Source organism: Loxodonta africana, chromosome 19, assembly GCF_030014295.1.
Source record: "Loxodonta africana isolate mLoxAfr1 chromosome 19, mLoxAfr1.hap2, whole genome shotgun sequence".
NCBI lineage: Eukaryota > Metazoa > Chordata > Mammalia > Proboscidea > Elephantidae > Loxodonta > Loxodonta africana.
In genome coordinates this window covers 55,475,166-55,547,254 of record NC_087360.1, presented here as the reverse complement: position 1 = coordinate 55,547,254, position 72,089 = coordinate 55,475,166, and the positions used below count along the sequence as shown (strand labels likewise).

At 40.3% G+C, this 72,089-nt stretch overlaps 1 protein-coding gene across 1 annotated transcript; it reads left to right on the top strand.

Moving 5' to 3' along the window:
- Positions 1-36,291: 36,291 nt before the first annotated feature.
- LPL (lipoprotein lipase) lies at positions 36,292-62,084 on the top strand. The gene is made up of 10 exons (XM_010592407.3): positions 36,292-36,558; positions 43,087-43,256; positions 46,365-46,544; positions 47,948-48,059; positions 49,001-49,234; positions 50,942-51,184; positions 53,124-53,244; positions 55,529-55,711; positions 57,464-57,567; positions 59,951-62,084. Exons 1-10 carry the CDS (start codon positions 36,471-36,473, stop codon positions 59,986-59,988), a joined length of 1,473 nt encoding a protein of 490 aa, XP_010590709.1. The 5' UTR covers positions 36,292-36,470; the 3' UTR covers positions 59,989-62,084.
- Positions 62,085-72,089: the final 10,005 nt, after the last annotated feature.

The following is a 72,089-nucleotide window of genomic DNA, read 5'->3' as shown; positions in this document are numbered from 1 at the left end:
TGCTTTGCCTCTAGTACCATTCAGCTTCCCCCTTTGTGGACATGGGGGTTCCTACTGAGGGTAAGTTAGTGGCAAGATTTTGAGATGATTGGTGGATGAAGTCAATATGAGTAATTAATTTTACATAGGAAGAACTTTTTGATAATTAACATGTGTATATTTTCCAAATCATTTCATTATAACTGATAGTTATTACAAGTCAATGTAATCTAAGTAATTAAAAGGGCCCTTTTCATTAGTAAGAATAAAATAAAGGGACAGGAGGAAAGACCATCTATGCTGTAAAATGTTGTGAAAAGCCAACTGTGTAATTCCTATTTTCTTTGCATATGTTTTAGATGCCCAGGTCAGATGTGGGCACAGCACACTAGTCTCGGAACCCCTCCAGAGCCAGCGAGGCAGTGGACTGAACACACGCCACTGCAAGCTGTGAAACCCCTTTTGCAGCAAACAGTTTGACATTTGGTCCTGGTTCCTGAGAGCAGGATCATACCTGAGGCAAATAAGTGGAGGCCAACCAGATTAAGTGCCCAATGCTGACTAAGCCTCAGGAGGCCACATGAGGCCAATGAAGGCTGAGGAAGACAGGAAGTAGGAGGCTCACTGGAGCTTATGAGTTGGAGAAGTTGGAATATTCAGCTCTCAGGAGGGTAAAGTGCATCCCCTGGAGACAAGGAAGGTCTGTACTGAAGACCTACTCAGACCTCGTCATTCCTGCTTATGTCCTTTTTCCTTCTGTATTAAAGATAGCCCTTTTCCTGCAGTTTGTGAGTCAATCCATTGCATTATTGAACCGAAGAAATAAAGAAATTGATACAGTGGCTGCAACAATGAACTCAAGCATAACAACAATTGTGATGATGGCGCAGCACCGGGCAGTTTTTCCTTCTGTTGTAGGTAGGGTCGTTACGGGTAGGTAGCGACTCAGTGGCACCTAACAAGAAGAAGAAGAAGAAATAGAGAAGGGACCGGTACCCCTTCACCTGGCACCAGGTGAATGGGGATGAGAGAGAAAGGGTTGCGTGGAGCAGCGGGGGTCTGGATGACCAGAAAAGGAGGCTGAGGTTTCCCTGGACAGGTTTGATACTGCAGCATGAATGTGTTGAAATCCCCACAGCACCAAGTGCCTAAGAGAGAGCATGAGTAGGTGCTCTAGGTGTACAACAATCAGGGTCAGCAGCTCTTTGCTGCAAAACGTATCCAGATGGCTGCAAGATGGCATGATGTCAGGAAAGTTAGGCCAAGGCTATGAGGCTCTCCTTCCACTGAGCCATGACCTTAGACCAGGCTATCTTCCATTGCTCACCTGCAACCTGAAAGGCTATATGATTGCTTGAGTTGCATTGAGGACAAGCCTATCATCTCAATAGCTAATGTATTAAACTTTTTTGTTTTTTAATTTGATCTGACATCAACAGTGTCTGGAAAATTCTTAGTGTTTAATATTTTGTGTGGAGTTTGAAACGTCAAGCTTTTTTGAAAATGTCTTTTACAGTTTTCCGGTGTCTAGCCAATCAGGCCAACAGCAACTTATGTGGATTGAGTAAGATAAAGACTTTAAATTGAAAAAATCTTGCAACATAGAACTTGTGTCACCGTGAAGACTGAGAAATATCAGAGAACAATTTCTTATAGTTGCTTAATAGTGGTAGAAAAGGTTAAATAAAAGGGAAAAATTGCCTAATATGCACTCCCCCCTCCAAAACACAAAATGAAATTAGCAGTCACATGAGGCAATTCTATAAAGCCAGGGAGCCCCTAAACAAAAAAGTAAGGAAGCAAATGTCTACTGCAGTGAAAGGCTATAAACATGTAAATATACAAACTCAATTCTGTAGAAAGCGAAGGAATCAGAACAGTGCCTAGCTAAGTGTGCACCAAGATTTGATGGCACACACTTATCCACACCGTGAGTAGTGACAGCACAGGATCATAAAGGTAAATTAACCTCAAATGTATTTATCATTAATAAAAATATGTTCTTTTTGTAGAGTGTTCTACAATATAATTACAAAGAGCTTTCACAAACGTTGTCATATTTGAGACTCCCCCAAACTATGTGAAGTAGCTACAGTAAAAAAAAAAAAAAAAAAAAAACAGTAGCCTTACCCTATTTAGACATTTGTCCCTACCTCCCACCCCAGGCACCAATGGGAATACCCATACAAATCAACAAGCAAATTCTAGAGGTCACGTGACCCTTGTGCGCATTGTGATGCCAGGTGATGGCCACCTTTTCCACTTCCATTCCTGGACCTGAAAAGCCACAACATATAAGCTCCAGATTCAAAGCTGTTTGAGTTGAAGGCAGTAGAAGGTAAATGGAAAGAGCATGGCTCTATCATCAGAAGCCCTGTGCTGCTAAGCTGGTGCCATGTACTCCAGCGTAAAATATTGGCAATGGAGTGCTACCACCAGAGTCCCTGTGTGGCTCAAATAGTTAAGCACTGACTACTAGCAGAAATATTGGCTGTTCAAACCCACCCAGAGGTTCCTCAGGAGACAAGCCTGGCAATCTCCTTCTGAAAGATCACAGCCTAGAAAACTCTACGGAGTGCAGTTCTACTCTGCACACATGGGGTCACCATGAGTCAGAATAGACTCAGCGGCAACTAACAACATCAACACTGCTATCACCCAGGTTTATAGTCGGAACCTCATTCATTCATTCAACATTTACTGAACTCCTACTCTGGGAAGGCCTGGGGCAGGCACCAGAGATGTGAAGGTAAAGCCGGGAATTTGGTCCTCTACAATGGACTTCATAGCCTAGAAGAGGGGAGTGAAAATGGGAAGGTGCTTTTTGAACTATGAAGTTCTACAAGGGCAACTGTGCCGATTTAAAGGAGATGGGAAAGGAGAAGGTGGGCCTCCTTCAAATGCCAAAGGTGAGGAAAAAGGAAATTCATTCCCAAAGACTCCTGTCCTGGGGCTCTAGCTAAGCTTCCTGCTTGTAGCGACCACTTGAGTCCTAAATGGGACTGTTGTGTGTAGAATGACTGCAAAATTGGATTTATGACTATAAACATGTTATGTAAGGGAGACTATTGTGTAAGTGCAGACAGGACTTTCTTACATTTCAGTTATGCGAACTCCGAGGCAATGTCCTCTGTGGTCCAAGGAATGAAGCAAGCCCAGCTACTCTCCACACCTAACTCCATTCCCTCAGCTTTTCACACAGGGTTCAGTTGGTATGAAATTATGGGAATCAAAACACTTGCTGACATGAAGGTGTTGTTGTTGTTAGGTTCTGTTGAGTCAATTTTGACTCAAGGTGACCCCATATGACAGAGTAAACCTGCCCAATAGGGTTTTCTAGGCTGTAATCTTTATAAAAGCAGATCACTAGGCCTTTCTCCCATAGAACAGCTGGGTGGGTTAGAACTGCCAACCTTTTGGTTAGCAGCCAAATTTAATCATTGCAACACCTGGGCTCCTTGACAAGAAAATACTAGTTAGTATGTATTTTCCTCCAGCATGTCAAGGTCTCAAACATTTGCTGTACATGACCAGGTCTGTTCAGTCAATGGAGTAGAAAATGTAAGGGGAAGGGAGAGAAGAAGAGGAAGATGTTGGTGGCGGGGTATGTGGAGTTAGCAAGCAAGGTGAGAGCAGTAAAGCGAAAGCTAAGCCAGTTCAAAAGCTGAAGGGCCTGCTTCCTTCCATCCCAGGAATAACCTGGCTTCCAGACTAGACCTCAGAACATGCAGCAGTTGTTCTACTTGGTCACATCATCAGGTACCTTTCCAGCTCCGTGGTAGCCTGCTGAAAAGAGTAAGGGATGGGAATCCATCCAGGGACTGGAGTTTATGCAAAACTCAGCCACCGCCTAAGCAAGAATGTATCGTACTCTACAGCCTCTGTTTCCAGATCTATAAAGTGAGGCAGTTGGAAGAAACAATATTCAAGCTCCCCTCGGGCCTTAGCAGGTTCTGATTGCATTAGGATGGCATAATTCAATCGTAGACTTATGTAAGGAATAAATTTGGCCACTGACTAGTTGTGTGAATTTGGACAAGCTGCTAAATCTTTCTGAGCCCCAGTGTCCTCAGAGGTTGAGTGCAGATTATGGTACCTCTCAGGATGACGGAGGGATAAAATAAGGTAACACACGTAAAGCTCCCAACCTACCACTTGGTAGCACAGTGGGGGCTCAGCTCACGTTAGTTATCACCCCCTCTAGGATCCCCCTTCTGTGAGAGTCCACATCTAAGTCCTGACCCAGGGTTCTAGTGCAGCCATGCAGCACGACTTTAACAAGTCCCTGATCATCAGTGGGCTCCACTTTCCTCGTTTGTAAAATAAAAGCACTACACTTCTGCTATCTACCTCTTGAGGCTATTGAGAGAACAGAGATGATGTGTGTGGGATGTTTTATGAACTCTAACATGCTATCCAAATGCCAGGAAGAGAGGAGGGCAGGAGATGAGAATCTGTACCACCAAGTGGCCTCCTCTCACTCCTGGACAGTAGCTAGGCAGCTAACCTTAAAAAAAAAGAAGTTGCTGCAAAGTTGATTCGGACTCACGGCAGCCCCATGTATGCAGACTAAAGCTGTGTTCCATAGGGTTTCAAGGCTGTGACCTTTCAGAGGTAGATCACTAGGTCTTTCTTCCGAGGTGCCTCTGGGTGAACTCCAACCAACAGCTTTTCTGTTAGCAGCCACCCAGGGACTACCCTAGACTATCATTCATTCCCGTGTGGTGTCAGAGCAAACTCAGTTTCTTCTCAGATTTCTTCTCAATTCCCTTCAGAATTTGGGTACAGAGCTTTGTTCTTTTATGCTCAGTACATGAGGTTTCTGAGAGGGTGAGCTCTCCTACAGTGTCTGCTGTGGGGAGCATGCGACAGCAGGTCGGGGTGGTGTTTACATCTAAGCTGTCTTTCTTCTGCCCAGGCAAGCGGGATAGCTAAGAATGGGTGTATTTCCTTTATACCATGCCTTTAACAGGCCATGAACCTATATACGGATATATAAGATAGTGATTATATTGTAGAAAGTAGAGGCATGTATTTATAATTGTAGAGTCAAAGGCTAAAGAGCTTCTTTGACACTCTTTTATCCTTGCTTCCTCACTTTTCTGAGAGAGAAATTGACTATGCTTTTTTTTTTTTTTTTCTAACATGAGCAGTGTGTTCTAAGAAAACGCGTGTTAAGAATGCCAGGTTGGTGCCTTCCCGATCTCCATATCCTATTTTCACCTGTCATTAATTTTCCTTACAATTGTCAGCTCCATAGCTTCTCAGCAATGTGCTAATATATTCTCAAGGCATGACGCTCAGGGAAAAGTTACTCACTGCTTGTAAATGCCAAGCCACAGACCAATAAATAAATAGGAACCCGAATGAAAAACAACTTGTGGAAAAGTACAAAGGAAGCTATCACAGGTATTTCCTATCATTAGTGTGAACTTTTCATTTCTTGTAGGTACCAAAAAGGAGGTTTGCAGTAAGGTCACGGGGATGTAGACAGATGGTCAAAACATTTCTGAGACCTTTTAAAAAACAATAGCTGTCTCCTTCACATGTTTTCTTAGTCATCATGGATAGGAAAATAGGTGCTCGGTGAGGTAATCGGATCTCTGGGATGACATAAAGACAGCTAGTGAGAAAAATGAATGAAGAACTCAGTCAGAATTGATTCACTCACTTGTTGGCTTGCCGGTGATTTTGGAACTTCATATACAACATAATCTGCTGCAAAAGACCTCTTTAAAGTGTTAAAAAGCAAAGATGTCACTTTGAGGACTAAGGTGCACCTGACCCAAGCCATGGTATTTTCAATCGCATCATATGCATGTGAAAGCTGGACAATGAATAAGGAAGACCAAAGAAGAATTGATGCCTTTGAATTATGGTGTTGGTGAAGAATATTAAATACACCGTGGACTGCCAGAAGAACAAACAAGTCTGTCTTGGAAGATGTACAGCCAGAGTGCTCCTTGGAAGTGAGGATGGCGAGACTTTGTCTCACATACTTTGGACGTGTTATCAGGAGAGACCAGTCCCTGGAGAAGGACATCATGCTTGGTAATATAGAGGGTCAGTGAAAAAGAGGAAGACCCTCAATGAGCTGAATTGACACAGTGGCTACAACAATGGATTCAAACACAATGATTGTGAGGGTGGCACAGGACTGGACATTGTTTCTTTCGGTTGAACAGAGTTGCTATGAGTCTGAACTGACTCAATAGCACCTAACAACAACAACAATAGCATATAGATAGATGATAGATAGATAGCTAGACAGCTAGGCAGGTAGGTAGGTAGGTTAGGTAGGTAGGTAGGTTAGGTAGGTAGGTAGGTAGGAAGGTAGGTAGGTAGGTAGGTAGCTGATAGGTAGTAGATAGGTAGGCAGGCAGGAAGACGGGCAGGTAGATAGGTAGATGGGCAGGTAGATAGGTAGATGGGCAGGTAGATAGGTAGACGGGCAGGTAGATAGAGGGGCAGGTAGATAGATAGATAGGCAGGTAGATAGATAGACAGGTAGACAGATAGATAGGCAGGTAGGTAGATAGGCAGGTAGATAGGCAGGCAGATAGACAGAGAGGCAGGTAGATAGATAGGCAGGTAGATAGATATAAATATAGAAAACCTCTATATTATTATTACAGTTGTTACATAGTTGCCACTAAGAGGTTATGTGCAGGGGGGGTATTCTCAGTGGTAATTATGTAATGATAATGTAAATATTGGTGAAGTGTGTAGGAAAACTTGATGTCTGGGACTGCAGTCGTGCAGCATTAAAGATGTGTGATGACATGTCTGTGTCATGCTATGAATCAGCATCCTGCAGCAGAACTCTTACCTCGGGTTCAAACACCACACCAAATGTCTAGACTCAAAACGAGGGGGAAAAGCTATGGGTAGGTTTACAGATATCCAGATAGTTGGTGTCTTGTAGACAACTCACATGAAAAACTACACTGTTCGTGTAATGAGGTGTGGACTAGAAATCATGAGGCATCAGGATACTGCATAATTCTTTTAACTCCCAATCTTAAAACCAAACCAATACCATAAACATTAATATCTCTGCTTACTGACACTGGGGCAGCCAAATATATTGCATAAGATAAGTACTTTTTCACCTCTCTACAGCATGTTTTCTCAAAACATAGGCAATTCCCACTGAGATACCGAACTGTAGAGACCTCACATGATCATTGGTCCAATTTCCTATGTTAAGTCACAACCTGATAGGCTTTTGGCAAATTTGGGGAAGAAAAAATTTAAGCACTAAACAAAATCAACCCAAACTTGTAGCATTTGAAAAAAGCGAACCACATCTGATTAAATATCCAAGGGCACGCATTTTTACAGTGAAATATTTAAAAGCACAGACTGATTCTATAGTCATGGCAAAAAATAGCAACCCAATATAATAAGGTTCTCTTTGAAGAAGTCTAAAAACGAAAAATCAAAACCAAAAACAATCTTACTACCACTCTAAACAAATTTTCATTCAATGCCAACTCTGCCTCATAAAAACAAAACCAAAAACTGAGAGTAACATTGTTTTCATCTATTAATGATTCTCGTTGACTTCTTAAGAATGATCCCATATTTATAATGGAGAAAAACATGAAACCAGAAAAAATAAAAATCCATTGCTTCTTTTCCAACCACTTACACGTAAAGATATCAAGTTCTGTCTTCTGTTTAAGATGATTAAGATGATAAGTTTTAGAAGATAGACAAGCACCCAACAAGAATCTGTGAGATTGAGAAATAAAGTTTAGGTTTGGGAACAGAGTGAAGTTCTACTCTCGAGGAAAAACCTCCCAGCTGTGTTCTCCTGGTTGAGTTCGTTCTAGGAATTGACTTAGTTTGCAAGGAGAAGCAAAATTGGGAGGAGGAACAATCCTGGGACCTTTCCAGCCCCAGCCTTCTTGCCTATGATGTCCTGGTCTAGGGCTCAGTCCAGGGAACGCCACCTCTCACCTCAATCCAGACTACTGAGCATTACAAGTTGAGCTGCCAACAAAATAAAGGGACAAAAGTAAGTGCCCAGTCCTTCCGAAGTCTCCACATTCTCAAACACCATCCAAGCAGATACCTTCAGAGCATCTTAAAGAAAATCTAAATAGGAAGCGAAGGGGACAAAGAGGCTTGTCTCCTGAGTGACTCCACTAAGATAACATGAGAGTACCAGCATATATGAGAGGGCTCTTCTCTAAAACTTCAGGCTCCAGGAAACTCACAGTACAGAGATCACTTCATTTAAGGATCTGCTCCCTGGGGTGGTTGCCATGGAAGACACATAATGTATTGTCTCCCACGTTTTGTCTGGTAAATAAATCCCCATACAGAGAAGTGGCCCCCTGGGCTCTGGGTTCCAAAGCCATTTCCTGATGCGTTTCTTAGAACTGTGTCTTCTCAAGGGTAAATTTCTGAACATTGGGAAAAGCTCTTCACTGTTTCCATCATACCAGTTGAGCCAGAGCAATTCTGGGTGGAATCCATTTTCCAATCATACCTCAGCACGGTTTCAGAAACGCCATCAATTGGAATAAACACAATGTGCACTTTATGTGTTTGTTATTATTTTTAAACATAAGCTTTGAAAGTTTTCCTTGTGGGGGGCAAGATAACATTTCTCAATACTACTGTATCATACATAAAAAAAAAAGAAAAAGTTTTTTTCTTTTTTTTTATGTATGATACATATCTTAGAAGAAAGCAACACTGTTAAGAGGTTACAAATAATCTCTAAACCCCAACGTTTGTATAAACCCGTTGCTGTTGAGCCGATTCCGACTCATAGCCACCCTACAGGACAGAGTAGAAACTGCCCCATAAGGTTTCCAAGGAGCACCTGGTGGATTCAAACTGCTGACTTTTTGGTTAGCAGCCGTAGCTCTGAACTACTACGCCACCAGGGTTTCCATGTAACGTTTGTATAGCACTCTTCACTTCACAAAGTCCTTTTAAAAATGACCTCATTTGATTTTAAAAACACCCCTGGGAGGTAGGCAGGGCCAGTATTACGATCTCAATTTTATATGAAGAAACTGAGAGGCTCAGATAGGTTAAGAAATGACCAACCCCGAACAGAGATTACAAGTGGAAAAGCAAGGACTTGAATGTTACCCTCTCAGCTTCATTAGATATTAATTGTCCCCTGTATCTCATTTTCCTTAATAAAATAAAAAAACAAAACAATCTTGATCCTCAACCTCTGGTGATTTTCCTTTCAGTTCACACAAACCATAACTAATTTCAGACTATATCTACAAAAGAGCGAAATAATTTTTTTTTCTTCAGTTCTCATTCATACATTGTCCAGAAAAAAAAAACTTGTCAACCAATATTTATTGAAGGCCTGTGATGTGGTCAGTAACGGGGATATGAAGATTAAATAAGCTAAAAATTTATATTTTACTTATACAGCATTGAATGTTCATATACATCAAACTGCATAGAATGTTTGATACATTAACTGTCCCATAGGGTTTCCAAAGAGTGGCTAGTGAATTTGAACTGCCAACCTTTTGGTTAGCAGCCTGAACTCTCAACCGCTGCACCACCAGGGTTCCATCAAAATACATAGGTGAAATAAATCTGTGTCTGCATTTTTCACTTTTCATCTAAATATTTTGGCATCTTATCATAGGTACAGTTTTAAGTTAAAAACAAAACAAAACAAAAAACCTTTGAGCTTCCAGAAGGGAGATGCAGGTGAGTCTTGGATTCGCTCTAGTAGTCTCCAGGAGATCCATATAGTTTCTCACCCTCTGAAGTAGGTAAATATAAATATAGACCCTTACCCAGAAGGCAGTCAGGCTTAACAATCTTAAAAGAAGAAAATAAAATGAGAAATGGTGTTAATGGTGAGAAATCAACTGGGAGACAGAGGGAGGGACTTCAAATATAAAAAAATAAATTTAAAAAGTAATAATGACTGCACTGGGTTTAATATATTTACATCTATTCATATATTTATGAGTGGGAATCGACTCGACAGCAAAGGGTTTGGTTAGGTTTTGGTTTATTGATATATTTAGCAGTTCCTGGGTGGTGCAAACGGCTAAGCACTCAGCTACTAGTTGAAAGGTTGGCAGTTCGAACCAAGAGGTGCCTCGGAAGACAGACCTGAAGATCTCCGGAAAGGTCACATCCTTGAAAACCCTGTGGAGCAGTTCTACATGTGAGGTCACCATACGTTGGAATAGGCTGGACAGCAACTAACAGCAATAACATGAAAAATATTTATTTAAACATCATTATATATCATACAATATTATTGAATGTCCTGTGGACTGCAAGAGGAACGAACAAGTCAGTCTTAGAAAAAACACCACCAGAACGCTCCTTAGAAGCAAGGATGTTGAGACTTCGGCTGGCTTACTTTGGACACGCGTCACCAGGAAAGACCTGTCACTAGAAAATAACATCGTGTTTGGTAAAGCAGAGAGTCAGTGAAAATGAGGGGAACCCTCAATAAGATAGATTGACAGAAGGGCCACAACAATGAACTCAAATACACAAATGATCATAAAGATGGCACGGGACCAGGCAAAGTTTCATTCTGTTATACAAAGGTTCGCCTTGAGTTGGAGCCAACTGAATAGCAACTAATAACAACAACAACAAAATAATATATGGTGATCATATATATTTATTTCTTTAAATATATTAAATAAAATATAAAAACCAGTCGCCATCGAGTTGACGCCAACTCATGGTGACCCTACATGTGTCAGAGTAGAACTGTGCTCCATAGGGTTTTCAATGCTGATTTTTGCACATAAATAGACAGGCCTTTCTTCCAAGGCACCTCTGGGTGGACTTGAACTGCCAACCTTATAGTTAGCAGATGAGCATGCTAACCGTTTTCATCACCTGGGGACTATGATATGATATGTTATGATATGATATGTCATTATATATGTTATAATTAAAATAATAATGTTATTATTATATTTATTTTCAAGCGGATCTTGAAAATGTCCCCACCTCAAACAATGTAACAGAAAATGTATTCACTTCTCCAAGGGAGAGCCCAGGGCCTTGCCTAGTTACTGTGTGCAGCCCCAAGCCTGGCTTCTTTGGGTCATTTTGTACATGTCCTGTGATCAAAGGATGTGTTTAATCCTAACTCACACACCGCCAGCACACATACACATTCACTGCCATATACCTCATCTGTGTAAGTGAAAACAAAACAGGAACTCAGCGTTAAAACATTTAGGAGAAACAGCAGATAATGGGAAATGTGGCAGTGTGCCCCCAGCAGGGTGAACGTTGTATCCTACTGGACAGGAACAGCAAGGGCGTCCTGCCTTGGCAATAGAGGGAGTTTCTTGATAAGCCAGTCTGCAAATCTACGGAGTCTCTTTTTTCTCTTTTAACCAAGCTTTCAAACATAAACTTAATAATTAGATGTTCACAATGACGTATTTATCTAAAGGGATGTTTTTTCCCATGTTAGTGAACCAGGTGAGATAAGAACTGAGAATATCTTAAACCTGGTAATAGTGCTAAGTAGCACCCACCTCTAAGAGGAGTGGAAGTAGTTCCGTCTCTGTTTCCCTATGTATATACATCAGACCTGAATTATTATTTATTATTATTATTTTGAATGATGGTGTTGGTGAAGAATACTGAATATACCATGGACTGCCAGGAGAATTAACAAATCTATCTTAGAATAAGTACAGCCGAAATGTTCCTTGGAACCAAGGATGGCAAAACTTTGTCTCACATACTTTGGACATGTTATCAGGAGGGACCAGTCCCTGGAGAAGGACATCATGCTTGGTAAAGTAGAAGGTCGGCAAAAAAAAAGGAAAACCCTCAACAAGCTGTATTGACGCAGTGGCTGCAACAGGCTCAAGCATTAACAACGATTGTGAGCATGGCGCAGGATGAGGCAGTGTTTCGTTCTGTTGTGCACAGGGTCGCTATGAGTGGGAGCTGACATGATGGCACCTAACAACATCAGCAACATTATTATTATTTTCCTTGTTTAACAAATAAACTACCATATTATATATCTTCTTACTGCTTATTTATTTGCTTAATTTTTTAGTTTTTTTTTTTTTCCTGCCCAACCAGTCCCTCCATGTCTGGTGAAAGCACCCAAAATTTTCACCATCACCACAATGTTAGTTCGTGTGTTAGGAGTAGGATTAACTCCCATTTCTGGATCTAGAAGATGTCTTGGGAACTATGTCTAGCCAATTAATGTAACCCATCCTCTTGGCCAGGCTGTTATTTTCAAGGCTGGGCACATTACCCAAATCAAGTCAATGATTATTGGGTTTGAATGGATGAGCACAAAAAGAGAAGAAAGCAAAACCAACAGGTGACCGGAGCCCAAGTCCTGGTCTCACTCTTGAGCTCCTGGATCTGACCTTGGACATTTTGATTTGGTGAATCAATGAACTCCATTTTTGTTGTTGTTGTTGAGGAGACTTTGAGCCGGGTTTCTGTCACTTGCCATTCCAAAGAGTCCTGACTGATTCATACATATACTGGTCTCAGAAGTGGGAAATTGCAAATTAGAGATTCTAATCAGGCTGAGTTGATGTAAGATGGAGGCACGTGTCTATCCCTGTATCCTAGGATGGAAAATCCAAAGACTCCAAAAAAGAATTCCCATTGAGTCGATTCTGAGTCATGGAGACTCTGTGTGTTAGAGAGAACTTCTCCATGGGGTTTTCTTGGCTAAAAATGCAGAGAACTTACCTCATGAGGAAATAGATTTAATAATTTTTCACAAACAATGCCTTTCATAATTCTCCATATTATTAAAAGAAATAAGCTAGAAAGGTGATTCAAATCTCAATTTGTTTTCACTATTCCTGGTAAAAGCTGATACTTGAGAAGTGGCAAACCAAGAAAATGAAATTTTCTTGCTTCGTCTTTTACTGAATTAATATAAAATTCCTAACTTCTGTAGGCATTGAGGACAGATTTATAAATTAATTCCCTTATGACTTAGCCTTAGTTCCCTAGAAAACAATGCTTAAGACAAAAACTACCGTGTTATTACTGTATGGGGGTGAGGGTGCAAGCCCAGGGAAAAAAGAGTGAAGGGGAAAAGGAGAAGTGAGGCAGGGAAGGAGTAAAAACAAGTACAAGAGAGTGAATTATAAAACTGGCCAAGCTGGTTGCTTGGTCTGTCAGGATATTTCCTGAGACTTATGTTAAAATTACTGCATCCAAGAATAATCAGTCCTTGGCAGGAAGAAAAGTGAACAATTACCTGCTGGTTCCTTCCCTTGTCCAATCATCTCTCATTGGTTAAAGTCTTCCCAACAGCACATTAGCTCCTCCACACTTCTGGGTTTTGTTACCTGGTCTCTCCAGGCATCTATCTGCTGGCATAAGCAGAGCACAGGTGTGGTGTTCTCTCATTGCCAGCAGCTTTATGATTATAGCAATAGTATAAGCCATCTTTCTGACTTCTCTGACCAGGAGAAAAGGCAGGAAGAAGAGCTGGGGAAGGTAGGTGAAGATAAATGGATCTGGAGTGGCACATAAGCTGGGTCCAATACACTTTACCAATGTTTCCACTTTAAATGTCAATTATTATCAAACTCCTCTGTTTGAAGGGCCAGACACTGCTTAAATATACTTATTTATATTATTTAATTAGGAGTCCTTGGGTGGCGCGAATGGTTAAGCACTCTGCTACTAGTGAAAGGTTGGCTGTTTGAACCCACCCAGAGGCACCTCAGAAGACAGGCCTGGTGATCTGCTTCCAAAAGGTCACAGCCTGGAAAACCCTATGGAGCAGTTCAACTCTGCACACGGGGGGTCACCAGGAGTTGGAATCAACTCGACAGCAACTAACAATAATAAAAACAACAAATACATTTAACATACTATTATATCATCACAAATGACTTAATCAAAAAATGGGCAAAATATTTGACAATAACTGTACCAAACTAGATATACAGATCGTAATTGATCACATATGAAAATCTGCTCAATATCAGTAATCGCTGGGGAAATTCAGATTAACACCACAATGATATATCATTATATACCCATTAGAATGCAAAGTACAGGGTCAGTAGAAAAGAGAAGAGACCCTCAACGAGGTGGATTGACACAGTGGCTGCAACAATGGACTCAAGCATAACAACGGTTGTAAGGATGGCGCAGGACCGGGCAGTGTTTCGTTCTGTCGTGCATAGGGTCGCTATGAGTCGGAACTGATTCGACGGCACCTAACAACAACAACAACCTATTAAAATGGCTTTAAAAATTGACCATATCAAGTGCTTGCAAGGATGCAGGGCAACTGGAGCTCTTATACTTGACTGGATGGAATTAAAAACGATACAGCCACTTGGAAGAAAGTTTGGCAGCTTCTTATAACATTAAACATATGCTTGTCATACAACCCAGAAATCCCGTCCCTATTTGTGTGCCCAAGTGAAATCAACACATGTGTTCACTCAAAAATCTGTATGCAAATGCTAGTAGTGGCTTTATTGATAATGACTAAAAACTGGAAACAACCAAATTGTCCTTCAAGTGTTTAATGAGTAATACACTGTGATACATCATTCTATGTAAAGAAATATCACTTAGCAAAAAAGGAATAATCTAGTGATACCCACAACAACATGGATAAATCTCAAACACCAGATTGAAGTCAACTTCAAAAGACTATATACTATATGATTCCACTTATACGATATTCTGGAAATGGAAAAACTGTTGTTGTTAGGTGCCCTCAAGTCAGTTCTGACTTATAGTGACCCTATGTACAACAGAACAAAATGCTGCCCAATTCTGCACTACCCTCACAATTGTTGCTATGTTTGAGCCCATTGTCGTAGCCACTGTGTCAATCCATCTTGTTGAGGGTCTTCCACTTTTTCGCCAGTCCTCTACCAAGCACAGTGCCCTTCTCCAGGGACTGGGCCCTCCTGATAACAAGTCCAAAATATGTGAGATGAAGTTTGTCTATGCTTGCCTTGAAGGAGCATTCTGGCTGTACTTCTTCCAAGACAGATATGTTCATTCTTCTGGCAGTCCATGGTATATTCAATATTCTTCGCCAACACCATAATTCAAAGGCGTCAATTCTTCTTTGGTTTTTCTGATTCATTGTCCAGCTTTTGCATGTATATGAGGCAATTGAAAATACTGTGGAGCGCTGGTGGCCCAGTGCTTAAGAGCTTGGCTGCTGACCAAAAGGTTGGCAGCTCAAATTCACCAGCAACTTCTTGGAAACCCTTGGGGCAGTTCTGCTCTGTCCTGTAGGGTCACTGAGTCAGAAGCAACTCAAAAGCAACGCATTCCGATTTTTTTTTGTGGGGGGGGAGTAGGTGCACCTTATTCTTCAAAATGACATCTTTGCTTTTCAACACTTTAAAGAAGTTTTTGCCATAGATTTTCCCAATGCAATACATCATTTGATTTCTTGACTGCTGCTTCCGTGGGTATTGATTGTGGATCCAAGTAAAATGAAATCTTTGACAACTTCAATACTTTACCCATTTATCATGATGTTGCTTTTTGGCCCAGCTGTGAGGATTTTTGTTTTCTTTATGTTGAGGTGTAATTCATACTGAAGGCTGTGGTCTTTGATCTTCATCGATAAGTGCTTCAAGTCTTCTTCACTTTCAGCAAGCCAAGGCTGTGTCATCGGCATATCACAAGTTGTTAAGAGTCTTCCTCCAAGCCTGACACCAGATTCTTCTTCATATAACCCAGGTTTATGGATTATTTGCTCAGCATACAGACTGAATAAGTATGGTGAAAGGATACAACCCTGACACACTACTTTTCTGATTTTAAATCATGTAGTATCTGCTTGTTCTGTTAAAACAACTGCCTCTTGGTCTAGGTACAGGTTCCTCATGAGCACAATTAAGTGTTCTGAAACTCACATTCTTCATAATGTTATCCATAATTTGTTTTGATCTACATGGTCGAATGCTTTTGCATAGTCAATAAAACCCAAGTAAACATCTTTCTGGTATTCTCTGCTTTCTGCCAAGATCCATCTGGCATCAGCAGTGATATCCCTCATTCCATGTCCTCTTCTGAATCTGGCTTGAATTTCTGGCAGTTCCCTATCTATGTACTGCCGAAGGTTTCTTAAAATTATCTTCAGCAAAATTTTACTTGCAGCTTGTCATGGATTGAATTGTGCACCCCAAAAAATATATATCAACTTGGTTATGCCACGATTCCTAGTATTCTGTGGTTGTCCTCCATTTTGTGATTGTAGTTTTATGTTAAAGAGGATTAGGGTTGGATTATAATACTGCCCTTACCCAGGCTACTTCCCTGATTCAATGTAAAAGGAGTTTCCCTGGTGTGTGGCCTGCACCACTTTTTACCTCTCAAGAGATAAAAGGTAAGGGAAGCAAGCAGAGAATGGGGATCTCATACCACAAAGAAAGAAGCACCAGGAGCAGAGCTCGTCCTTTGGACCCAGGGTTCCTGCGCAGAGATGCTCCTTGTCCAGGGGAAGATTGACAAGAAGGACCTTCCTCCAGAGCCAACACAGAAAGAAAGCCTTCCCTTGGAGCTGACGCTCTGAATTTGGACTTTTAGCTTACTTTACCGAGAAGAAATAAATTTCTCTTTGTTAAAGCCATCCACTTGTGGCATTTCTGCTATAGCAGCACTAGATGACTAAGACACAACTCTTCCGCAGTCATACTTTGAGCGCCTTCCAACCTGAGGGGCTCATCTTCCAGCACTATATCAGACAATGTTCTGCTACTTTTTTGCACGCCAATTTCTTTTAGAAGTAGATTTCCGGGCCTTCTTCCTATTCTGTCTTAGTCTTGAAGCTCCACTGAAACCAGTCCGTCCTGAGTGAGCCTGCTGGTATTTGAAATACCAGTGTTATAGCTTCCAGTGTCACACCCACCACAGTAGGACAAACTGACAGACAAGTGGTGGATGGGAAAACTACAGGGACAGAAAACAGGTTACTGATTGCCTTGAGCTGGGGATGGAAGGATGAATTGACTGTGAAAGGGAAAAAGGAAGTTTTTAAGTAACAAAAATGTATTATATCTTGATTGGAATGGTGATTTTATGATTGTAGGTAATGAAGGACTTAAACTTATAAAATTGTATACCAAAAAAGTGAATTTTACTGTATATACACAATATCTCAAAAAATCTGACTTTAAAAGAAGATGTATTATGCAAACACTAATTATTAGAAAGGTGAAATGGTTATACAAAATGGAATTCGATGAGAAGATCAATTCTTAAAGATAAAAAGGTTAGCTTACGCATAAGTACAAGAATCCTAAATATATATGCACTCATGAGAATTTCACTAGTTTTTTTTTTTTTTTTGAGTGGCACAAGCGGTTAAGTCCTCGACTACTAGCTGAAAGTTTGGCAGTTCAAACCTACCCAGAGATGCCTCAGAAGACAGGCCTGGTGATCTACTTCTGAAAGGTCACAGCCTTGAAAGCCCTAAGGAGCACAGTTCTACTCTGCACACATGGGGTTGCCAAGAATTGGAATCAACTCACAGAAGCAACAACAATGAGAGCTCAGAAATACATAAAGTAAAAACTGACAGAGCTAAAGTGAGAAATAGACAAATCCACAATCGTGTTTGGATATTTTAACATCCTTCTCTTGGTAACTGATAAAACAAGTAGACAAAAGAAAAAATCAGTAAGGATATAATCTAAACAACATTTTCAATAACACACAACGACTACAGAAAATACTTTTTTTTTCAAATGTACTTGGAACATGCACTAACAGAATATTTGCTGTACCATAAGACAATTTTCGATAAATTTCGAAGGACTGAAATTATACAGAGTAAAATCCTCTGACCACAATAGAACTAAATTTATATGTATATATATAATTCACAAATATTTGGAAATTAGATAACAGTATTCTAAAAAAAAATCCATGTGGCAGAGAAAAGTAAAAATAAAATTAGAAAATATTTTGGATTGAATGATAATGAAACACAATATATCAAATTTTGTGGGATGCAGCTAAAATGATGCTTCAAGGGAAATATATAGTACTAATTATATTAATTTATTATACATAAATATACAAAAATTTTATTATACTGTTATTTATATTATATATAGATTTATCATTTTAATGCTTATTATATTAAAAAGAAAAGTTCAATATCAGTGACCTAAGTTTCCACATTAAAATGTTAGTAAAAGGGGAGTAAAATAAACCCAAAATAAATAAAAGAATATAAATATAAGAACAGAAATTAATAAAATAGAAAACCATCAAACAATAGAGAATATCAATGTATGGATTTAATTTTGTCCCCCCAAAATATGTGTTGTAATTCCTAATATCTTTGTCTGTGGTTCACTGAGTCAGAATCCGACTCCAGGGCAACAGGTTTGCTTATTTGTTTGTTTTAAATGGGCTAGGCCTGCGATTATAATCCCATTTGGGAATGGGTTGTCTTTGTTCTGTTAATGAGACAGGATTAGTGTAGGGTGTGTTTTGAGTCAATCTCTTTTGAAAAATAACAGATTAAAACAAGCAAGCCAGCAAGCAAAGATGGGGTAAGATAGATGCCCAGACATGTGGAGCTCTCCAAGGAACCAGGAAGCAGAAGCTGAAGAGACAAGGACCTTCCCCCAGAGCCAACAGAGAGAGAACGCCTTCCCCTGGAGTTGGAAACCCTGGTGGCATAGTGGTTAAGAGCTATGCCTGCTAACCAAAAGGTCAGCAGTTTGAATCCACCAGTCACTCCTTGGAAACCCTAGGGGGCAGTTCTACTGTGTTCTGTGGGGTCACTATGAGTCAGAATCTACTCGATGGTGAAGTGTTTAGAGCCAGTGCTCTGAGCTTGGACTTCTAGCCTCCTAAACTGTGAGAAAATAAATACGTTTGTTAACATCATCCACTTGTGGCATTTCTGTTATAGCAGCTCTAAATAACTATGGTAATCAACAACAATGATTCTTTTAAAAGATTGATAAAATTGATAAACCTTAGCAAGGCTAACTGATCAAAAAGAACACACATAAATTTGTTCACAGAAATGATAGAGGAAACATCACCACAGATCCTTCAGACGCTAAAAGGATAAGTGATTATCATGCATAATTTTATACCTGTAATCCTAATAACTTAAATGAAATGAATACATTACTCAAAATATACTCATTAAAAAAAGAACATAAGATAAAATAATAAATCTTAAAATCTTTATATCTACTAGAGATATTTAAATCCTAATTAAAAATTTCCCCCAAAAAAGGTCCAAATTTAGATGACGTCATTGTGAATTCTATGAAACCTTTATGAAAGAAATAACACCATCTTACACAAACTCTTTCAGAATATAGAGAAGGAGCAAACACTTCCCAACTCATTCTATAAGTATAACCCTGACAGCAAAATCTGTAAAGAATATTACAAGGAAATAAAATTATAGACCAATATTACTCATAAACATATACAAAATTTCTTAACAAAATATTATCAAATCAAATACTGCAACATCTAAAATGGATACAATATCATATCTAAGTAAGATTTATCCCACAGGTGCAAGATTGATTCAACATTTTAGAATCAATTAATGTAATTCATTACATTAAAAGAGCAAAGGGGAACAGTTATTTGATCATCTCAGCAGATTAAAAAAAAGCATTTGATAAAATTTAACATCCATTCATGATAAAATATCAACATACTAGGAATTGGAAGAAAATTTATCAATTTGATAAAATATATCTATAAAAAACCTACAGATAAATCATACTTAAAGATGAAATATTGAATACTTCTAAGATTAGAAACAACATAAAAATGTGAATTTTCACTTCTTCAATCAACATTTTACTGAAAGTCCTAGCCAAACAGCTAAGGTAAGAAAAAGAAATAGGGGGCATAAAGATTTTAAAGAAAAAAATACAACTGCTTTTAATTACAGATAACATGTTTATTTATACAGAAAATCTTAAAGAATTCCCAAGAGATTTAACAAAATCACCAGATACAAGATCTATATACAAAAAAAAAAAAAATCAACTTAATTTCTATGTACCAGTGACAAACAATTGGAAAACTTAAATAGCATTTTTAATGGCATCAAAAAATAAAATGCCTAGAAGTATTTTTAAATGTTTAAAATCTGTACACTGAAAATTATAATATACACAGACAGAAGGTTACAAAAGCCTAAATAAATGCAAAGACAAATGAAGTTCATGGATTAGAAGACTCAGTACTGTTTAGATGTCAGTTCTTCCCCCAAATTGATGTACAGATTTAATTCTTTCCAAATAAAAATCCCAATAGGCCTTTTTTTTTTTTTCAGAAATTGATGAGGTAATTATAGAATTTATAAGAAAATGCAAAGAATCTCAACTAGCCAAAGCAATTTCACAAAGTAAAATAAAGTTGGAGGACTTAAACGACCTGATTTTAAGGCTTACTGTAAAGTTATAACAAAAACCACATAGTAGTGACTTAAGGGGTCCCTGAGTGGTGCAAATGGTTATGTGCTCAACTACTAGCCAAAAGGTTGGCATTTCCAACCCACTCAAAGGCACCTCGGAAGACAGGCCTGGCAATTCACTTCCGAAATATTACAGCCTTGAAAACCCTGTGAAGCACAGTTCTGGTCAGCATACATGGGATCGCCATGAGTAGGAATCAATTATATACAACAAACAACAACAGCAGTAGTGGCTTAATGGCTTAAGGAGAGATAAATAGATTTATGAAACAGAATAAAGGGTCCAGACATATCTGGTCAATTGTTTTTGAACACTGATGACGAGGTATTTCAATGATGAAAGGGTGGTCTTTTTAACAAATGATGCTGAAACAACTTAAAATCCATATGGAAAATAATAAAGTTTGACCCTCACCCTGTAAGAATTAAGGGTCATAGGCTTCAACGAAAAAGCTAGAAATATAAAACCTCTAGAAGAATGTATAGTAGAATATCTTCATAATGTGGAAGTTGACAAAGAGTTCTTCAAAAAACGAGCAACCATAAAAGGAAAATAAATTGGATGTCATAAAAATTAAAACTTTCTTCTCTTCATAAAAGACTATTATGAAAATAAGGGGACCAACCACAGACTGGGAGAAAATACGCACAGTACATACATCTGACAAAAGATATATTCAGAATACGCAAACTCATTCAACTTGATAATAAAAAGATAGCACAATTTAACAATAGGCCAAGTACATGAACAGAGACTTCACAAAAGAAGATACAGCAGTGGCCAATAAGCACATGCAAAAATGTTCAACGTCATAAGTTATCAAAGAATACAAATAAAATCATGAGATATCCCTATGTACCATTTAAAAAAAAAAAATTGCCATGGAGTTGATTCCAACTCATAACAACCCTATCCAACAGAATAGAATTAACCCTCAGTGTTTCCAAGGCTATAAATCTTTATGGAATCAGACTGCTACATCTTTCTCTTGTGGAGCAGTGGTGGGTTTGAACTGACAACCCCTTTTGTTTAGCAGCCAAGCGCTTAAACACTGAGCCATCAGGGTTCCCTATGTACCATAGAATAGCTGAAATTGAAAATACTGGCAATAGTAAGCGTGGACAAGGATGTAGTGCAACCGGAATTGTCATACCATGCCATTGAGAGTACAAAATGGTATAACCACTTTGGAAAATGGTTTGGCAGTTTCTTATAAAGTTAAACATATAGCTTTCCTATGACCTAGTATTCTACTCCTATGTATTTACCCAGGAGAAATTAAAATATATGTACACAAAAAGACTTACAGAATGTTCATCAAAGATTTATGCATGATAGCCCCAAATGGAAACAACCCAAATGCTTATCAACAGGTGAGCAGATAAACAACTTGTGTTTGTACAATGAAACATTACTCAGCAATAAAAAAGAGCCACTGATACACAAAAGAACATGTGTGAATCTCAAAAAATTTAAGTTGATTGAAGGAAGGCAGACATAAAGGAGCACATGCTGTTTGATTACTTCATATAAATTCAAGAACAGGAAAAATTAAGCCATGCTGATAGAAATTTGAACGGTTGTTCCTAGAGTTGGAGAAGAGGCATAAGGAAACGTTCTGGTATAATGAAAATATTCTGTATCTTGATTATGGTGGTTACAGCTCGTCAGCCTGTACACCTAAAGATGTATATTTTGTTTTATGTAAATCATACCTCGATTTTAAAATCTTAGTATAAAATTAACAAAGAAACACTTTAATCACTAAAATTGCAAATAAAATATTCATTCAAGAAAACAAGAAATAAATTTAAAAATAATGAAGTAATCAAAGCAGTGTCTAAACCAAAAATCTCATTTGAAGCAGAGATTTTTGTTGTTTGTTTGTTTTGTGTCCTTTTTTGTTGCAAAATTCACTCATTCCAGGATAAAAGTCTTCTAGTTATATGTGCATAGGCAGCAATTTGCAGGCACTTGGACTGGGTTTCTGCCTTTGTTTGCTTCCCTGCCTCTCAGCCAGTTGGCCTCTGGATGCCCTCTCGTCTACTGCCATCTGGGACCGAGCCTGCCTCCATATCTCCTCTGCTAAGGACAAATGCCAACTCCTTTCCTAGTTGAAATCTCCTAGATCCCTAAAGAAATGCTGCTTATTTCTGGCCTGGGATACCAAGGAGGCTCATGGTCCATTTTCAGAGTACTAGTGACTGAGACATTTAGCACACAGACCTAGACAAGGCCATCTGAATGGGCCTCTCACTTCTTCAGATTCTTGAAGCTTCACTCCCTACTATTTCAAAGGAGAAATCTAGAACCAATACTTTTGGATTTACCTCCAAAAATGTAGGTAACCAATATTGTGATGAGAAAATAAAATAATATCAATTACCACTGCCACTATTTCATTAAAGCTAAGTTATACACACACACACGCACACACACACACATAATATCACTATAAAGAATAATTCTTTAAATTGAGTAAATCCAGGTTTCTGAAAAATTTACTTTATTATTTTCATTTTTTAAGTTCTTTTTGGGGCAGTAAAAAGTCTTTGATAGACAAGCACTGCTTCACAGTCCTTCATCTGAGAACCACTGAACAAACCAATATGCTTTTGAAATTCCACACACTATAAATACCCAGTACAAATAATATATGCTGTAGGAGGAAGATTTTTTTTTTTTTTTGTAGGAGGAAGATTAGTTTCTCTCAATCAAAAACCAAACCAAACTTGTCACCATTGAGTCAATCTTGAGTTATAGTGACCCTATAGAACAGAGTAGAACTGCCCCATAGGGTTTCCAAGGCTGTAAATCTTTACAGAAGCAGACAGCCACATCTTTCTCCTGCAGAGTGGCTGGTGGGTTCAAACCACTGACCTTTCACTTCGCAGCCACGGGCTAATCCATTGTGACACTAGGGGTCCTTTAGTCTCTCCTGGGAAACTGAACTCCAAGCACAGAAAACAGAAGATCAACCTAAACACTCCTTGAATTGAACTATTACATACCTTGAATAACTCCTATTAGTGTGTGTGTGGTGTTTGCGCTGTTCTTGCGTCCTTCAATTTGTAAGCGAAGTTCTTGAGTGAAGCCAGACATTTTTTTCTTAATCTTTGTATGTCAATAGCATCTAGTACAGCGCCTTGCACATGATGGAAACTAAATATTAACTGTTGATGATAAAAGTTTTATCGAGGGTGCTGGTGAGGGGTGAGCTTCTTGGATCAGGTGGGCACTTGAGACTATGTTGGCATCTCCTGCCTGGAGGGGAGATGAGAGGATGGAGGGGGTTAGAAGCTGGTGAAATGGACACGAAAAGAGAGAGTGGAGGGAGAGAGTGGGCTGTGTCATTAGGGGGAGAGTAATTGGGAGTGTGTAGCAAGGCGTATATGGGTTTTTGGGTGAGAGACTGACTTGATTTGTAAACTTTCACTTAAAGCACAATAAAAATTATTTTTTTAAAAAAGAGTTTTATCAAGAGAAGAGAATGGGCAAAATCGGATCCAAATTATAATTTAAGGTTTGCTTTTGGTTCCTAGCTCTATGGAGTTGCCGGTCTGAGATCAGAATAAGATATTCTTTAACTCTAGCCTCAGAACAGTATGGCTGGTGAACTCAGTCAAGAGGGAACCCTGCCCTGTGCACACTGTTTTACAAGGTTCTGCATGTCACAAACACAAACAAAATAATAAATATATTAAAGGGCCCTTGAGCATCGCTGACACTCAGGATCTAGCATTCTGTCCTGACACAGGACAACATACAACCCTTAACATTCAGCTTGGGAACTAACAGTCTTCAGGTCTCAGGGAATGACTTTTCCACTTCTCTTGGCCTTGAAATAAAAGCTAACTATATCAGAATGCTTAGAAGGTTGGTGGAACGCGCTGGTGCTGATATCGGAGGCAGCCACTGTGCTGGCGTGAAGGAGGAGCTGAGTTGGAGAAGACTTAAATAGGTGAAAATATCAATGAACATGCTCAAACCCTCCCTCTCAAAAGCATAAAGGCAATAGATTCTTTCATACGGAAATACTGTTTCCCAGTAATTCTGAGTGTCCGTTGTCTTGCTTCTGTTTGTGTTAACTGTTCCAAAGTTCCAGAACTACTCACAATTTAGCATAGAACATATTAGTTTTACTCACGGAGGCTGCGGAACATTTTGTGTTATTTAACTTTTTTGACATATTCCATGGCTCCTTCAGTAATAAAAAAAAATGTTGCTCATAAATTTGTATATACGTGGGCCCAGATCCCCTGGGTGATGGAAACTGTTAAAGTGCTCAGCTATCAACCTAAAGGTGGAGCCTCAAGTCCACCTAGAGGCACCTTTGGAAGAGAGGCCTGGCAATCTACATCAGAAAAATCAGCCATTGAAAATCTATGGAGCACAGTTCTACTCTGACACACATGGGGTCACCATGAGTCAAAATCAACTTGATAGCAACAGGGTTTTTGGTAGATGTAATATACATACATGAAGCATGTTATGATTCTACCATACTAAAAAAATAGATCTCCCATAAGTCTGTCAGTTTGTTGTACTGTGGGGGCTTGTGTGTTGCTGTGATGCTGGAAGCTATGCCACCAGTATTCACATACCAACAGAGTCACCCATTGCGGAGAGGTTTTGCTGAGCTTCCAGACTAACACAGACTAGGAAGAAGGACCTGGCAGTCTACTTCTGAAAGAAATTTGCCAGTGGAAACCTTATGAATAGCAGTGGAACATTGTCTGATATAGTGCCAAAAGATGAGCCCCTCAGGTTAGAAGTCATTCAAAAGACAACTGGGGAAGAGTTGCCACCTCAAAGTGAGTTGACCTTAATGAGGTGGATGGATTCAAGCTTTTGGGACCTTCATTTGCTGATGTGGCACAACTCAAAATGAGAAGAAACAGCTGCAAACATCAATTAACAATAGGAACATGAAACGTACAATGTATGAATCTAGCAAAACTGGAAGTCATCAAAATGAAATAGAATGAATAAACATCGATATCCTAGGCATTAGTGCGCTGAAATGGACTGGTATTGCCCATTTTGAACTGGACGATCATACGGTCTACTATCCTGGGAATGACAACTTGAAGAGGAATGGCATTGCATTCATTGTCAAAAAGAACATCTCAAGATCTATCCTGAAGTACAATGCTATCAGTGATAGGATAATATCCACATGCCTACAAGTAAGACCAGCTGATACAACTATTATTCAAATTTACACACCAACTACTAAGGCCAAAGGTGAAGAAATTGAAGATTTTTACCAACTTCTGCAGTCTGAAATTGATTGAACATGCAATCAGGATGCATCGATAATTACTGGAGATTGGAATGCAAAAGTTAGGAACAAAGAAGAAGGATCAGTAGTTGGAAAATATGGCCTTGATGATAGAAACGATGCTGGAGATCATGTGATAGAATTTCTCAAGACCAATGACTTCTTCATTGCAAATACCTTTTTTCAAAAACTTAAACGGTGACGATACATGTGAACCTCCCCAGATGGAACACACAGGAATCAAATGAACTACATCCATGGAAAGAGACAGTGGAGAACCTCAATATCATCAGTCAGAACAAGGTCAGGGGCCAAATGCAGAACAGACTACAATTGCTCATATGCAAGTTCAAACTGAAGCTGAAGAAAATTAGAACAAGTCCACAAGAGCCGAAGTATGATCTTTAGTATATCCCACCTGAATGTAGAGACCATCTGAAGAATAGATTTGAGGCATTAAACACTAATGAATGAAGACCAGACAAGTTGTGGAATGACATCAAGGACATGATACATGAAGAAAGCAAGAGGTCAAGACAGAAAAGAAAGAAAAGACCAAAATGGATGTCAGAGAAGGCTCTGGAATTTGCCCTTGAGTGTCAAGTGCTAAAGCAAAAGGAAGAAATGATGAAGTCAAGGAGCTGAAGAGATTTCAAAGGGCTGCTTGAGAAGACAAAGTGTTATAAAGAAATGTGCAAAGACCAGGCGTTAGAAAACCGAAAGGGAAGAACATCCTCAACATTCATCAAGCTGAAAAAATGTGAAGAAAAAATTCAAGCCTTGAGTTGCAATATTGAAGGATTCTACGGGGAAAATATTAAATGACACAGGAAGCATCAAAAGAAAATGGAGGAAATACACGGAGTCATCATAAAAAAAAAGAATTGGTCAACATTCAAACATTTTAAGAGGTAGCATATGATCAGGAACTGACAGTTCTTAAGGAAGAGGTCCAAGCTGCACTGAAGATATTGGTGTAAAAAGTTTTCAGGAATTGAAGGAATACCAATTGAGATGTTTTAACAAACAGATGCAGCACTGGAAGTACTCACTCATTTATGCCAAGAATGGAAGACAGCTACCTGGCCAGCAAGTGGAAGAGATCCACATTTATGCCTATTCCAAAGAAAGGTGATCCACCAGAGTGCGAAAATTAGTATCACACGCAAGTAAAATTTTGTTGAAGATCATTCCAAAGCAGCTGTAGCAGTACATCGACAGGGAACTGCCAGAAATTCAAGCTGGATTCAGAAGTGGACTTGTAACCAGGGATGTCATTGCTAATGTCAGATGGATCCTGGCTGAAAGCAGTGAATACCAGAAAGATGTTTGCCTGTGTTTTATTGACTATGCAAAGGCACTCAACTATATGAATCACAACAAATTATGGATAATATTGCCAGGAACAGGAATTCCAGAACACTTAATTTTTCTCTTGAGGAACCTGTACATAGATCAAAAGGGAGTCGTTCAAACAGAATGAGGGGGTGGATAATTCATAGATTAAAGTCAAGAAAGGTATGCTTCAAGGTTGTATCCTTTCGCCATACTTATGCAATCTGTGTGCTGAGAAGCTGGACTATATGAAGAAGAATGGGGCATCAGGATTGGAGGAAGACTCATTAACAACCTACGTTATGCAGACAACACGACCTTGCTTGCTGAAAGTGAAGAGGGCTTGATGCACTTACTGATGAAGATCGAAGACCACACAGCCTTCAGTATGGATTACACCTCAACATAAAGGCAACAAAAATCCTTACAACTGGACCAATAAGCAACATCATGATAAATGAAGAAAAGATGGAAGTTGTCAAGGATTTCCTTTTACTTGAAACCACCATCAACATCCACAGAAGCAGAAGTCAAGAAGTCAAATGGCGCATTGCATTGGGTAACTCTGCTGCAAAAGATCTCTTTAAAGTGTTGAAAAGCAAAGATGTCACCTTGAAGACTAAGGTGCCCCTGACTCAAGCCATGGTGTTTTCAATCACCTCATATGCACATGAAAGCTGAATAATGAATAAGGAAGACCGAAGAAGAGTTGACATCTTTGAATTATGGTGTTGGTGAAGAATATTGGATATACCATGGACTGCCAGAAGAATGAACAACTCTGTCTTGGAAGAAGTACAGCCAGAATGCTCCTTAGAAGCAAGGATGGCAAGGCTTTGTCTCGTGTACTTTAGACATGTTATTAGGAGGAATCAGTCTCTGAAGAAGGCCATCATGCTTGGTAAAGTAGAGGACCAGAAAAAGAGGAAGATGGGATGATACAGTGTCTGCAACAATGGGCTTAAGCATAACAATGATTGTGAGGGTAGGGCAAGACCAGACAGTGTTTTGTTCTGTTGTACATAAAGTTGTTGTAAGTCAGAACTGACTTGATGGCACCTAACAACAACAGCATTACAACATGGATGAACCTTGAAAATTTTATGCTAAATGAAAGAAGCCATCCACAGAGAAGCATATACGTATGATTTCATTCAATGAAATGTCCAGAATAGAGAAATAAATATATTATTGGTTGCCTAGGACTGGAGGCTTGGGAAAAAATGGGAAGTGACTGGTCTTTTTGATGTGATGAAAATGTTATAAAATTGACTGTGGTGATAGTTGGACCACTCTGAATATGTTAAAATCCATTTGATTGTACACTTGAAATGCGTGAAAGTATGGCATGAAAATTATATTGCAATAAATTTGTTTTAAAAATATTCTTGGATAGGTGAGTAGGGGCTGACTTGGGGTAGCGTAATATCACTGGAGCAGGTAGGAAGAAGGGTCCCTGAGATACAATACATTGAAGGATGGCAGGACTAAAAATCTGAGTAGAAATGAATGGTGCAGAGAAGCAGCAACCATTTAAGTCTGAAGCAATGGCAAGGCTTCTGATGGTAAGAGCTTTTGCAATGGTCTAAAGTGGTCAAATGAGCCTTTTAATAGGGAAGTAAAGGATAATTATATCAGGACGGATTGGTCCCTGGAGAAAGACATCACAAGCTTGGTAAAGTAGAGGGTCAGTGAAAAAAGAGGAAGACCTTCAATGAGATGGATTGGCACAGTGGCTGCAACAATGGGTTCAAGCATAACAATGATTGTGAGAATGGCAGTGGATTGGGCAGTGTTTCATTTTGTTGTACATAAGGTCGCTATGAGTTGGAACAAACTCGATGGCACCTAACAACAACAACAGAGTGTAGAGAGATAGCCTAAGCAGTTCCACCTCTGAGGAATATATTTTAGTCTTAATGAGTATGACCTATCAGAAAGCTCTACTGCCTCAAGATTCACACCAGGGTCTCTCAGCCTTAGTACTACTGACATTAGGGGCCAGGTAATAATTTATGGGAGGCTTGTCCTGTGTATTGTAGGATGTTTAGCACCATCCCTGGCTTATATCCACTGGATGTCGCCAGTAGGTAAATGCCAGTAGGATGCCCTTTCCCCCTCCCAATTTGATAGTCAAAAAATGTCTCCAAACATTGCTTACAGTCAGTCCCTGGGTGCCAAAATCACTCCTAGTTGAAGACCATTGGTTTATATGTAGAGTTTTATAGGATAGGAAGTAGTGGTGTGTTGTGTTGTGAAATGTTGAATTAACTACTATCTTTTGGGGGGAAAATCTCTAGTTTGTAATGTTTGCCAATTTCTATTGTGTACACGCTCTCTCAATGACTTATTTCAAGGTACAAATGCTATCAGTCTGCTTATAAAATTCCTGAAGATTTAACAGTCATCTCTCAACAGCCTATATGAGCCAGCTCTAGCATACCACAGGTAGGGATTTTCAGTGTTTGAGTGAACAGGACGTCTCTTCTCAGGTACCTGAGACTGCTGATGGCAAAGCGATCCCTACAAGTAGGGCCCTAACAGTCAGGAATAAGCCCAGACCTCCAACATTTATGGTCTCCCACTCTTATTTTGTGAACCTTGTCCCCTGTACTCAATCTTCTTCTCCATCAAGTTCTTCTAATGTGATTTGCTTTCCTTGGAACTTTTCGATGAAGCTGCCATAGCTGAAGTCTGAGAAGAAAAAGCCTCCCTCATCCAGTCAGGACTGAACTAATGAGACGCCTATTTACTCCTGGCCAGACATGGAGACAAATTGGGTTCAAGGCCTTTAGAGAGAGCCCTTAATAATTTAGGCTCAAGGTCCTGGCACACTTCTGCCCCTCTTATAACACAATTAGGTAATAAGTCAACTGGGTTGACCTTCTGCAGTGCAAAGTGATCCAAAGAGTGCATCCAGGGTGGAGAATGTACTGTAGACTTGAGATGGCTGTGCAGAATGGGGACAAGTGTCAGTCAAGTCCTTTGCACTGAAAGGAAATACGAGGATTAAAGTGAGGAATCAGAGATAAGTTTTTGACATACCTCTGCAGATCAACTTCTGTGCTGACTTTGCCAGGTGGTTCTTTAAGAATCAAGGCCAGACCCAGGCAAATTCTTAATTTAGACTCTGATGTCTTTGCCTTTAAAACCATGCAGCCTCTTAGTAGGTGACCCACTGCATTGTTATTAGACCGTCTAAATATCATGAAGGAAAGTTATTGAAATTGGTACTGGACAACATCTCAAATAACTGTTTGATAAAATGGTACTCTACCTTTACTAGTGGTGACAAAAATTCATATATCATTTATAAAAATGCAATTATTTTTGCCATAGAATATCAACTAAAATAGGAGGAAAAAATCCCCTATGAAATTCTATCAGTTGCTATAACACACTTAAGTCACATAATACAAGCAAGAAGCACTACCATAATAAGCTCAAATATTTATGACAATGCAAGCTCAGATTTGTAGCCTCTTGATTAGGTTCTGACTTCTGGCATTCACCATTAAACTAAATATAAATATCTTACCATTATATACTGAGTTTCGCCTTTCAAACCCTTTGCTTCCTTCCTCGCTTCCTTCCTTCCTTCCTTGCTCCTTGCTTCCCTGCTCCTTCCTTCCTTCCTTCCTTCCTTCCTTCCTTCCTTCCTTCCTTCCTTCCTTCCTTCCTTCCTTCCTTCCTTCCTTCCTTCCTTCCTTCCTTCCTTCCTTCCTTCCTTCCTTCCTTCCTTCTCTCTTTTATTCAGTCATTTATTCACATAAATCTTTGAGTAGCTACACTGGCCCTCAACTCTGAATTTGGTGCTAAGAATACAGAAACTGTGAATGAGATTTCAGCCCCAACTCTGGGGAGGTCACAGTCTCATGCAATAGACAGTAAGTAATAAAATATTATAAGTGCCATCATCAAAGAATGAGCACTTCTTTGCCACACCAGGAGATGGTGACAAATTCTGCTAACTTCTAGGTTACTGGTCGATTGAAACCATTTGTACCACCCAGGGCATAAAAGTGGTCCTTGCTACATGAGCTTATCTCTAAGAAACATTGCTAGGTGAAAAAAAAGTGAAGTGCTCAACAATTACTTTCTGCTGACATTACTGTAAAAACTAAGTTGTATATATGTGGGTGGCTATACATACATAGATACCCACACATTTGTAGACACAAATTTCCGCTAGTATATGCACAGACTTTTTTGGAAGGATACACAAGAAAGGGAATAGTACTTAACCTGGAGAAGGAACAGGAGATTAGAAGTCTGAGGGTAGAGGAAGCACTTTTGCACTATCTTTTTTTTTTTTTTTTTTTGTCAAGAGAATGTTACTTTTTAACCAAAGAGTTAAATAGTAATTAGGAGAGAACAGCATCAGGCCAGCAAAAACGTTCCAATCAAATGAATCAAATTTATATTGAATAGACTAGATTATGGCAGGAAGGATGTGTGTTTGTGTGCGCGAGCGCGTGCGTGCACACGCGCATTTTGTGGGTCTATGGTTCACATTTCATAATTAATAAATCCAGTGAAAAATTAAAATAAAACTTCACAGAATCCAGCTTTCTCCCCATTTTGCCCTGGGTCGTATTTCACTCAGTGCTATTAATTCATCTATTGCCTAAATACCGCCTAACTCCCCAGCATGGTTAGATGCTGTGGGGAGCCGCATAGGGGTAAAAAAAAAAAATACCTTTTTTTCAAGTTGCTTATAATCTAACAAGGGAAATAAGTAAAGATCAAATAACAACACAAGACTTTAATAACAAATCCAGTCAATTGTTTCAAGCCACTTAAAATGGCTTTTTTGAGATGTTACGATGTGACCAGAAAGTCAGCAGGGGGCACCTCAGCCACGTCCTCTGGGAAGTAAGGCTAAGGCCTCCCTGTTGGGTTCTCTGGTTCTTTGGAAATAGGAGGTCATCAGCAAAAAACATTCATGTCTTTCCCTATTTAGTTCATTAACTAGGTCTCATTTATTTCCTATGTGGACTTAAGCTTTTTATTGGATTTTGGTTTTTTTTAGAAAAAGAGGGAAATTTTCTTGTAATGAGCATGGGTTATATTGATCATGGGTTATTAGTGGGACATTCTTTTTTGTTTTTATGAGCTGTCCTCTAATAAAGGACTGCATCCTTCTACCTTGGCCTTATTGTAACTCCTTTGTGACAACGACTGTCTCTGATATGTTCTGTCCTTCCGCCTTCACTATATAGAGTGAAACCTGTGAGAGCCAGAAATCTACAGACCTGCCTTGCTTTTCTATAGGGTCGCTATGAGTCTGAATCGACTCGACGGCACTGGGTACTGGGCCTTGCTTTTCTAGGTCTCAAAAGTTTTCCGCCTTTAACAGAGTGCTGTCTTCCAACTTTTCTATCACTAGTTTTACTGGAAAAATATTTGTGCTTTCCTTCTCTGACGCGTTTCCACCTTACTCAGGTTCCAGCCGTCGCGGGTTTGCTGTGGCTTGCTCCAGGATTCGCCGTTGCACGGCATTGACTTTTTCCTTTCTTTCTCTCTTTTTTAAAACTCTCTTTTATTTCTATTCTTAACTTTAATTAAACAAATCTTTCAATGCTTATATAAAAATGTGATTTCTTTCTTTGTTGTTTGTTTTGTTTTCAGAAGAGGGTCAGAGAAGGGGATGGATATCCCAACTCTATGAAATCTCAAATCCTTAATACATGTCTGGATTATTTGACAGCATACCTTTTTTATTTGAAGCAGTTCTCGCCCCTCATCCGCCCACCCCTCCAAATCCAAACAAACCTAGTATCCTTGATCATTTACTTACTAATTGCTAATGGGGGGGCGAGATAGGAAATTGGCTAAATACAATATTTATTTGTTTTTTAACTTCTCCAGAACACAACACCCAACTTTGCCAAAGGAGAGCTATATTCTGTGCGAGTATAATCTTCCCGGAACTAATCTACTTAAAATTCTTCCCATATAGCTTTGTCGAAATAAAAGTGGTCTGCAGGACCAGCATCGCCATTCGTCAGCCAGCCAGTCTTAGGCACCAGCGCATTCTGCAGGCAACCCAGAGCTGCCACCATCATACCCCATCTCGTTTAGATCCAGCTTGTGCTCCTTCTTGCAGACAACTTAATGTCAGTATGTGTTGGTAGTGCTAGAAAAACCCTTTATGATCATTTTTAGTTAAAGGTCTAGGTTTTGTTTTTGCATATTAAAAAAAATAAGTAATTTTCAATACTTTGAAATCTCTGATGTCATATTCGTAAATTTTTTTTTGTATGAGCCTTGCCATTTTCCTAGATTAAATATAATTTTGCCGATGGAGGCTAGGTCCATTTCAGCGCTGACATTCTTTGGGCATCACTTAGACATTTCATCATATTTTGTATAAGTAAACTTCAGCAAAGAAGACGCAAGGATAAAATGTGTAGGTACAAAAAACATCTGCCTCCCAGTCACTTCAAGTTTGCAATTACAGCAATGTTACAATATATAGCACATCAGTTACCTTTGCCTTCTCCCCTGGGATCACCAAAGAAAAAACACTTCATGATCTGCGGTTACTGTGACTTAACCTTCCCTGGGTTTCATCTTCCCTCATCTGTACAGTGGGGGTACTATTTATTTCAGGGTATTTTTGTAATAATTAAATGCAGATAGGGATGGAAAGTGTGGTTAAACACCAGGCCCTCAATTTATGTTATGATAGATGATAGGGAGGGAGGGAGGGAGGGAGGGAGGGAGGGAGGGAGGGAGGGAGAGAAAAGGAGAGTAACAGAGAAGAAATAAAGAGCGAAAGGAAGAAAAAGACAGAATAAGGTAAACCTTCCCTACATCCGTAGATTCCAGTTCTTTCATTAGGTATGCACATTTAAATTTTTCCTCACTGATTTTAAATTTACACCAGGAGGAAGCGTCCTGCCTTAAGGGTACAATTTTGTTAAACGTTTATAAAAAGCTCAGCTTCTTTTAATCTGAAGTTTTTTTCCGGCTGTCACAAAGGAAATGTCAGTTACAGAAGTCAAGCCCTCAAGCTATCCGTGACCAAATATCCTTACTGAAGTCGGAAGGGATGCTTCCCTAAGGCACACGCAGTCCTGACTGGGAAAGCGCGTAAGCCTGTATTTGAGAACGCAAGCACCACGACCGCCACTGAGACAGCCAATCAGGAGAAGGCGTTGCCACCACACCCACCTGTCCACCCCTTTCACCTGGAGAGAAGCCAGCCCGGCTGCTTTTCTACTGGGCTGAGATGCTGCGAGTTAAATTCTTCCTGGAAATCTCTGCAACTCTAATGGACAAGCAGAGCGACAGCACAGGCCATTCCAAAACCAGTTGCACATTAAAAAAAAAAAAAAAAATTACTCCAACGCTGATGTGGTTTGATTCTATGTTAACCTGGAAAATCATTTCTTAAAATGAGTTATAAGCATCAGACTTTCCTTTAGCAATGACCATAAACTCTTGCAGTTCTCTGAAAGGCAGAGAAATGTAGATTGGTATGGTTGTCTTAGCAAATGACAGCTATGTATAAAAACAGTTTGCTTGAGTATATTCCATAGAAGACGATAGGTATTTCCACGCTTCAGTTATTATGTCATTTTTAAAGTTAGAATTTACTACATGAAGTTTTTGGTGAACTGTTACTTCATAGCTCTTCATCCTCTGCATGGTCTCTGGTCCCATTTCTAAAGTTCTTCTGACGGGCTTGATTCTTAGCAGGTTTCAAGATTTCTCTACATCCCTTATATGGTTGAATGGTGTGTACGGTGTATTGTTTAATAATTACAGTCCGAGGCAATATATTGGGCTGTGAAATTGAATATATCAACTTAAAAATAGAACTCTATTCTACAAAAGAGCAAACCTTGAATTATTTGGGTATTAGCAGATTTTATTTTATTTCTTGAGAAAAACTTAAAATGTGAGCCTAATTAAAGCTGTAGGGCCTTTGACCCTTCTAAGCTACAAATGCCTATTTTGTGTGTGTGCCTATGTGTGTGTGTGCTTATGCGAGGTGGGCGAATATTAAAGATATTTAGAGAAATAATCCAGTGTAAACAGTGTATGGGGGGGGTTCTGACTTTATCACCCAGTTTCTCAGCTGTAAAGTAGGACATATAGAGGTAACTGCCTTTCCTGGCTAATGCAAACCCCTTACATATAGAAAGATATCTCAAAGTAGTCTGAGCAATTAGGCAGAAAAGCACAATATCCAATGTGGTTTTATTTTTATTATTATTTTACTTCCACACCTCCATATATTTTTTTTAACAGCTTTACTGGGATATAATTTACATACCATAAAATTCACCTTTTAAAATGTACAATCCAATGGTTTTTAGTATATTTACAGAGCTGTGCAACCATCTGCCATAATCTAATTTTAGAACATTTTTTCATTATTCCTCCCCCCCCCAAAAAAAACGTGTAGTCAATAGCAGTCTCTCCACATTCTCCTTCCACCCCTCTTTCCCAGCCCCAGGCAACCACTAACCTATTTTCTCTCTGGATAGATTTGCCTGTTCTGGACATTTCATATAAATGAGATCGTACAATATGTGTCTTTTGTGATAGGTGTCTTTCACTTAGCATTAACTCAATAAACTTTTGACCTCGACCTTCTGCCTCTGAAGATAAGACAGTATCCTCGCATTTTTCATTAGTTTGAGGATTGGGTATAACTGGTATGAGACGAAATTAATAAGCTAGTTAGTCAGAGCCAGTAGACTTTTCTCCATCACATAAACTAATCCATCTTGCCAATGTTAAAAAATACCAGAGTGTGCAAATATAAACTGCAAAGCAATGTGTGTCCATGGGTACCTAAATGACACTATGTGCCCCAGAATTCAGAAAGGAAGGAAGGAAAGAAAAAAATGAACACATTGACCAATGTCAATACTTAACTTCCCTCTTTGGAAAACTGGTGGTCACAGAGTATGTAATAAAAAAATTTTTTTTAATTAATTTATTATTTTTTTAATAAATCGATAGAAATCTGTGTTGGGTGCCGGGACAGGACCCTGGAGAGCCACTCCTGAAGGAAAGCAAATAGGAACCTCACAGAAAAATCAAATTTTCCGTTCTGCCCTTTCCCCCTCTTCTTGCTGGCAGGCTTGATCTTCATTAGTTTGCTTAAATATTTGGAAGTGAGTTTAGGGCCCTCCCCCCAACTTATGATTTTATAGCCAATAGGTGATGAGGTTTATTTGCATATTTCCAGTCACATAAGCAGCCCTGGAGTGGAGACAGTGTCAGACTCAATTCCTCCTCCTCCTCCGAGGAAATCTGCCACTTCTAGCTGTCCAGCCCATCTCTTTAAAGGGCGACTTGCCCCACGCCGGACCGCGGCTCCAGCCCTCTCTGGCCTCGGATTCAACCAGTACATTGGTCCGCCCGCGCGCCCCCCCGTGCCGTGAAGCTACTACAGAGGCACGCGTCCCGAGATGAAGAGCAAAGCAGTGCTCCTGGTGGCCCTGGGCGTGTGGCTCCAGAGTCTGCCCGCCTCTCACAGAGGGGTGACCGCCGCCCAAGGTAAGTTTTGCGCGCAGCCTCCTCCTCCACCTGCAGATGCTGCTCCTTGGCCACTAGCACACGCTCTAAGGATGGGAAAGAGGAAGTTGGAAGGGGCTGAGAAGGAACACCGGCGACTCCCCCGTCCGAGCTCTGGTACCCGGGTAGGACCACCTGGGTGGGGCCCAGGAGGGGTAGAGGGGAAATCTTCCCTCCGATTTCGCTGGGGGGCTCTCAGCTCCCGCTTTCCTTCTCTCCTGGTTTCCCGCGCTGTTCCCTGCACTTGGGCGGCTGCAGCGGCGGTATTCCGGGGCGCGCGCGCAGAGCCGGGGAGGGTGTGGGGAATGTGAGGGCGGGACCAGGAAGGGAAGGGCCCGGATGGGGTGACTGGCAGTAACTTCCTCGCTCTGGGGGCCCTGGAATGAGAGGCACGCGGGCCAAGGTCACCCCGGCTTGGCCGCGGCAGAGGTTCAGCCCGCTCCTGTGGGAGAGCGGGCAGAAAGTGGCCCCTTATTTTGGAGAAGCCGGCCCCGGGAGGGGGTAAAGGCATAGTCTGCATCTTAAAAGCGCAAGGCACCCTTGTGCTCTGGAATGAGTGAGGGGAACACGTGGCGCGGTGTCCTGGGGACGCTGCGTCCCGCACGCGTTAGGACGCCCGGGAAGCTCTCCAGCTTCCATGCACCCACGCTTTGCTTAGCGCCGAGAAAATCTAGCCAAGGGCTGACCCTCCTGAAAACGTAGCGTAGCGACAAGCAGCCTCTGGCTAAATCTGCACGCAGTTTCCTTCCCCTCGTGTGCGAGTTGGGGCTAGCTCTGGGCGCCGAGCCTGGCGGTGCGGCCGCGAACTCATGGAGCTCCTGGCCACGGCGGGGAGGCAGCGGGCTGAACCCCCGTTACCGCCGCGGGCTCGCAAGCCTTTTAAGACATTTGGAGCGAGATGCGAATTTCTTTATCGCAAGGAACAGGAGTGTCCAGCCCAAGCCTCGCCCACGGTAAAGGCAGTCTGAGTAACTTGAACCTTGGTTCAGCTGAAGTACAATAGCAACTCTGAAGGCAACTGAAAAAAAAAAAAATTTTTTTTTTTTTTTTAGCAAGGAATAAGAGTCAGCATTTTCTTTTCTCTTCCGTCGTGGAATTCCAGTTGGGTCAGTGTCTGTTGGATGTACTCTCAAATGGCACGTCGTCCGCAGATGTTCAAGTCATAGTCGAGTTTACCCACGACTTTGCAGCTGAAAGGTGGTTTTATATCGGCACCGACTTGTGAAATAAAATTATTGTTAGATTTTTTTTTAAAGGAGATTTCATGAAAGCTACATTTGATGGAAAAATTTACCATTATCTTTCTGTCAGATGGGTTTGAAAACACTTCAGGTTCAGTTAGGAAGTCTTAAACATCATATGTAGTGGTCTGTTCCTCTCAGTAGCGTTCCCAGGGTCCGCGAAGATGGAAGGAATGAACTCCAAGCTCTCATTTCAGAACGTATATACGTAGTACAAGGTTACGCTTGCCGGAAAACACACGCAAACCTATGCCATCCACATTTTAAGTTTTTGCTATCCTGCATTAGAGGTTCACGAGCCTAAATTTTGGGGCAGGTCACTGCAGCCTCTCTGGATTTAGCTGCTTCAACCCTAAAATGAGGAGTATGGACCAGAATGGAAGTTCTTTGAGGCCTCTCTAATTCTCAATCTTTGATTCAAGTGGACACTTAAGTAATTAAATTGGATTTTAACCAACACATGCTTTTCCTGGCTGAAAATGTATTACTAAAGGAGGCATCGCTTGTTAAGTCAGCCCTTTGCTTTTGAATCTGTCACTAGAGGACAGAGTGGAACTGCCCCATAGAGTTTCCAAGGAGCGCCTGGTGGATAACCATCCTTTTGATTAGCAGCTGGACTCTTAACCACTGCGCCACCAGGGTTTCCTGATGTGTAAAAGTAGATGTTAAATTACTCCCACCCTTCACTCTCCCTGTACATCCCCCTCTCCCATCATAGCTGCTTCACTCTGCTTTTCTCCTCCAAATGAATTCACCTAGGAATGTAAGAATTTCGGAGTGAGAAAGGCACATGTGTGGGCAATGGTAGGCAGCACTTTCTCTGGGCTCTGACTGTATTTATTCATTTTCTATTTCTTTCCAAGAAGAATATGAGGATATGAGGCCCTGCCCTCAGGCTCTTTGCTCTGGGAGCCACCACAATCTCTGCAGGGACCCAGTTAGGAAACTTGAAGAACTGGGAGAGGGAGCAGAAGGGTCAGTGCTCAATAGCTGCAGTTCACTTTGACTGGCCACAGTGAATTTCCAGGGTGACGTCTGAGTTAAGCATGATGGGTAATGAGAACAAAATAGCAGATGTCACCTTCTATTAGAGCTCAGCTAGGGAGTGATTGACTAATAGCTGAATAGAAAGGTGGCAGGCACGGGGAAGAGTTATAGTGAAAAATGTTCACTGTCTATCAAACAGCATATTTTTAGCTCAGCCTTCCATTCTTTATTCCTAAGGAGAATAGGGCTATCCAGTTTACTGACTTACTTATGTCAGACTGTTCAAGTAAGGGTCTTGAAACATACAATGTTTTGCTGTTAGTTTCTTCTCTGATCACCACCTGGTCCCACATTATTACCACAAAAGCTGCATTCCATTCCATTGAAAATAAGGACGTTCTTGCAATCAAGATGGTAGCTGATGAGGACTTCGGATCACACACTGTAAGAAAACTGTTCAAGACACGAGTATCATTTTCCAGGTCTGAATAGAGATACCGTTAGGGAGTTTACTCATAATGCATTTTTCAACTTTCAAGACAGCAAATATTCCAAGTGTAAAACTTTTTGAGAACTTGTTGGTGTAGAGTTTCCAGATAGTTCTAGTCACTAATTATAGTTTGTTACCTGAGTGAACAAGGAGTCCTGGTGGCACAATGATTAAATGTTCAGCTGCTAACCAAAAGGTTGATGGTTCAGACCCACCTAGCTGCTCCATGGGTCTTGCACCCATAAAAATTACAGCCTAGTTCTACTCTGTCACGTGGGATCACTAGGAAACGTGATCGACTAGACTGCACCTAACAACGACCTGAGTGAACTAGTTACTTTTATCAACAGAGGCTTTTTAACCTGGGAGGGAATCTTTGTCACTAGTAGTTTTTGTCACATTTTCCCACTGAAAAGTTGGAGGCTCTATTCGTTTCTGAAGGAGGAATATGATTGATTCCAGCTTACATAGAGACTAAGGGTTTGAGATTTATTTTGAGCAGCCATTGTTCCCTTGACTCTCTAGCTGTATATTGATTTCTTGTGGTCATCTTAAGAATGTGTGTAAGGATGCCATCTATGCACTCAACAAGCATTAGTTGGTACTAGTAAGGGAAATAAAATACTAGGAAAGAAGAAATGGATCACCTTGGGTGTATATATATATATATATATATATATATATATATATATATATATATATATGGAAACCCTGGTGGCATAGGGGTTAAGAGCTACGGCTGCTAACCAAAAGGTTGGCAGTTCAAATCCACCAGGCGCTCCTTGAAAACTCTGTGGGGCAGTTCTACTCTGTCCTGTAGGGTTGCTATGAGTTGGAATGGACTTGACAGCAGTGGTTGGTTGGTGTATATATGTGTGTGTGTGTATATATATATATACACACACACACACACACACTCACGTGTGTGTGTGTGCTTCTACTGGAAATGAATACTTAAACTTGTGCTACTTATTCTTTTTGCTTTTCTCTGTCTGTTCTCTTAGAATGATCAAACTGAACCCCAGGTAGTTTGGTGATTTTGACTTTTTTACTGAATAAAAGAACAAGGTTCTACTAATTGTCAGTGGAGTGGAACAGAGAAACAAAGAAGATAAAATGGGTTGGTGTGGCCACACTTGATCTAATTCAGCCACCATGTTCATGGCACACACACATAGGCTCATCTATGTGTTTTTCTTGGATCATTAAGTCTGTTTCTAGGCAGACAAGTAGGGACAACGCTACTCTGGCTGAGATTAATGTGAGTTCATATAAAAGTTTACAGAAGCTTTGAAAATAGTATGGAAAAATCATACTTTTTGGAGGGACTGGCAAATATAGGTAAATGAGTTTGAATCTAGAGCTTCTCAATAGCCTTTCATTGGAGATATTTCCAGTGCTGTCAAGATATACCAAACCAAAAACCAAACTCACTGCCGTTGAGTCGATTCCGATTCATAGGAACCCTGTAGGACAGAGTAGAACTGACCCATAGAGTTTCCAAGGTGTACCTGGTGGATTTGAACTGCCAACCTTTTGATTAAAAAAAAATGGTTTTCAGAGTTAGCTATGGTAAAAAAAATAGCCTGAGAGTTAGCACCACCATTTTAAGTAACAGACAAACTAGAGTCCCCATCTTTATCTAGCCTTCACACAAATAAAGCACTTGTTAGCAAGATAATCGTTGACTTTTGTGGTGTTAGTTTGAGACTTGATGGTCTAGTTCAACTGGGCACTTTTAACACACATCTCCCAACCTTTTACTTAATCCATCTTTTCAAACCCACTAAAAAAACCCACTGCCATCGAGTCTATTCAAGAGGGTGGAAATTTAACCTTAATAATAGACAGAGTTAACCGTAAAGATGAAGCACTTCATGTTTAGGATGCTGCGGCATCCTAGAGGTGTTGCAACGTTGGTAGTGTGAAAAGTCCTGTCAGAACACCAAAGAGAAGGGAAAGATTGACTAAGTGCAAATTTATGATTTCATATATAGAACCAGTATTGAATTAAAACCTTCACATAGCTTTACATAGCACATGGTACTGCTGTTGGATACCATTGAGTCAATTCCAACTCTTAGTGACCCCGTGTGACAGAGTAGAACTGCCCAATAGGGTTTTCTTGGCTATAGTCTTTACATGAGCAGATCACCAGGTCTTTCTCCCACAGAGCCTCTAGGTGGGTTGGAACCTCCAGCCTCTCAGTCAGCAGAGTGCTTATCTGTCATGCCACCAGCACATAGAACCAAAGAAACCAAACCCATTGCTGTCAAGTCGATTCCCACTCATAGCAACCCTATAGCACAGAGTAGAACTGCCCCATAGAGTTTCCAAGGAGTGCCTGGTGGATTCGAACTGCCAACCTTTTGGTTAGCAGCCATAACAATTAACCACTTGAACCACTACGCCACCAGAGTGGCACTATATTCCTGTCAAAAGGCTGCATTATGCTTCCTGTAGCTTAAAATGAGAAAATTATTTCCATTATAAAGTGACATTTTAAAAAAAAAAAAAAGGAAATCTGCAAGTACAAACTTATATGAGAATGTAAGAATTTCCTATTATTTTTCTTTACAAACTATGGACCCAGCATACTGTTGGTTGTGGAAAATTGGAGCTCTTAGTGAGCCATACCTATAATTGGATAGGGGATCTATAAGTTGAATAAACTCCTCCCTCCTCACCTCGTGGAACCATACAAAGCCAGCCTTAGTAATTTCAAAGAATATTCTTAGCCACTTCAAAATCACATTGCATAATTCTAGGGAAAAATAGAGTAAACATGAACAGTACCCTCTGGAGTTGTACGATGCAGTTTTCCTAAATACCAACTAGGCAGATAGGTGGTGGGCGAAATCTGTTTGCTGGGTTGTCCAGATTATTACTGCTTTAAAAAGACTGGTAATTGAACATGTTAAAATAAGGTTGTTAGGAAGAGGTGTGAGTTACTTGAGGTGGGGAAGAGTGGGAGAAGGTGAAACTCATTTCGTTTTAAACTTTCTAAAGCACTTTCTAATAATAAAAATAAAAACTTCTTGGTCACTGGAAACAGAATCAGGTTAGAATTCTGCAATATTTATTTGTATTATCAGATAAATAGTAAGACCACCAGAGTACTTTCTGGTTAGGAGGGCAAAGGGAGGCAGACCTGCGCCTTTAAATAAGATCAGTAGCAGACCATATTCTGGTGGATAGACTGAGTGCAGCTTTACTATATGGAGATCTCTGGGTGGCACAAACTGTTTGTTGTGGACTCCTAACTGAAAGGTTGGCAGTTTGAACCCACTCAGTCAACTGTGGTCACTCCTGGAGGATCAGTTGTTCTTTTTCAATCCACATGCACTTTTTTAAAACACCTAAGAAACAAAAATACCATTGGCGATCTCCTGAAGTCTTCTTAAAACCAAACAATACTTTAAGCAGTACAGAATGTCTGCCTTGAGCATTGTGTTCTCTTAAGATCTATCTATATGGGATCAAACTGACAACAGCAACTCAAAAGATTAGATAGGAACCTTAGGGAGCAGTGAGTTTATGTTAATGACGGAGGAACAACTCAGAAAAGGAGGGTTTGCACAAGTCAAAGAACGCAATCAATGTCACTAAATTGTACATGTAGAAACTGTTGAATTGGTGTGTTTTTCTGTGTATATTCTCAACAGCAACAACGACAAAATAAAAAAAAATATATCATTGGTGATGGTTGCTTGTGAACCTAAAACACAACATTCAAGAAAATAAAAGCAAACAACCCTCTAATTAACCTCCTATTCAATTTTTCCTTTTCAGAAATTACAGGAGGAAAAGATTTTAGAAACATCGAAAGTAAATTTGCCCTTAGGACCCCTGAAGATACAGTTGAGGACACTTGCCACCTTATTCCTGGAGTGACAGAATCTGCGGCTAACTGCCACTTCAACTATAGCAGCAAAACTTTCATGGTGATCCACGGCTGGACGGTAAGAGAGGTGTTTTAGGAACGAGAGGGTTGGGGTAGACCAGGCATCCAGAGGGGCTGACTCTGGCTTTTGGGAGCTCATTGATGGGTTTCTATGTCTTGTACCTCTGCTTATTCTCCAATGGCTTTGCTTTCAACTTCAATAAAGGCAATTCTGGCCCAGGGTGGGGGATCCTGGAATCTGAAGTCACAGGTTCCTGAGTACTTCCCCTTGACACCACCAACCCACATTATGAAAAGGTGCCATTGACTGCCTAGGCTCAGAGGCTAGGCCGCAGGCTGTGGGACTGAGTTTTCATTGCACAGAGCTGGTTAGTCAATGTAATAACTAACCCAGCCCTGCGGGTCTCAGCACATGATGCAGGTGGCAGGGTGGGGCTTCAGTTCAACTGCGTGTTTGAGAATCAACATTTTTTTAAAAAAAAAAATAGCCCTGTTTGAGGGAAGCACAGAAGAAACACTTAGGAGAAATAAGAACTTTTCATAGTTAAGGAAGGTGGTACTTGGATTCTCCACTCCTTTATTTGAGGTTACTTACACAAGTATTTTATGTCGAATTATAAAAGAAAGGATTCGAGTCATTGTCATGCAGTTGATAAAAGTCTCACTGAAGAAGTAAGTTGGGTTACTTGCCCTTTTAACAATTGCCTCATTAGGAAACATCTGGTGAGAACTAACAGTGGGGGCCTAAAACAAGCAAGGTTTTTCTGCTGGATTTGAAGTAGAAGGTCCTCACCCATGGCTGAAATGTGGAAGAATGAAAATTATAGAGATGGATCTAAGGTATGGCAGGTATGCCATGTGCCCTGGGTGCCACTTGGTGGGGTGAGAACACCACTGAGCAGTTTCTATTAAACCCGTAGGACCCAGTGGTAGACACAGAGGCATGGGGGCAGGGGGTGGGATGCTTACCCCCAGGCACAAGTCCAAGGGGGTGCCAGAGAGAATGACATTCCCAGGTGCCATAAATATGAAAGGTGCCTGGCTGAGACAGCCAGACAAGAGGAAGGAAGGCATTTCTGCTGATCTGTCTTGGCTATCAACATCTATTCATCTTGGGTGTGGGGGTGGGTGCAAAATAGAGATTGACCCTGGTGGCTTGTTACCCTCACTAGGGCCCTGCACAGACACAGTTTTAGTGCTTGCCATAGGCACTATTTTCTGTAGATACACCTCTGCTTGAAAGGCAGTTGCAAAGGGTGGTCTGCACACCAACCCTGAAGAGTGGAGAAGGGAGGCAGGACCAATTCCTCAGGGCTTTGCTCTAGGTGGGTCTACCACCTGATTCCCTCAAAAACTCTGCTGTATCCAGACGTGAAGCAGCCTACTGACGTATGTTCAAAGGAGGTTTTAATAACTTTCTAATGGGTTAGCATCACCTTTGTATCTTTTCACCATTGTTTTCTCTTCGTGCTTGGAATAGCTGGAGAGCTGGCATTTTATCACTGCAAGTACCTTGAGAATGGCCACAAGCAGCAATTTATGAGATAAAAGGTAACTTCTAGGTCATCTAAATCTGGCTCCTTTGTTTTATAGCTGGCCTGATAAGGTTAAAGCAACAACTAGGTTCATAGATATAATTGGTGGAAAAACTAGGATGGGAATCAAGTTCTCCCGAGTCTCAGCCTTGCTTTTTTTTTTTTCCACCAAAGAACATATAAAGTTGGTGAAAATTTGTGCAGTTTGTTAGTGTTGGGAGTGAAGTTAAAAGCAGTGTTTTGATGATTTTCATTTAGAAGATAGATCCAACGGAACAGAAGCATAACTCTGCAAGAAACCACCATCTAAGATCAAAGATCCAAATGAAGTCCCTTGGTTTGGGAATCGAAGACTTCTGCTTTTCTGTTGGAATTGCACTGAGAAGAATCTGGTTTATACAAGTCTTCCCTGAAAAGCTGCCTTAAGCATGAATTTCCAAATTTTTTTTGTCTAGAGAGGACATAGTTGCGTCACCTTTACTGTGGTTACAGTATGACTTGTTGTCAGGTCATATTGGTGGTGGGTGGATTTGGGGTTTTAGCTCAGGTTGTTACCTTGAACAAGTTCGTGGCAGAATGGTCTGGAATTTCAACCTGCAGTTTTGTTTTATTGCATTTTGATTATTTTAAAGGATGCACCTTTGCAAAGGTGTCCAATGTCTCTTCTTTGACAGCCTAAGTTAAAATTCTACTTGAATAGAGTTAATATGAGGGCCCCGTAGTTCTTTTAACTTTGACTTCTGGGGTCCTTATTAACAAGGAGCAAAGACTTACACTTGGCAGGCTGCTTATCTCCAAATAGGACCAGCCTAATCATTTGAGAAATGTGACTATCAGTATTGTGGTTGTGTGCCCTCTAGTTGACTATGACTCATAGCGACCCTGTAGGACAAAGTAGAACTGCCCCATAGGGTTTCCTAGGCTATAAAACTTTAGGGAAGCAGACTGCCCCATTTTTCTCCTGTGAAGTGGCTGGTCAGTTCGAACTGCCAACCTTGCAGTTAAACCTCATTAATTTGCACTCTGATAATTAAGAATCTGAAAGAATTGTGAAGAAGTATGAGCTAAAGCTAATCATTTTCTTATCTATTAAGAAAGAAATTGCTAAACAAACTTTCTGTTAGGATTGATTAATATGTTTAAAACTATTTTTTTCCATTAGCACATAAAATGTTGTAGTAAAAGACTCTTCATTAAAAAAAAAGAAGAAAAAAAGAATACATTCACAGTCCCCAAAACAGTTCTGTTGAGAAACATTCATTAGCCTAATTGAAAGTAATTAAACTAAAATCTTTCAAAATAGTCCATAATTCTTCTGAGATGTTTAACTCATTCAGACTGATCTTCCCTCCTAGTAGTCAAATTATTGATGTTTTTCTGAACTTATAAAACATGCCTTTTAAATTGATAATGTGGTAAGCCCCCATCTGCCATTCCCAAGCTCATCACTCAAATTTGCCTCAGATGGGCAGGCACCAGTCTCGGGCCACTCTTCTGAGGTCTGATTTTTCATCTGAGCCATTGGGCTCCCTGGTGAATTTTTTTCCACTTAACACAGGTATATTGGGCCAGAGTATCTATAACAAGTTGTAGCTGGGCATTTTAAGAACCCTTGTATCATCTTTTTTCAGGTGACAGGAATGTATGAGAGTTGGGTGCCCAAGCTTGTGGCTGCCCTGTACAAGAGAGAACCAGACTCCAATGTCATTGTGGTAGACTGGCTATCACGGGCCCAGCATCATTACCCTGTGTCTGCGGGCCACACCAAGCTGGTGGGAAAGGACGTGGCCCAGTTTATCAACTGGATGGAGGTAAGACTGGATGGATGTGTCCAAAACAGATCTCTTGGCTAAACCTAGGTAGGTGGCTGGTCTTTTTTCCTTTTCAATATAACTATAGACATTTTTATAGACATTTTCCAGGGTAGTTCAAATCTTCAGAAGGTCAGCATGGACATTTTTGGCCAAAAGCAGTATGAATACAAGATAATAATACCAAGGCATAGTCTTGCCCTGCCTTGTCCTTTGATATTTTCACAGTGAATAGATCTGCTAAAGTCAGAAACTACGTGGGCAGAACGGACAAAAGGTTGTTATTTCAGGACAGAGGGAAGATGCCATAATCAGCCAAATCCTTTTTCCCCAGTTGGCTGCCACATGGAAATTTTATCCTGGCTTTGACCCCTGTTAGAATACCAATCTCTTTGACAAAAGCGGTGCTGTTGTTGTGTGTCATCGAGTCGATTTCGACTCATAGCGATCCTATAGGGCAGAGTAGAACTGCCCCATAGGGTTCCTAGGCTGAAATCCTTACAGGAGCAGATCGCCAGGTCTTTTCTCCCAAGGAGCAGCTGGTGGGTTTGAACCACTGACCTTTTGGTTACCAGCCAAAGTGCTTAACCATTGTGCCAGTAGGGCTCCTGCAGCAAAAATAATAACGGTATTTATAGTTTCATGTGGACTAAGGATCCAGATTTTTGTTGAGGTCTGGGAGATTGAGGGAATTAAGGAAGGAAGAAAACTGCAAGGGTGGTGTGTAGGTTAGGAAGTGACGAAGGGCCTGGTGTTTTGACCTTGGCTGGTGGTTTTATCCCCTTTGGCTCTCTGAGACCATCCTCTGAAAAATTACTTTTGGAAAGTGTCTTAGGGCTGAAAGGAAGCTAATACTCTGACAAGGCCAAATTATTTAAACCAAATCATTAGAGGTAAAAAATAAACTGTGTTCATGGAACTGGCCATCAGATGACAAAGGTTCTTTTCCTGACTCTTTCTCTAACCAGGCAAGCGAACTTGGACAAATCAGATCACCTCCCTGGGCCTCAGACTTTCACGTAAAATGAGGTGGATGGACCACGTGTGTGTGGTCCTTTCCCACTGTAATATTTTCTGATTATAAATTGTTGCTTGGCTATGGTAAAGTGATACAGAGCATTTAGAATAGGAAATAATGGGATAAAGTTAAATATACATACTGTATAATTTCAGATACCTGGGGAAAGTTTCTAATTTAAATCCATTCTGAAAGAAAGAGAAAAATCTCTGCATAGAGTATATGTTTTTCTTTCTTATCTGTAACACAAAATGAAAATAAACATAATTTTTGGTATTATCTACATTTTGAAAACCCTATTTATAAAAATTTTATTTTTTTTAGTTTTGATCTTTTGCAAAGGTCTGTAAGAACTTTTTTTTTTTTTTTTTTTTCTGTTCCTAAGGATGAACTTAACTATCCTCCAAACAATGTTCACCTCTTGGGCTATAGCCTCGGAGCCCATGCTGCTGGCATTGCAGGAAGCCTGACCAATAAGAAGGTCAACAGAATTACTGGTAAGAAAACAGTGTGATTCATCTTATTGAAGAGTCGATCAAGATGGCTGCCATTCCCAAAGAGAATCAGGGCTGTGTTTGTTAAATACCCACATGTGTATGGTGGTCTTCTAGGAGATATCTCCTAATAGGGCTGCTTTTCAGGAGTAAGATAAAATATAGGTAGGTCCTTGCTCTCAGCCCTGGTAGAGCAGTGGTTAAGAGCTCGGCTGCTAACCAAAAGGTCGGCAATTCGAATCCACCATCTACTCATTGGAAACCCTGTGGGGCAGTTCTATTTGGTCCTGTAGGGTCACTATGAGTTGGAATGGACTCGATGGCAACAGGTTTCAGTTTTTTTGTTTTTTGGGTTTTTTTTTTGCTTTCATGGGCTTACTATCTCCTGGCATTAGCACAGAAATAGAGCATGGAGTTAAGCAGAGAAAACCCACAGATTTCTCTGAGAAGAACCCTGTTTCCCTCCTCCTCCGTCTTCACTGTGCTTTGGTAGTGTGTTACGCATATGTCACCTCTCACATGGATCCTGGGAGAAATGAAGAAAAGCCAACACCAGACGCAGTATGGAAAAAGGAAGATAGTCATCTATGCCAGTTGTAGTAGATAGATGCTTTGGCATGTGTAGAGAAAGAGAAGAAAGTCACCACTGTTTAAAGATCTTCCCACCAGGTCAGAAATAATTTACAAAAGGAAATCAAGCCATCCCAAGTGAAGATTGCTATTTCGTGGCTAGTTTAAGAGGCATAAATCCATTTTAGATGGATTCTAGTCTACTTTTATGGCTCTCTTAGTGATTTAAATATCCAATTAGTATAATAGGAACTAATAAAATCTAAATGTCTGCCAATTGCATTCAAATGAAGAGCAATGGGTTGCTAACGTGATATTAATGGGGACTAAAAATGGGTGTAAAAGCTGTGGGGCCTTGTTTTTTTCCCATTAAGGCCTAGACCCAGCTGGACCTAATTTCGAGTATGCTGAAGCTCCAAGTCGCCTATCTCCAGATGATGCAGATTTTGTAGATGTGTTACACACATTCACCAGAGGATCACCTGACCGAAGCATTGGAATCCAGAAACCAATAGGGCATGTTGACATCTACCCTAATGGAGGCGCTTTTCAACCAGGCTGTAACATTGGGGAAGCTATCCGAGTGATTGCAGAGAAAGGTCTTGCAGGTAAATATGATCTGAACTGAATGAAACATGAATTTTGTTCTTGACTCTTATTGACTCACTGCCCTATCCATTACCCACAGAGGATGTACTGTTAATCTACACATTTGGCCAAGGTATGTTTCAGAAGAATTCCATCACAATCAACATGGGCAGAGTCTTAGTACTTTCTGTGTTCGGACAGAAAACCATTGTATCTTTTATTTAAATGCTCAACTACTAACCGAAAGCTTGGTGATTCGAACCCACCCAGAGGGGCCTCAGAAGACGGGCCTGGTAATCTGTTTCTGAAGTCAGAGCCTTGAAAACCCTTTGGAGCAGTTCTACTCTGCACACATGGGGGACTCTATGAATTGAAATCAACTTGATGGCAGCCAACAGCATACCATGGGTAATACAAATGGTTAACGCATTCAGCTGCTAACTGAAAGGTTCAAGGTTCAACACCACCCAAAGGTGCTTCAGAAGAGAGGCCTGGCAGTCTCCTTGTGAAAAATCAGCCACTGAAAACCCTATGGAGCACAGTTCTACTCTGACACACATGAGGTTGCCATGAGTTGAAGTCAATTCGGCAACTGGTAACTGGCATACTACATTCAGTATTGTACTTGCAGAACCAAGAGAAAGTAAAGGTGAGTTTTAGGCAGGAAAAAAACGCCACTGCCTTCAACAACAGCAAAAAAAAACTTTATCTGTAGTTGCAAAGCCAGTGGAGTGAGTTTTAAATTTTACTGAGCATAAAAGAAGTGTTAATTAGTTGGCCTTCTTAAGAGACATGCGAATCAGAAAAAAATCGCCATTCCTCAGCAGTAAGTTTTGCAAAATTTTAAGAAGAAAAAAAAAATTGATATTAGCTTAATATTTATTTTAATAAGCACGTTGCTTGTGTTCAATTTGTTGTTTGTTTTAAGGGCCTTTGCATACTTTGGAAACCCTGGTGGGGCAGTGGTTAAGTGCTACAGCTGCTAACCAAAGGTCAGCAGTTCGGATCCACCAGGCACTCCTTGGGAATTCTATGGGGCAGTTCTACTCTGTCCTATAGGGTCGCTATGAGTCGGAATCGACTTGACCACAACAGGTTTTTTTTTTTTTTATTGCGTACTTTATAGTACATTGGGACCTACCTACAGTCAATATGATCAGGACTTTTGTGCACATGTTACATAGACCTTACAGCATAATGTTACTATTTTCAATTGTTATAAAAGCTTACGGTAATAGATCCACTCTTATGACCTTGTTGATTATTCCTGTGATTTATATAGTAGGGACACACTCTTAATTATATATAGTATCTATGCTGAAACACTATTCATATAATAATTATGTCCTTTATGGTGTGGTTTCTGGAAGTGCATTTCTTGAAGCATTAGATGCTTTCTTTCCTTACATAAGAGAAAGATGAAATAAACTGGAAGAAATCAGCTTTTACCTGGGATGTCAATTACTATGGCTTCATGAACATATTCATAAATATAAGACAGCAGAAAAATCAAAATTTACCTGTGAACTTGTAATTTGACACTCTTGAAGGCAGGTAAGCAACTGTCACCTGCTTAAATAGGACCTATAGGCATAGATTCACAGGAATAGACCCTGAGGTCTTTTCGTTCTAACACTATACCTAAAGTATTTTAGGCATGCACAGTGAAATGCCCGTTGTGGACTTGAGCGGAGTTGAAATTTTTCTTGGTGTCTGCCTTCCCCTAGACGTGGACCAGCTAGTGAAGTGCTCCCATGAGCGTTCCATTCATCTCTTCATTGACTCCCTGTTGAATGAAGCAAACCCAAGTAAGGCCTACCGCTGCAATTCAAAAGAAGCCTTTGATAAGGGGCTCTGCTTGAGTTGCAGAAAGAACCGCTGCAACAACCTGGGCTATGAGATCAATAAAGTCAGAACCAAGAGAAACAGCAAAATGTACCTGAAGACTCGTTCTCAGATGCCCTATAAAGGTAGGCTGTAAAAAAAAAATGTTGCAAATAAGGAAAATCAACTCAGTCCTATTTTTTGTCGTGCACATGACATCACATGTAATGATTCTGTCTATTCAGTACAGAGATAATGAAATAATGTCACTAACTCTGAAGCCCTTGCCTGTGTTGATAGAGAGGGAGTTTCGCTGATCCACTGTACTGTAGCTCCTAATTCCCGCTGCCACCATGGCCCCAATGCACAGCCTGCACAATGCTATTTATTGCCCCTCCTTTCTACCCTCCTCTCTACTTGTGACCATTAGGATAGACTAGTCCATCAGCACCAGGCTCAGAGTTAAAATGAAGCTAATTCTTTCAGTCAAGGCTGAGCAAACTATGGCCCATGGGCCAAATCCAGCCCATGGAATGTTTTGTAAGTAAAGTTTTATTAGAACACAATCACATGCATTTGTTTACATGTGCCTATGCCTGCTTTCACGCTACCCTGGCAGAGCTGAGTAGCTACCACAGAGACTGTGTGGCCCACAAAGCCTAAAATATTTACTACCTGGCCCTTTGCGAAAATAGTTTGCCAATCTCTATGACTCAGAATGAACTCAACAGCAACTAACAACAACAACAAAGTTTGCTTTAGATGATAGCAAGAACCACCTGTATTTTAACATGCAGCTATCCGTGGGAGGGGAGTTCTAAAATATTTCTAAGCTATTTCCGTTTTGTCATAATTTGTTTCATGGCTGCATTTCAAACTTGAGATTAGGCTTAGAACAAGACTTACAGGAATGGAGAGGAAACAGGCAAGAGGTAATCAGATAAATCTGGTGAGATTTATTTAAAAAGGTCAGCTTACATGGAGTCCAAGTAGAAGCCTGAGGGATGGGATGATATTAAAGAATAGTTTCCCAAGGTAAAATATATCTGATCTAGGTGCCCATTTATAAGGTGGTTTGTTTGTATCTGCAGAGGTACGTGTGGTAGCATGGGGTTTTGGAGTCCCTATTGCTCAAGGAAACCTTTTATCCAATGAGGGAACCCATCGTTTCCCTGGCTCTCAGAACCAGGGAGCTTGTGCATAGAGTACACAGAGATAGGCCTCGCCTGTCATCTGGCATCTTGTGTGGTGCCAGCGCAGTGCTTGGTCAGTGTTTGTGGGGGAACACCGCAGACACTGAGCTGAATTCTGGCGCTTCAGCAGTCCTAACTTCTGCTCTGGCTTGTGATGGTACCTGCAAAGGCTCCATTTAACCCCAGACCCTATTTCTCTTGGCCCTTTAGTAGCAATGTCTTAAGCTTGCTGCCTTTCTTATCCCTTTAACCTCCCCACAACCCCATTTACTCAGGGTTTTTGGTGGGGCTGGGGGAAAGAGCAGGGAGGAGACGTAGAATTTCACATACTTGTTTCCAGAGGTGCTCCTTCCGGCCTCACGGATGACTCAGTGCAACAAATTTTATTGTGCACAGGCTACTCTGCTCTATGTCAGGTAACGGGGAAATAAAGACAAAGAGCATGAGCCTCGGGCTTGAAGCAGTTTACAGGCCAGTTCAGGAGGTCAGATATACACAATAACAGATGCTGAATATGCTTGGTACAGATGCTAAGGGACAAGGTGGCCAAGGATGGGTCGAGTTCATGGAGGAAGTGTCTGGGTGTTTTGACCTCTTAATTTGCTCTCACTTCAAAGATGGCTGCTTTCTAGGACTGCTTGGCAATTCAGATACACTCGTTTGTTTTCTATCCACTACAGCCACGCTTTTCTGAAATGTGGAATTCAAGGTCCTAATTTCCTAAAAGTGGACACTGTACAGATGTGAAGAAATATTTCCGAGGCCCACCAATAGGCTTGTGTGTGCACTTCCTCTTTGGTTATTAGTATGGCTTTGAGCTGTCTCATTGTTTGGGGTCGGTAGTGTTTCCATAAAGACTGATGAGCCTTTGTTCCAATTTCCTCCCCTACAGTCTTCCATTACCAAATGAAGATACATTTTTCTGGAACTGAAAGTACAACGAAGACCAACCAGGTATTCGAAATCTCTCTGTATGGCACACTGGCGGAGAGTGAGAACATCCCTGTCACCCTGTGAGTAGTCGCATGGGTCCCTTCTAGCATGGGTACTTATCATGGCACTGCTTTGTGCCTAACCACTGGTCTGAGGAATAGAAGTGGAGGAGGACACCTAGAAAACAAGTCTCTAGCTTAAGAAATTAGAATTTCTGTTTCATATTTCATATTGAGAAAAAAATTCAAATTTCATTTTATTTTCAATTGCTATCCATTTTGCTTTTCTCGTTATTTTATATCTGCTTATTTCCTTTGTACAGTTTTTAAACAAATCAAAACCAAAAACCCACTGCCATTGAGTTGATTCCAACTCATAGCTGCCCTGTGGGACAGGGTAGAACTGCCCCATAGGGTTTCTAAAGCTGTAAAGCTTTACAGAAGCCAACTGCCGTATCTTTCTCCCGCAGAGCAACGGGTGGGTTTGAATCACCAATCTTTCGGTTAGCAGCTGAACGCCTTCACCACTGCTCCTCTTTTTAAACAAAACAACAATTCAATTCCCTGAAAAGTCTGACATTTAAAAAAATAAACAGTAATAAGAAATCCCTCTATAGTTATAAACACAATGTGTATACCCGAAACCCATTAGCATCAAGTCAATTCTGGCTTATCGCAACCCTATAGGACACAGTACAACTGCCCCATAGGGTTTCCTAGGCTGTGATCTTTATGGAAGTAACTGTCACAGCTTTCTCCCACGGAGCAGATGGTGGGTTCGAACCACCAACCTTTCAGTTAGCAGCCAAGTGCTCACCACTGTGCCACCAGAGCTCCTTGCAATGTGAATAAAAAACCCCGTTGCCATTGAGTCGATTCTGACTCGTAGCGACCCTATAGGACAGAGTAGAACTGCCCTATAGAGTTTCCAAGGAGCACCTGGTGGATTCGAACTGCCAATCTTTCAGTTAGCACCGGTAGCTCTTAACCACTGTGCCACCAGGGTTTCCTGCAATGTGTATAGAGGATATAAATAGTAAAAAGCCCAGGATAAAGTGTTACTCTTCACTGTTGATCAAAAAACCAAACCCAGTGCCGTCGAGCAGAGCCGTCGAGTCGATTCCGACTCGTAGCGACCCTATAGGACAGAGTGGAACTGCCGCATACTGTTGATCAGGGGAATACAAAATTAAGACAACTTTAAGATGCCATGTTATCATTACTGAATGAACAAACCTTTTAAAATACCCAGTGCTAAGGAGCTCTGGTGGCACACTTGTTAAGAGCTCAGCTGCTAACCAAAAGGTCGGCAGTTCAAATCTGCCAGCGGTTCCTTGGAAACCCCACAGGGGAGCTCTACCCTGCCCAACAGATTTGCTATGGGGCAGAATTAACTCAAAGGCAAGGGGTTTGGGTATTTTTTGGTTTGAAATGAGGCTGTGAAGCAGGTACCTTCACACACCACTAGAGGCATCATGAATTAACAGAACCCTCTAGGTAAGGAAGGCAATATGGCTACAGCTTTCAATGACTATCAAATGTTATTACATATAAGCTAATCTAAAGAAATAATGAACAGAAAAAATGTTAAAAAGCGGTGTGGCAACAGATGTTCATTGCCGTGGTACATGTAATAGCAAAAATTATAAACAAAGTAAGTATCCAATAAAGGCAATAGTAAACTGTGGTTTATCAAGCCAATAAAATCAGTTTAGCCTTTCAAAGTGATAATTATTAAAATATATATATACTATTATTATTATTTTAAGTTATTAAAGGCTAGGTAAAAGCCAGAAACCCTGGTGAGGTAGTGGGTAAGTGCTATGGCTGCTAACCAAAGGGTCGGCAGTTCGAATCTGCCAGAAGCTACTTGGAAACTCTATGGGGCAGTTCTACCCTGTCCTGTAGGGTCACTATGACTCAGAATTGACTCGATGGCACTGGTGTTTTTTGGTTTAGGTAAAAGCCTGGCAAAATGTGCAAGATAAAATATAAAGTAAACAAAGAATAAGAGACTCTGAGTATGGACTGCATGCAATCAAGTAAAAATATGTTCACATATTGGTACAAATTGAAAAGGAATACACAAAAATGAAAATAATGCCTCTGAATGATGGCTTGCGGATTGTTTTCTCTTTTAAAAATTGTACTTAATAGTTCACATTGTTAGAATGCAAGTTGGAGTAGATTAAAAGGAGGTGAATGTCTTGTAAAATACACTAAATGCCACTGACATTCATCTCAAGTGTTTTGTTGGACATGTTTTGCATTTTTTAAATAGCTCCCAAACAATAAAGCTCTTGACATCTTGGTAGAAAAAAAAGAGATTTTCAGAACTAACCAAACATGTTGACTGTTTTTTCAGGCCTGAAGTGTCCACAAATAAGACCTACTCCTTCCTGATTTACACTGAGGTGGATGTTGGAGAATTGCTTATGATGAAACTCAAATGGAACAGTGATTCATACTTCAGCTGGTCACGCTGGTGGAGCAGCCCTACATTTGCTATTGACAAGATCAGAGTCAAAGCAGGAGAGACTCAAAAAAAGTAATTAATTTCATTTTTTTGGTCTCCATTCACTTTAAACTCTCATTACTGGCCGTATTGAGGGATGCCATTTCAGGAGCCTTCAACATTCAGGGGGAATTTGAAGTCAGTCTTGACTTTAATACCAGATGACCTAGATAATTACATCTAGAATTTGCTAGGACTACTCTTTTCTTGGAAACCCTGGTGGTGTAGTGGTTAAGTGCTACAGCTGCTAAGCAAGAAGTCAGCGGTTTGAATCCTCCAGGCACTCCTTGGAAACTATTGGGCTATTCTACTCTGTCCTATAGGGTCACTGAGTCGGAATCGACTTGACGGCAGTGGGTTTGGTTTTGTTTTTTTGTTACTCTTTTCTTAGGATACTGGGAAATAATAGTATTTCTACATATGATGGAAGGAAAGCCTAAGCTCTGAAGTTGTTCAGAGGGAGAGCTGGGATTAAAAGTCAGGCCTCTCTGGTTGCTCACTGAGCAGTTTCTGCATGCACAAAACCGTTATGGAGCAAACCTCAGAAGTGTTCTTTTGACATTCAAATATTAAAACCAAGCTCATCTCTTCCTGTCTCTCCTTACCCCACCCCCGCCCCATGCCACATATATCTATAAAATGAATTTCATAGAGAGCCTTATAGGACTTAAAACTTCTATACTAGCTGTACATGGATTTTGCAAACTTTAGCATGGCTTCATTGTTAATAAAAATGACTCCTTAAATTAGTATTGATAAATACTATCTCTTTAGTCATTTGCTTATGGCCAAAAAGACATGTTGTGAACGGAAAGGCTGCGTAGAACGTTTGTTCCTGTAGCAGGGCCAGCTGATGGCTGATTCCCTAATGCAGATACTAAGAGCTGGTACATTTGATCCTTGACATCTCTTGGTGAAAGCCTTATGATGTTCAGGCTGCTTCAGCCTGTCTATCTATGCCTGTCTAGCTTGAGTAACTAAGTCTGTTGCTGAGCAATGGGTCAGACCCTCAAATGGCCCTTCTGATTCAGCTGTGTTGCTGACCAGAATGGCTTGGCTGTTAATTATTGGAGATATCAAAAAATTAGCTAGATTTCAGCCAAACCATAGAACAGCCCAGGAAGTAAACAATAACATCCGAGAGGAACGCGCTCCTTAGAATGAACAATTAAATGTGATCAGAAAGGTAACATTTGACCAAAAGCAAAGATAAGAAGGCGAGAAGGGGTAGAAAATCAGGACAAAAGGAAATGGTGAACCTAAGGCAGAAATGGGGAGAGTGCGGATACGTTCTGGGGAATGAAACCAATGTCGTGGGGGAAAAAATTAACTAGAACAATTATGTAGGATTTAAACACACCCCAACAAACCACCACACTTTTTTTTTTTTTTTTTTTAGTACCATGAAGCAACCATACAAATTTATTTATCTCACATATCTACAATTTGGGCAAAGCTCAGGAGGAAAGGTTCCCTCTTACTCCATGCAACGTCAGCTGAAGTGGCTCAACTGGGGCTCAAGAGTCCACTTCCCAACTGGCTCAATCACTTGGCTGACAAATTGCGGCTGGCTGTTAGGTGGAACCCCAGCTGAGGCTGTGGCTGAGTCCCTGACACATGACCTCTTCCTGTGGCCTGGGGCTCCTCTCAGCATGGTGGCTGGGTCCTAAGAGCCGGTGCCCCAAGAAGACCAGGCAGGCGCTGTCTCCCCTCTCGAAGCACACATTTTCAAAAAGTCATTTCTGTGATTCCACATGTCATGCTCACATCCAGTTTCTTCTACAGGGTGATCTTCTGTTCCCGGAACAAAGTGTCTTATTTGGAGAAAGGAAAGGCACCAGCGGTGTTTGTGAAATGCTATGACAGGTCTCTGAATAGAAAGTCTGCTGGTAAGCGTCAGGGGCCAACCTCTCCTGGCATCCTGAGCCTGCGCTTAGAGGGGGTGGGGACCCAGCCTCATCACTACACTGTCATTTGTGATCAGATCCTGCAGATGGTCTTTCCACATGGGCGCCATCAAAACCACCGTTTGCTTTTTGCAGTGCTTCCTTTTATTTTCTGTTTTTTCCTGTCTCTTCTCTCAGCCTACTCCCTTCCATCCCAGGTCCACTTTTTAGATTTTATTTTTTGAACTACCACTAGATCGTCATTTTTGCCTTTCACTGATGCATCTGTGCTATGACACAAGTTTAGCAATTGTCATGTGGCCAGGGGTGCTACTCTACCCAGGATAGATCCAGGGGAGTAAAATATCTCATGTCACCAGCTGCAGCAGGAAGCCAAAGGGGCAACCACAAAGTACCCATCTCAAAACTGCCGAAGATGGCAGCTCACTGAGTTAGAGTATAGGAAACTGTTCTCTTTTCCATCTCAAAACAACTGCTTGGCTCTTTCCTACCTGACCTTTAAGGCTAATCCACATGGCAGCTGGCAGCTAAATCTTTCCAGAGCGTCAGTACTAAGTGGAGACTAAGCATGTGACCTTCTCTACTCCCCTGCTGAATTCCCTGGATATGGCAGTTTCATACCTCCACTCGTTCCTCTGCGAGATGCCAAGTGCTAATGGGTTATAGGTATGAAGGAGAGAGAGCTTACATCATGTAATATAAGCCAGTGACACAAGGAACAATGGGGAAGGCTGGTCACAGCATCATCTGGAAATGGAAAAAGCAATTGCTTTAAGCCTTTTTTTTTTTTTTTAAGCCTGTCCTCTTCTCCTAGTTATATTTATAAACCTGCATATTCAGGAAAAGTATATTAAAGACCCTATATGGACTATCTCAATTTTTTCATTTCTATTTATAATATAATTTGTGCAGATCCACTATGGATATATCAAAACCCATTGCCGACAAGTCTATTCTAACTCATAGCTAGTCTACAGGACAGAGTAGAACTGCCCCATAGGGCTTCCAAGGAGCAGCCGGTGGATTTGAACTGCTGACCTTCTGGTTAGCAGCCAAGCTCTTTACCCACTGCGCCACCAGGGCTCCATGGATAGATTAGGACAAATAAATAGACTCAAAGAAAATAAAATTACTGTGACACTATCACCCAGGGACAACCACAAACAACATTCTGGTTTATATCTTTCCAGGTTTTATCTATACATATGTAATATTTATATCTTTTTCATTTTTTAAAAAAAGGAAATTAAGGCATATATACTTTGAATGACAAGATGAGGTCTTCTAGACCAAAAACAAAACAAAACAAAAATACATTAATATAAGGTCACTCAAGATAGAATTGAAATGGAGCATTGTTACTGGTATTGAGCCAGGCCAAATAATTAAACTCTTATCTAAGTGGAGACTTTTCTGTTAAGAGGTCCATTGCTTTGTTTTTCCTTATTACAAATCCGAGGCAGTTTCACCTTCGCTTTAGTACCTCTATATGAAGTTTCATACGTATGTATTCACATCACAACAACCATATACAAACACGTGTACAAACATTCTTCCAAAATTATCCACACCTTTAAATCTGTATAAACCCAAAACCAAATCTGTATATGAAGGTAAAAACAAAACCAGAAAATTAGGGAAAACTGTGGCTGTTTCTAAAGTATTTCTAGTCATATTATTTATATGTTATAAGAATTCATTTGAGAAAGTCTAATGATACATTCTTGATCTGATCATAAGGTTACCATATTTTTGCAAACAGTGCACCTACACACCTAGGAGAATAATGCATGACGGGTTGTGTGGTTGGCAAAAAAATGCATAACACACATTAAAAATACTTGCATAAAAATACAGTACTGAGACAACGGTACTTTTTGCATAAAAAAGTCAGCCTTTTTTTATGCATCTGAATATAATCTAGGAGGTAATTATGAATCAGACTAACCTGTAGTTTTTCTTCTCTGTGACCAGAGTAAATTAATCAAAGGTTCTCATTCTCATCTTCTATTATCTCCTTAGTAGTAGTCTTATACATACCATGAGAAAAGAAACATTTATTTTGATAAGTTAGAAGTAAGAAACCCTCCTAAATTTTGAAACCATTTGGATCCAATTTTTTTTTTTTCTGAAAATGGTACTCCATATTGGGACTTGAGCGTATAGATGTTAGCGCGTCTCTCATTCCTAGAAACCTGCCACTTTCTCTGGCCTACTATCCCCATCTCCCTGGGCTTACTCTCACAACCTTTGTTCTGAACTTCCAGTTGAGTACTTTTTCATCATAAAAGTGGTGGGGGAGGAGAAGGGATTGTAAAACAATAAGCAGGAAATAAATTGCCCTTCTTCTCCTGCTTTTTCTCAGAAACTGGGCAAGCCCACAGAAAGAAGAACAGAGCATGAATTCTGTGAAGAATGAAGTGAATGAAGTAACTTTTACAGAAGATGCTCAGTGTTTTGGGTGTTTGAAAGTGGATTTTCCTGAGTATTAATGCCAGCTCTACCTTTATTAGTTCTTTTAGGAGACAGTCTCAAATACTAAAAGGTGGTTAATTCAGTTTGAGGAATATGGTGGTCAAATAGCGCATCTTCCTACATTAAGAAATAAAAATTGTTTGGGCCCATGAAAAAATAAGATTCCTTCACAAGGCATATTTAAACAAAGCCTAAAATTGATTAGAACATCATATTTTAATTGGAATTGTAGATTTTCTGAACTGATGCCTTCCCAAAGTTTTCTTCAAGTCTGGATACAGAGAATTGTTTTCTGTGGCATGAGTCAGAAATGGCCATGAGACTGGCCATTTACTTACCAGTAAAAATACCTGATTTTTTTTTGGATTGGCTCTCCTCCTCCTGCCACTGGGATGTGTTCCAGAAATTAACCAGTTAACCAGTGACTGGGAGAGAGGGACTGAGGACGTGGTTGATAAAGCACTGAACCTTTAAACACTCCCTGCAGCTGGCTTATGTCGCAATTACCTTAACAATTAAAGAAGATGTAACGCTTAGATCAATGAATTCTTAATAGGTTTTACAGTTTATTGCCTAATCCCTCCCCCCTCCCCTTTTCTTTGTCTCAGGATTATGTTTTAACACTTTAATCATGTTCTCTGGGTAGATATTTAAAACATACCTGTAACCCTCAGCTGACATGTAATTTGAACTGTAGAGAAGGAAAATGGTACCATAGTTTTATTATCAGACATTTAAAATTGTATTTATCAACTTGAAGGCATTTCATATTCAATAATTATTATTCAGTTAGGTTTACTTTAGTCATACTTCAAGCCTGTCTTTTTTTTTTTCTGGTTTTTAACAAGAAAATGTGTGCTCAAAGTCAAATTTTGTGTCGTCTGAATTCCAACAAATTTTACACACGGACCATTTTTACAAAATAAAGAGGTAGAAAAGTTACTGGGCTATATTCCTAGACTGCGTGTATAAACCATTATGTGCAACTCACAGAGTCCTCAATTGCTATAGCTACATGAAAGTGCCAGAAGGACTGTTACTGTTTTTAACTACTAATTGAGAGTGAGTGAACAATTATTTATAAACTAGATCTCATTTTCAGAATGTTTTTCTATATGTTAATATCAAATGATAAAGAAGTCAAATATCTCAGAGGCTATTGTTGGGAACCCGAACTGTGAAAGTGTGTGGATATCTGAGCCCATACTCATATATAAAGATTCTCACATGCTTATCATCGTTCTGCATGATTTGGAAGGCAAACAATCAAGAGATGTATTGTAACACGTTGGGGTAGAAATAGTTTCCGAGGTGCCAGAGCTGCAGCTTTTTATCTGAGAAATATGGTCCTGCCTATATGATGTGTAGGACAAATATAATCGATACTAGCTGACATGGAATGAATTTTCTCAAAAAATAAAATGATGTGTGATTTGTGGTTGGCATCCCCCTTTATTGTTAATTCATTAATTTCTTTTGCATTTGAGTTTTAACAAAAGATGCATAAATTTGAGACAAGACTGATCAGATCAGTGTGTGGCATTGGGAACTCTGGCTTCTAAAGACTTCGCTATATATGTAAAAGACGCTTTGGCTTTAAATGTTATTTATTAGCCGTTAAATATATGTGTATGTGTATGTGTGTGTGTGAGTGTGTGTCAAGGGAGTACGTACATACTGGGAAGGTCACTGTGGCTATCTGCATTTATACAAGTGTGGTGCTAACTTTGTACATGTCTTTATCAGTGACAGTCTCACTGACTCAATGCTTATGAAATAATTTGATGAAATGGGATCTTTTTTAAAAAATTTTTTTCTTAACTATGTGAAGAAATGGAATCTGCTTTTAATAAAATTGACAGACTTTTATCACAACACTAAGCCATTATTTTGTATCATTTTAGTCTCCTCCCTCCCCCATTTAGGGCAGATTCATTCAGCAAATATTTACTGAGTAACTATTTAGTAAATAATATAGCTTCTAAACAACAACATAGCTTCTAAAAATTGCAGTGCCCATTATATTACAAAGCCTTAGATAAAGTTTAATGTCTATATACAGCCTAGCAGAAATCTTGCATTCTTTAAACTAACTACAGAAGAAAATGATACAGAATTTTCTCTGAATAAAATATACAGAATTTTCCTCATGTGCATTTCCACAAGTAAAATGTTAGGTAATATAAAATATCTTTGACCGTCTTCTGGAGTTTCTGGGGTCGATTAGTTAGGTACTAAGTAAGTGGCATCTGTCCGATAACATGAACTATTTGGGATGAAGGGGGTGTTTTTTAGAACTTTGCTTTGGGTTGCTTGATAATTAAAAAGAATAATGTACAGCTCTTTTATGCAACTAAGTAGGCATTGCTCCTTAGTTCAGTCAAGAGGAATTTAGTCCAGAAAACAGTTGTCTCAGTACCCACTGGCCCAAACACTGATTGTCAGTTCAGCATAGGGCCTGGGGCTAGGGTCCCACCTACCTGTCAGGAGGGGACTCCCCATTTTATGCCTTGCCCCCTTGCCCTGAATGCTTAATATAGGCCTGTCAGAATAATAAAATAATAAAAAAGATAGACAATAACAAGTGTTGGTGGGGATGTGGAAAAATGTGAACCCTCACACATTACTGTTAGGAATGTAAAATGGTGCAGCCATTCTGGAAACGTTTGCCACTTCTCAGTGTCTACCCAAGAGAAATGAGAACATATGAAAAATGAAAAGATTTGTACAGAAATGTTCATATCAGCATTATTCGTGAAAGCCCCAAAGTAGAAACAACCTAAATGTCCATTAACTGGTGAATAGATAAATAAAACGTGGCATCGTCATTTTTTTTTTTTTTTTATCGTCATAGGATGCCATATTCTTCCAAAATAAAAAGAAACTACAGATGTATATTACAACATGGATGAACTTGGAAAAGCTTATGTTATGAGAAAGAAGCCAGATTCAAAAGACCACAGTGTTGCCTGGTTCCATTTATATGAAATGTCCAGAAATGGCAAATCTGTAGAGACAGAAAGTAGATTAGTGGTTATCTGGGCTAGGAGTTGGGATAGGGATTGACACAAGGGATCTTTTTAGTATGATAGATATTAGATACGATGATGATTGCACAGCTCTGTAAGTTTACTAAAAATCATTGAATCATATGCATAAAATCGGTGAGTTTTATGGTATGTAAATTGTACCTCAATAAAGCTCTTATAAATATATACGCATAGGCCTATGGGGATAGACACAGTTATAAATTGCAGACATGATCCATCCTCTAACACAAGCCTTGTCTATCCCAGAGACAGTAAAGCTTCCCAGTAAGTGCACCCTGTACCATGGATACCAACCAGTCCATTACACATCAAATCTTTATTTTACTACAGTATTCTAGACAGATGAACTCCCTGTCTGCACGGCCCACGTGTATGTAGAACAACTGGGATAGGGTAGTAACCAGCCTTCGTGTTGGCCTCAATGGTTCCTGCCTCCTGGTCTTCATATCTTGAATAACCCCCTCCTAACTGATCTGTATGACCAATTGTATGTGGCAGAAGTGATGATGATATGTCACTTCCAAAATTAGGTTATTACGGCTTCCATTTTGGTTGCTCTCTCATGACATCTCTCTCTTGGGTCACCCATTCTGGGAAAAACTATGTTATGTGCAGGGCCAATGGGGAGGCCTGTGTGGTAAGGAACTGAGGCCTCCTATCAACAAACACACAACTGAGCTTGCCAAGTGGACACTCCAGACCCTGTCACACCTCAGAAACAGCAGCCCTAAAAACACTTCCAGATTCTTGACCCACAGAAACTGTGAGAGTAAATGTGTCCTGTTTTAATCTGCTAAATTTTGGGGTAGTTTGTTACATAGCAACAGATAACTTATAAGCAGAGTTTGCCTTACTCAATAGATGAGACTTCAATGTCTTCTTACAGATTAAATGTTTCAAAAAACATATTTTAAAAGAATCAAGGAAGGCTACATTTTGAAGGAAACTCCTCCCCCAACCCCATCCTAGTTTCCCCACATTGCCTTTTATAAGGTGAAAGGAATGGATCATTAGCTTCTTGGTTTCTACTTTTGTTGTTTTGTTTTTGTTTTTACAAATAATACACAATAGAATTTATAAAGAGTTAAAATTACAGTCAATGAGATTTAGGGCTAAGAATAATTGATCAATTTACAAATTAAATTCCTTCCTTCCTTCCGACAGCACTGCCATCCAGAAACTGGGGTTACACACAAAAATCTCATGAGCTTCCTGTGGTTTACAAATTCGTTGTGTTTGAGTTTGCTGTCTTCACCTGAACATACCAAGCCTTATCTAGTAGCATGATTGCAAGTCACTAGACAGGGCTCCTGTTTTACTATTAAGGGACATAGTCAATTGTAGAGCCCCTGGGTGGTGCAAATGATTAACATGCTCACTGTTAACTGAAAGAATGGAGGTTCAAGTCCACCCAAAGGCTCCTCAAAAGAAAAGTCTGGCAATCTACTTCTAAAAAATCAACGATTGAAAACCCTAGGGAGCCCAGTTCTACTCTGACATGCATAGGGTCCCTACAAGTCAGAATTGACTCAACAACAACTGTTTTTTGGTTTTATAGTCAATTGTACTGTTACACTCTTTCATTCACGGGCTGAGAGCTTTCTGAGAGGCATCCTGAGTTCTCACTGAGATCTCTACAAGGAGGTCAAAGTGAAGCCACAGAAAAGCCAGTCGGCATTTCCCTCACAAGTGCTAGCCGTGCCTATTGAATACCTTCCTGTGTTCCAGGCACTATTCTAGATGTGGCAAATCTCTGGCATATTTAGAGGCTGGTTGCCCCAGAGATCAGGAACAACCTAGAGAAAAGCTGAGCTGGGCCTCAGACTCTCAGCTATCCAGAAACCTGAAAGATTTGAGATGTAAACGGAAGGAGTAAGAAGAAATCAACTTAAAAATTGGTTCACTGTCAGGGCAGGCTAATTCCCCCATGCCCATGCCCATGCACATGATCGCACATGACTCTCCAATGCTCTGGCCTCTGTGCCATTAAACAAATCATAACATGTGCCCCTTTGCCAAGCATGGGAGAGCTTGCTGACTCCTGAACAATTTCTAGCCCAGTGATTTCCCTCCTTCGGGCTCAGAATAGCTTATCATGGGTTTGATTTCCCAGCCCACACCTCCTTCCTTTAAAGTGTTATGGGTCATGTACTTTATTTTCCTAGTTATCTTAGGTCGCTATGAGTCAGAATTGACTCGACGGCACTGGGTTAGTTATCTTAAACTGAAATGAATATGGCTTTTAAAAATCTGTAGTGACCCCTTAAGACATTTAGAGACAGCTAGTTATGAATCTTCTATAAACAGCCCCCTTCTTGTTCGTTAGGGAAGACTTTTGGAAGTCAGTATAACTGAATGAAACTAATAAGTCATTTCTATCAGCATTTCTGGGCTTCTCCAAGCCTCTAACCCATTTTATCAGCATTCAAACTGTGCCCACTGAATTTAAGAAATGCAGCATCTGTGCCTGGCTATTCTCTTCACCACTCTTCAAACCACTTATGGCTGCTTTGGAACCCTAATACATCCTGGTCTGGCATACTGGAATTTGGTCAAGCCTGATAATAATATATTCTCCAAAGCAGGTTTTCAACAACAACAACAAAAATTGTCTTCCAATTGATTTTCTTTTCAGTCTTCTCACAAGAAAATATGTTGTCTTAAGGCTTTGAATGGCAAACCATCCACCACAGATTTATCCAGGTATAAAAGCTCTCTTTGGAAATAGTCATATTTGCAAAGGGTTTAGACACAAGAAGACCTGGGCTTGAAACATAACTCAACCACTTCCCAGCTGTGTTTCCTGAAGTAAATTATCAAGTCTTTTTGCATCTCAGTAGAGGCCAGTGTCATGACTCCAATCTAGGTCTTTAGGCTCCAAATCCTTTCAGATCTTTCTCATTGCCTTTGGGGAAGCATAAAAACTGGTGGTGACTTCAAGTAGTGTTTTGTGTGTGTGTGCGCGCATGCACGCCTGCTCCCACTCACATGAAAATTCTAGGCATTGGGTTATGGTGGGGGCAGGGGCTAGCTAGGTTAGTAGAAGTGGCACCTCAAGTGCATCAAAGTCACATTTCCGGGTTGTAGAGGTCAATTTTATCCTCAGTTGAGGGAACTTCCCTGCTCTTTGGCCTTTGAAATTTATAATGTCAGAGTTTTTGTAGAATTGTAGTCACTTATTTAGTCTTAGATACTAACTTTGGTCTGACCAACTTGCTTTCATATATAAGAAGAATTATGGAGTAGTGAGAATAATGATGAATGTTGTGACTTGAATTTTGTCCCCCAAGAAGTATGTGGAAAAGAATGTGCAGTTTAGCAAAAGACACATCTGGGTTTGGATTAAGTACCTGCCCCTTATTACTTGCATAATGTTGGGCAATTAATCCCTCTGGGTCAGTTTCTTCATCCATGAAATCAGATTTCAGAGAGGGTGACCCTAGTGACCCTGAAAGGCCACTGTAATTTGTAGACAAAATCTTCCTCAAGGGGACTGAAATTTGACTACCAGAAATACATTAATAAATTTTGAAACATGGACCTTGCTATAAAAAGAAGCTCTAGAGACTTCTACTTCCAACCAAGGCGAAGTAACAGGGACAGGATTTGCCCTTCCAAATAAAATAACTAAAAAAAAAAAAAAAGGCAAAATATATGGAACAGTGGTTTTCAAGACAAAGGGCATTAGGCAACAAAGGTCCGCGATCCCTGAAAGAAGGGAAGACATGGTTTAAGCCCTGCAATTACCCAAGCTGACTGCCTAGAAAGAGCTTTAAGGCCTTGGTGTAGGTCAACAGACCTAGATGGAACTCATCGGTCTCCCTGAGTTGAAGAGACAGAGCTGAGAATCTGGAGAAGACAAGGTAGACAGAGCTTGCCGGGCAGAGTACTGGAGGAGAGAGAGAGAGACACAGAAAAAGACTCTGGAGCTCTGGATAGGGTCCCCTGGAGTTTTTTGGCTGAGCCTGTGTGTGAGAGAGAGAAAACTACCCAAGGTTAGAAAAACAACCAACTAAAATATAGAAGGAGCAGTAGCTGTAGCTCACACAGGACTGAAACAGTGCCTTTCCCTAACTCACAAACTAGAAATTCTGATAATTTGTGGTTCATCAGATAAAACACACATAATGATCCTGCCTCAGCAGTGGGGCAAAATTATCTGCAAAATAAATACTACACTAGTCCCAACAAACACAGCTTAAAAGCAAGACCTAAAAGGACAAACCTGTTTCTAAGAAACCACAGCTCAGAACAAAGCTAAATTCATATTGATTGGTATCCAGTTAGAAAATTAAAATCAAACCCACTGCCGTCAAGTTGATTCCAACTCATAGCAACCCTATAGGACAGAGTAGAACTGCCCCATAGTTAGAAAATTACAGGCGTGCAAAAAAAAAAAAAAAAAAAAGTATAAAAAGATGACCCATAATGAGGACAAAAAAAATCAATTTAGAAATATCGCAGATTATAGAATTAGTGTACTATGACATTAAAAACAGTTATAATGACCACATTCCATCTATTCAAAGAGCTAGAGATAAGACTTAATATGTTAAGTGGAAATGTGGAAGTTACTTAAAAAATACTCAAATATCTAGAGATGAAAACTACAATGTCTGGGATGAAAAATAAACTGGATGAAATTAATAGCAAAGTATACATCGCAGAAGATTAGTGGATCTGAAGAGATGAAAACTATAATGTCTGGGATGAAAAATAAACTGGATGAAATTAACAGCAAAGTATACATCGCAGAAGATTAGTGGATTTGAAGATATAGCAATAGAAATTATACAAAATGAAAAAAAAGGGAGGGGAGAAGATAAAAAATTAAAGCATCAGTGGCTGTTGGGACAATTTAAGTGGTCTAACCCTTAAATGAAATATGGAAACAGTGGAATCGAAAAAAATGTACGATGAGAAAATGGTGGAAAATTTTTCAAATTTTATGAAAGCGATAAACAGATCCAAGAAACTCAGTGAAACCCAAGCACAAGAAAATTACACCAAGGCACATCGTGCTCAAGTTGCTCAAAACAAGTGATAAAGAAAAAGTTCTTAAAATCATCTAGAAAAAAAAAAAGACATATCCAAAGGAAGAAAGATAAGGATGGCAGCATATTTCTTGCACGTGAGCAACATCTTTAAAGTACTGAAAGAAAAAACTGTCACCTAGAACTCCATGCCCTGTGAAAAAAATTTCTTAAAAACAAAGGTGAAATTAAGACTTTTTTTATTGTACTTTAGATGATGAAGGTTTATACAGCAAATTAGCTTCTTATTAAACAGTTAATACACATATTGTTTTGTGACATTGGTCACCAACCCCACAACATGTCAACACTCTCCCCTTCTCGACTTTCCACTACCAGTTTTCCTGTCTCCTCCTGCCTTCTTCTCCTTGCCCCTGGGCTGGTATGCCCATTTAGACTCCTTTTGTTTCATGGGCCTGTCTAATCTTTGGCTGAAGGGGGAACCTCAGGAGTGACTTCAGCACTGAGTTAAAAGGGTCTCTAGGGGCCATGTCTCCAGTCTCTGTCAGACCAGTAAGTCTGGTCTTTTTTTGTGAGTTAGAATTTTGTTCTACATTTTTCTCCAGCTCTGTCCGGGACCCTATCTGTATTGTGATCCCTCTCAGAGCAGTCAGCGGTGGTAGCCAGGCACCATCTAGTTGTGCTGGACTCAGTCACCACAGGTAAAGGCTGTGGTAGTTGTGGTCCATAGTCTTTTAGACTAATCTTTCCCTCATGTCTTTGGTTTTCTTCATTCTCCCTTGCTCCAGACAGGGTGGGATCAGTAGATATATCTTTAATGGCAGCCTACAAGCTTTTAAGACCCCAAACACTACACACCAAAGTAGAATGTAGAACATTTTCTTTATAAACTGTGTTTTGCCAATTGAGCTAGATGTCCCCCCAGGCTATGATTCCCAGCTCTCAGCCCGGATATTTTGTCCCTCAGGGAGTTTGAATGTTATCTATGCAGCTCCCATGACCTTGCCTTGTACAAGTTGTGCTGACTTCCCTAGTATTGTGTACTGTCTTACCCTTTACCAAAGTTACCACTAAACTATTGTCTATTTAGTGTTTTTCCATCCCCACACCTCCCCTCCCTTGTAACCATCAAAGACTGTTTCTTTCTCTGTGTAAACCTTTTCATGAGTTTTTATAATATGGGTCTTATACAATATTTGTCCTTTTGTGATTGACTTATTCATTCAGCATGATGCCCTACAGATTCATCCACGTCGTGAGATGTGAAATTAAGACACATTTAGACACACAAAAACTGAAAGAGGGGGAGGGGGCCAAGATGGCGGACTAGGTAGACGCTACCTCGGATCCCTCTTGCAACAAAGACTCGGAAAAACAAGTGAATCGATCACATACATAACAATCTACGAACCCTGAACAACAAACACAGATTTAGAGATGGAAAACGAACAAATACGGGGAAGCAGCGATTGTTTTCGGAGCCTGGAGCCAGCGTCCCAGTCAGGTAACCTTTGGCGCCCGATTTAGGGCAGGGCCCAGGGGAGCTGACGGCGCAAACAAGGGGCACAGCCCTACCCCCCGAACTCACCCCGGGAGGGGGCCCAGGGCTGGTCAGTGCCGGCGGCGTGGCGACGCAGCCGGTGGGAGAAGTCCCTGGGAGGAAGTGACTGGTCTTGGAGCTGGGAGAGCAGCGTCCCAGCCGGGGAAACTTGCCAACGGGGCTTTTGACTGGGTGCTGTCATGGCACAAGCACGGAGAGCTGCTCCACTCCCCTGAACTAACCCCAGGAGGGGGCCCAGCTAGTTCGTGGGGGCAGCGCGGCAACGTGGCTGGCGGGATGAGAAGTCCCCAGGAGGCAGCGACTGATTTTGGAGTCGGGAGTGCACCGTCCCAGCAGGGGAACCTTGACGTTGGGCGTGGGACTGGCAGTGGAGGATCTGACCGTGGCTTCAGTGGGCCAGATCCCCGGGGGCAATCTCCACACAGCCAGCACACATAGGCGACGTCCCTCGGGAATCTCAGATAAAACAGTCATTCCAAGCAAGACAAACAACTCTGGCTATATTCTGAGGTACTACTCTCCTATCTCTCTGATCCCTTCCCCACCCTCCCCAGGCGGCTTCATTAACATTGGAATTGCCTGAGCCAGAGGGAGAACGGCTCCAGCTCCATGGTGGCTTTGCTCCCCCCCTCCTTTTTTTTTTCTTTTGGTCTTTTCCTAACCCACTCTTCCGGCCTGAGAGAAGGAAACACAAAAAACCCAGGGACCAAAAATCCGCCCCTAATTGGACTAAAAACACAGAACCAGCTACAGCCAAGCATATATGATCCAAATCTCAGACTTTCATCCTTACAGGGAACAAGGTGGTGGTTATAATCCAAAGGCAGTTCTGATAGGGATCTGACTGCATTTTTTTTAGCGGATTTTCTGGAAAAACTAGTTTCCCAGTGATGGCTCGGAGACAGCAGTCCATATCAAACCACATAAAGAAGCAGACCATGACACCATCTACAACCCCCCAAACAAAAGAATCAAAATTTTTCCCAAATGAAGATACAGTTCTGGAATTATCAGATACAGAATATAAAAAACTAATTTACAGAATGCTTCAAGACATCAGAAACGAAATAAGGCAAACTGCAGAAAAAGCCAAGGAAGACACTGATAAAACAGTAGAAGAACTCAAAAAGATTATTCAAGAACATAGTGGAAAAATTAATAAGTTGCAAGAATCCATAGAGAGACAGCATGTAGAAATCCAAAAGATTAACAATAAAATTACAGAATTAGACAACGCAACAGGAAGTCAGAGGAGCAGCCTTGAGCAATTAGAATGCAGACTGGGACATCTGGAGGACCAGGGAATTAACACCAACATAGCTGAAAAAAAATCAGATAAAAGAATTGAAAAAAATGAAGAAACCCTAAGAATCATGTGGGACTCTATCAAGAAGGATAACTTGAGAGTGATTGGAGTCCCAGAACAGGGAGGGGGGACAGAAAACACAGAGAAAATATTTGAAGAAATCCTGACACAAAACTTCCCTGACATCATGAAAGACGAAAGGATATCTATCCAAGATGCTCATCGAACCCCATTTAAGATTGATCCAAAAAGAAAAACACCAAGACATATTATCATCAAACTTGCCAAAACCAAAGACAAACAGAAAATTTTAAAAGCAGCCAGGGAGAAAAGAAAGGTTTCCTTCAAGGGAGAATCAATAAGAATAAGTTCAGACTACTCAGCAGAAACCATGCAGGCAAGAAGGGAATGGGACGACATATACAGAGCACTGAAGGAGAAAAACTGCCAGCCAAGGATCATATATCCAGCAAAACTCTCTCTGAAATATGAAGGCGAAATTAAGAGATTTACAGATAAACTCAAGTTTAGAGAATTTGCAAAAACCAAACCAAAGCTACAAGAAATACTAAAGGATATTGTTTGGTCAGAAAACCAATAACATCAGATACCAGCACAACACAAGGTCACAAAACAGAACATCCTGATATCAGCTCAAATAGGGAAATCACAAAAACAAATTAAGACTAATTAAAAAAAAATGCTCATAACAGGGAATCACTGAAGTCAATATGTAAAAGATCACAATAATCAAAAAGAGGGACTAAATACAGGAGGCATAGAACTGTCATATGGAGAGTGATACAAGGCGACATAGAACAATACAAGTTAGGTTTTTACTTAGAAAAATAGGGGTAAATAATAAGGTAACCACAAAGAGGTATAACAACTCCATAACTCAAAATAAAAGCCAAGAAAAACGTAACGACTCAACAAAGTCAAACACTACGAAAATGAGGATCTCACAGTTTACTAAGAAAAACGCCTCAGCACAAAAAAGTATGTGGAAAAATGAAATTGTCAACAACACACATAAAAAGGCATCAAAATGACAACACTAAACACTTATTTATCTATAATTACGCTGAATGTAAATGGACTAAATGCACCAATAAAGA

Excerpts from the sequence above, each read along its gene's own strand:
- LPL (XM_010592407.3), top strand. The coding sequence starts at position 36,471 with ATGAAGAGCAAAGCAGTGCTCCTGGTGGCCCTGGGCGTGTGGCTCCAG. Across the intron at positions 36,559-43,086 it reads AGGGGTGACCGCCGCCCAAG|AAATTACAGGAGGAAAAGAT; the intron begins GTAAGTTTTGCG and ends TTTCCTTTTCAG. Across the intron at positions 53,245-55,528 it reads GAGAACATCCCTGTCACCCT|GCCTGAAGTGTCCACAAATA; the intron begins GTGAGTAGTCGC and ends CTGTTTTTTCAG.